The following is a 72,089-nucleotide window of genomic DNA, read 5'->3' as shown; positions in this document are numbered from 1 at the left end:
CAGGCAATTGTCCTATGGGGGACTGGACAACTGTATATCTGTAGTGATCAGCGGCATAAAAATGGGCTGCAGACTTGATGCTTCCAAAAAACGTGAAAATTCCACACTAAGTATATGTCATGATCTGGTTTATTGTCTGTGTTATTTCTTGTTTTGTTAAGGTTTACCCTACCAACACAACACTTGCTTTACTTCCTGTATGTTCTTGCATGTGTGCTTGTCTGACGTGCTCCTCTGCTCCTCATTTCTCCCTTCAAAGTGTATTTAAGCAAGTGTTTTTCCCCTCTGTCTTTCCAAAAGCAGAATGAAGGACAGTGGATCAATGTCCAAACAGCTTATTGAACAATATATTAAAGTCAATAGTGCAATCCAGGAGAGCTGAGCCAGGGGGACAGTGGAGAGTTACAGACTACAGTGGCAAGGCAGAGAGAGGCTGGTTTACGGCAGCAGATGGTGGTGAATGGCTCGAGGTTTTCTAGGACCAGGATACAAAGCACAGGTATGAGATTGGGAGAAACAATCATCAGTCTAAAAATCACTAAGCAAAAATGAGAGCAAGGTGAGAGCTGCGATGAAAACCACGGTGGCCAAGACTGAAGTGAAGAGCCTGGGTTCATATGCTGCAGGAGATGATTATCAGATGAGCCGCAGGTCTGCAGGTGGGCTGGCAGTAGGAGGGAATGGGTAGGCATGCTCAGCTCAAACACAGACAAGACACACCAGAAACACAATGGCAGGGAACACATAGCAAAAGATGGAGAACTAGAGACAGTGGTATTGACTTAGTCCTGACACAGTTTTTACGCTACATGAAGTAATTTGAACCATTGTTAACACAGAAATACACATTAGAATGGTGTTAATCATATTTGTTTAAAATGGAAGGTGAGGGCAATGATAGGTCCACTGGGGTGACACACATGAGTGTTAAGACAACCATACTTCATAAATTAAATAAATTCAAGAATGTGAGGAGTCTTTAGCGATTAAGCTCTGTTGCGATGTCATCTGAAGGGGTAGTGATGCCATGGATTGACCAGAACAACCCCTGGACAGAGTGTAGTGGTTGCAAGGTGGAGCAGGACTAGACTGTGGATGACGAGTGGAGGTGAATGGGGTGGAGGTGGGTTGAATTGATTTGACGTTACAACAGACAGCAGCTGAGAGAGGAACAGCTTTCAACCTTGCAACAAGATGACTGGCTTATGGAGGTTGTGGCAAAATATGAAAATGTGAAACGGCCAAGGTCAGCTAATAGGGTTACAAGTGGGAAAAGAGAAGGACAAAGATGTGACAGTTTTATCTACACCACTTTTGTGAGTGTCGGTCAAAGTTGAACTAGTATCTCTGTAAACTTGCTCCAACACTGTTCTTTTAAAACCAACCTTCCTTTTCAGTCTAGCACTTAAGCACTTTGAACTGCTTTTGTATGAAATGATGAGATAGAAAAAAATATCGGATTGAATTGAGCTGAATTTAATTTAATTTGAACTATGATGGATATTAATTACAGTTTTGTTGTTTTTTTCTTGTTTTTTTTAACAGTTTATGTTGAGTAAAATTAAAATATTATTTTGTTATATACTGGTACTGTCTATTGTGCCACAAAAAAAGAAAAAATAAGAAAAACCATGATGGAGATGGGTTTGCCTTTTCGTGGGCATATATAGCAATTGGCACAGTTTAGTAATTTAATATCAGGTCTTCACTGAGCACAGGTGTATATCAGATAATCATCTGACTGTTTGTTGCCCCTTCTAGCCTAATTTTAGTGATATCACCGTGTTCCAAGATCTCTTCAAGATTATTACTTTGGCGAGTATAATGTTATCATAACCAATACAACTTAAAAAAAAAAAAAAGAGCTACAAATATAAAAGCTCTTATAGTTCAACCTGTTAACGTCCTTTTGCTTATTCATTTTGTCCAGCTTCTTATTCCTTTCAGCCATCACATTTCAACACTTTATTGTGAAAATATAACTTGGTTATACAAGTAAAGAACTGTTTCATGTTGTTCTGTTGATCCAATGGTCCTGAAAATTACTCAGCACATAGAGGACTATTTTGTATAGGACTTGCCAACCTTGCAGTGCACTAGACTGTCACGTCCAGCAACCATCAGACCCACCAATGTCCTGTCAACAAAATGTAATCAGGTTTAGAAAATTAGGTTATAGGCTGCACTTTACATATCAGATTTGATTATTTCAGCAGAGGTGCTGGGTGCAGTGACGGACGATAATTCACTTAATGGCCCACTTCAAAAATATGGCTATAAATAGCCAGTGCGTATGTTAATTAAGCTTATGCCAGGATAACTGTATATAAAATAACCTATTAGATTTGTGCCGGCCTGCTGCATCAGAACTTCATCTTGCTGATGTATCAATAAAGATAGGGGAAAAAAAACAGTGATACTGCACAGTGTTTTGCAAAGAGGTCAGGACTTAGGCCACAGCAAGATTAAAATTGTCAACAGTTACTACTTTAAATAATAAAAAAAATCAAATCTCTAACACAGCAAAACAGCATCAAAAACAGTTAGAACTGGCTCCACGCTAACCAACTATAACATTAAAATGGACGTGGACTGTATTTATGTATAGATTCTCTACATTAACAGACAAAGCAATTTACAATTGCTCTCTCATTCATCCATTCTCTCTCTCTCTCTCTCTCTCTCTCTCTCACACACACACACACACACACACACACACACACACACACACACACACACTGATCGCAACAGACCTGTCCAGCACTGGTCTGTCCAGAGAAATGGGAGCAACAGGAGTGACTTAGGGGTTGACATGGTGGCAGGAGAAGGCAGGGACTGCCAACCCAGAGATAGTCAACGACCTGCTCTACTTCTTTTGGCCCATTTACATTAAATAACTTCTAATGTAAAAGCTGAGCTAAATCATTTAAACTTAAGATTGGTATGTCAACCACACTATCATAATCACAGTGTGCATCAGCAGTTGGAGTTTACTCACATCATCCATGATTCTGAAGCCTTCCATGTGATACAGTCGAAGGCACCGGAATAAGCAAGTAGGCAGACCTTGAGTTGAGATTATTTTGAAAATGGCTGTTCCCATTTCCATGCCAAGAATGAACTGTCATGCTCACTACCTAGAGGTGCTCAGAATTGTTGAAAGTTTGAAACATTATTAAATCCAAAGCAAACTCATTCTGCAACACATGACCATGCAAGCTCCTGAACATGTGAATAAACAGATCTTGACAAATGTCAAGGTCATGAATAACCTGTCAATGTCATGTCGGGGAACTGAATAAACCCAAAAGCAAGACTCCGAAAACAGAGAAGGCAGGATATTTGCATTTTATTGTGTGCACAAATATTTAATGTTCAGATCTTTGAGCTGAGCCTAGGGGGCGTAGGAGGGTGAGAGTGCAGATCACAGGTAGGCACAGGTGTCTGGCTTACAACAGTGGGTTCAGGTGCGGTATGGCTTGAGGCAGTCACGTGGGTAAATGGACGATCTGGAGAAGGCTGGAGTGAATAGCTGGAGTTTATATACTGTGGTGGTGATTGCTAGATGAGCCACAGGTGTGCAGGTGGACAGGCAGCGACAGGAGCCAAGCAACCACGTCCAGATCGGCTCCAACACAACCAAGACACACAGGGGGGAAGAGAGAGACACACAGGAAACACAAGGAAGGGAAAACGACAGGAGCACAGGACAAACGTAGGCATGAAGCCGAATCCTGACAGTCAACTGAATTCTTCATTATCACTTACTGTATTTGATTGTAGACCTGTTTGAGTTGAAGATTACCTGCATTTAGTTGATTAGTATGATGTTGAAACTAAACAAAAATAACAAACCAAAAAGTCATATTTCAAAATTACATTAGCTATCCATGGCCTGTTCAGAGCTGTACTGTAGCTTTATTCAGTGATCCAGATAAAAGTTGTGATTACCTGAGTTCAAGACATGAATAATCTAGCCGGCGCTGGCTCTGTTAAATATTTAGATATTTAAGAATGTAACATTTGTGATTTTACCCTGGCTGCCTCACACAACTATCTCAGCCTCCTCTTTCATTAGGCAAGTACGCTGAGATTGAGAGCCAGTTAGGTGCATGTAAACAAGAGAGTGTGCATAGGCTTGTGTAATAACTGGAACAAGACACCATTTTGCCAACTGCATCCATACCTGCGCTGTCTGTGGCTCCTAAAAAGCTTGCTATGTGATGTCCCGGTGGTCAACTGCATCCTCTGTCTCTTTCTCTTTCTCCTTGTGTTTAGTTTCCACCATTTCTCTGAGATTTACGACATGTATAAGCAAGTGGAAAGCTGAGAGCTCCCCACTGAACAGAAGGGAACAGCAAGAAAGCAGAGGGCATTAACTTTTTTCCTCCTAGCTAAATCTCCTTGAGACAGTGGGGGGAAGTACTCAAGTACCTCAAGCAATGTTATGCTGCAATGAGAATGCATGCTCACATGAATTCACCCACACACGCACACACACAGACACACACTTACACAGTACAACAGGGCCTCAGGAGGGAGGCCACAGATCACATCCCACCGATGCCTGGTTAACCCTGATCCCTCTTTGTTTACCTGCCACTGTATAGGCACGTTTTATTCTGGAAGACTGCCTCTGTCTCTGTGTGAGCTTAGTGTGTGTGTGCGCATGTGTGGGTGTGTTGTTTTGCAGAAAACTGTGGGACCTGAGATTTCTCTTCTGCGATGTTCTTTCTAATGAAAGATCAGACTCTCTCTGTATGTGTGTGTGTGTGTGTGTGTGTGAATGTGTGTGTTCATGTATGCATGTATTATGCAAATGTGTTGCATTCAGTTTTATTCACACATTATCTCCACATCTTCTCGATAGTTTACTTCTTACCTCTATGTAGCAGGTTCCAGTCCACTTCCAATGTTAACACAATGAATATTTTTTGTTGAAATTTTTACACTTCCTGATAAAATATATAGCACTTCTGAAATAAAAGTGATGGATAAAAAATAAAGTGAGGATAGGCCTTATTGCAATAATGACGATCAATTAAAACTGATTCAATGAACCAATTCAAGAAATTCTGGTTGAAAAAACATTTTCATGGACAAATTTGTAGGGTTGTTGAATTGTTGTACAAATGTTCTGTTCAAGGTGTTAAAATAGTTTCAGTGAATGATCAGCTTAAAAACAAGTATAGAAATGTTGACACCACTTCTTTTGTCTGGCAACAACTGAACATTTAGTTCATTCAATAGAATTCTGATTATTAGTGGCTTGCTTGTGGAGCTAAAGTAAATCAATGCAGAGATTTTGTGTACATTGAAACTTTGCTGAACTTTGACGTGTAAATTTACACAACTGACCAATGTCTTGAGAGTGCTAACCTTTGAAGAGCGGTAGTTATCACATAAGCTATTGTATATTGCACCATCCAATCTTTTATAACACATGCAACATGGTTTGCAGTCAGTCAGGAGACAGGAGTGAATTAACTGGGCTATTACTGTGCTGTCCAGTAAGCATCTCAGAGCACAAGTTGTCATATGCCTATGCCTGTCACTATCTTTTCATACCAACTTTTTCATGAGAACACTCAAATGAATTTCTGGTGAGACTGGTCACAAAGGTGGGCAGCCTTCACTTTGAATTAGTTTGAATAAATTTTATGTCTTGCATTGTCATTAAGACGGCTAATTAGAAATAACGGCCGTTTGGAAGGGTGGAGCTTTCTGTCTTCTTTCCGGAACTGATTTTTCATGTTTTTCTGCTGTGCAACAGTGCAAATACAAATACATAGCAGCAGATTGAATTTTAGTAGTAATTTAGTCTCTTTAAATAAAGTGGCTGGTGCTGGATATGGGTGTGTGTAATAAGGAGAGGCAATGGAGAGTCTTTTTGGGTACAGAGGGGAGAGGTGGGAGAGAGTTCAAAATCCTGACAGCCTGGCGGATATAGCTGTGACTCAGTCTGGTATCTTCTCCCATATGCTAGGAGGCTAAAGAGGCTGTGTGAGTGATAGTTGAGTTGCCCACAATAAGGCAGGTTTTGTAGATGCACAGTTGGAGGGGGGTGAAGCACCAATGAGCTTTCTAGTTGTATTGGAGGCTGTGCAGCTCCCATTCCACACAGTGATGCAGCTGGTTAGGGTACTTTCAATGGTACCACAGTGGAGAGAGCACTTGATGGGTACTGGGGCTCTTGCGCTGTGTGGCTTTCTTGACCTGTGTAGGATTTAGGTTCCAGTGTGTAGGATTTGGGGGGCTGTATTGGCAGAAATTTAATACAATAATCATAATAGTTTCATTACTGTATAATCAAGTGAAAATAAGAATTAGATTAGAATGAGCCCTTCATATATACACCATGAGCAGATCCTTCGCCACAGTTTCCACAGTTGCCAACAATGGCCTCCACATTTTCCATTTTTTTTTTGTAGCCACCATAAAGGAGGGTGAGACGAGCTATTCAGGTCTTTTGATCTGCAACCTTACCACTAGATGCCACTAAATCCTACACATTGGACCTTAAATACACAATTGCTTTTCATAAATTAGCAAATAGCATCTCTGTATGCATCTGTCTTATTTTCAAGACTAATTGGGTTGTTTGCTACATGTCATTAAACCTCCGGTTCTAATTTTGATACTACAACCAATGTTTGCTTATAGGCTAGAAAAATGTTGTATACAGGTTGCGGCAGTATTTGTGTGTCCAGTCAGCATCATTCAGTACTGTAAACTGATGGTTCATTGTAGTGTATCTTCCAAATAATTGTGACCTTATTCCCCCGTTGTTAGATGGTGGATATTTGTGTTTCATACACCAGTTTAAGTATCCAGTAGTTTAAATGCATTACTGATAGATCCAACAAAGCCCTACACACAATGCATAGTAGACCTAAAGAATAAACTACAATACGCCTTACCATTGAAAGTACACTGGAAAGGTTGTTCACATCAGTGCAAACCATATTGTGTCAAAATAAAATGTATTGTAAAACTGTAAAAAAAATAAATAAAAAAGTAACCAATCCAATCAGCAAACAAAATCCAAAGAAAAGGGAACAGAGTCCAAAGACCCCAAAACAATGAAGGTCCAGAGGGAAAAACAAAGCAAAACTACTTACACACAGGGCAACACTGGGAAACTCTTGAGAAGGCTGGAACACTTGACACAACATATACAAGGACGAACTGGAAGACTGAGGGAAACACAAATAGACTGGGAGGGAAGACTAACGAGGGACAGGTGAAACAAATCAAGCTGACACATGGTGAACCTTCAACATAAAACAGGAAATAACACTCAAAACCATGACAGTATTAAGTCTATAGCAGATGATTATAAAATAATATTCATAAATAATGGGATAGCATCATTTATTAGAGTTGTTGTTTCCACAGAGAAAGCGTAGCTTCTTTTTTTTCTTCTTTTTTTCCCCAATAAACTACAGCCATCGGCCAGTGAGGCAGAAGGCATTTTCAGGTTGTCAAAAACACATTATGTCCTGATCACTGAGAGTGGTTCAGTGGCTTACAGCAGCCTATATTTTGACAGTTTACAGAGGACATTTGTCTCATTGGATAAGGTACAGAAGGCTTGACTTCAGCTCTTGCTTGTAGGTTAGCAGGTGGGTACGGTGTCAACAGCCAAACATTGGAAATACTGCAGCCAGACTGCAGAAAATCACAGAGACATGTGATATAAGTGTATCTGTATGTATGATGACAAATTGTACATTCAAAACATGACAAGGGTTTGTTCAAAATTATTTTAAATTGAGAAGAAAGTAAAGAGTAACAAAAAAGATGTTAAATTCTGGTCTTCCCATGGGCTCTGCCTCCTTTCCTCATGCTGCATCCTCTGTCAAATCCTTTTTTGTTTCAACTGAAAGGAGCACAACTGTTGGCAGCTATATTTCCTCCTGAGCTCCACATCTCTAATTTTGAGAAGCTTCACACTGTTAATTTAAAGTGAGGCAGTCCTCGCTCTAATGCAACTTAGTTATGGGACCTCCTTTGTTCCTTAAGTCAGTTCTGCACCGCTCATAGGAAATGACAACCAGGAACATGCAGAATAAATACAGAGAATGCAACAAACACCTAGAATAAGCCAACGTCCTCGCTAATGGGCTTTTTTTCAACAGATGTTGTACAATCGTATAAAAAGTAATTTGACAGTTACACTGAGGAATGATTCTACATTCACCAACATCTACATATTTTACTTTTTTATATGAATAATAGCCCCAGACAACACAGTCTTTATAAGACTATAGAAGTAGAGGGAATATCATGCCAAATCATGTATTCCTATCTCTAAATATTAAGACTAAAATAGAAAAAGTGACAGTTGTTCCTTTCAGCATTCACACCTAATTATCTACACACAGCACATTTTTGTCTAGTCATGACAATAGGTCTCTGTCCAGACAATAGGCCAAATAACTAGAGCCATATCTTCTGTTGCTGTTCTCCAATGAACCAGCCAAGGTGTATTTTCAGTGGCAGGGAAACAACAATCGGTCAGACCCACCAAGAGCTGAGGTGGAAAAATACTGGAAAGACATATGGGAAAGAGGCATCACACAACACCAATGCGCAATGGTTAGTAGACCTAAGAGTTGACCACAAAAACCTCCCAGAACAAGGACCAGTAACCATCTCAATGGCAGACATCCAATAAAGAGTGTCGAAGATGAAGAGCTGGGCAGCACCAGGCCCCAATATGATCCATACGTACTGGCTGAAGAAGCTAACTGCACTCCATGAACGCCTAGCAGCACAGATGAACCAACTGCTGAGGGATGGGACCCCCACCCAGAGTGGCCAACCCAGGGCAGGACAGTCCTAATCATTAAGGACCCACAGAAGGGACCCATCCCATCCAACTATCGGCCAATTACCTGTCTCTGCACAACATGGAAGGCCCTGTCAGGCATCATTGTGGCAAAAATGAGTAAGCATGTGGCTTAATACAGAGGAGCTAAGCACCAGCTACTGATTGATAGAACAGTCACTGTAAGACTAGAAAGACCAACCCGTGCACTGCCTGGATTGACTACAAGAAAGCCAACGACTCAATGCCGCACACATGGATACTGGAATGTCTGAAGCTGTTTAAGTTCAACAGGAATCTAAGGGCCTTCATCCAGAACTCGATGGAAATGTGGAATACAGCCCTAGAGGCCAATTCAAAGCCGATTGCCTAGGTCAACATCAAATGCGGCATATACCAAGGAGATGCACTATCACCACTGCTGTTCTGCATTGGCCTGAACCCCCTCAGTCAGATCATCACGAAGAGCAGCTACGGGTACCGGTTCCGTAGTGGAGCAACAATCAGCCACCTGCTCTACATGGATGACATCAATCTGTACGCCAGGAGCGAGCAAGAAATCGACTCGCTGATCCACACCACCAGGATCTACAGTGATGACATAGGGATGTCATTCGGATTGGACAAGTATGGCCGCATGGCCTCAAAGAGAGGCAAGTTGATCAGGACTGAGGGGATTGACCTACCAGAGGGCAACAAAGGTGATATCCAAGGCAGCTACAAGTACCTTGGCATCCCACAGGCTAATGGAAACCATGAGGAGTCCACAAGGAAGTCAACCACAGCCAAATACCTCCAGAGAGTAAATTCCGCTGAACAAGGTCCGAGCCATCAACATGTACGCAATACCAGTCATCAGATACCCCGCTGGTATCATAAGCTGGCCAAAGGAGGAGATAGAAGCCACAGATTTCAAGACTAGAAACCTCCTCACCATGCACAGAGGGTCCCATCCCAAATCCAGCACCCTGAGGCTATACACGTCATACACAAGAACAAACCATAAGCACAAGAGCCATAGAGGCCAGGATCTACCAGAGTAGATCTGACCCAAGATGCAGACTGTGCAAAGAAGCCCCTGAGACAGGGACATAGTAGCAGGATGTAAGATGCTAGCTGGATCAGCATACATGGAGAGGCACAACCAAGCTGCTGGGATAGTATACAGAAAAATCTGCAACCAGTATGGAATAGACGTGGCCAAATCCCAATGGGCCATAAAACAGAAAGTGGCTGAGACCAACAGGGCCAAGATTCTGTGGGACTTCCGCTTCCAGACTGACAAACAGCTCCTGGCTGACCAACCGGACATAGTGGTGGTGGACAAAGAGCAGAAGAGGGTGGTGGTAATAGATGTGGCGATCCCAGCTGACGCCAACATCAGGAAGAAAGAACACAAGAAAATTGAGAAGTACCAAGGGTTGAACAGATGTGGAAGGTCAAGGCTCGCGTGGTCCCTGTGGTAGTGGGGGAACTTGGGGCAGTAACCCCCAAACTGGGAGAGTGGCTCCAGCAGATACCAGGAACAACATCTGAAGCCTCACTCCAGAAGACAAGCCAAGACACTGCGCAGACCCCTCAAACTCCCAGGCCTCTGGTAGAGGACACATGCTTGAGGATGACACAGATACCACCCCACCTGGGTGAGAGGGAGATTTTTATTTTTTTAATCAGCTGGAATAGTACAGTGGACATGTTCGCTGACTTGGACAGTAAGGGTCCTTAGGCAAGACCCCTTGTGATATACCTGCCTACCTCAGAGATGAGTAAATACAAAAATAATAGAGTCATAACAGCTCAGACGTCTGCAGATACCAGGAACAACATCTGAAGCCTCACTCCAGAAGAGCGCAGTCCTAGGAGCCAAGACACTGCACATAACAATCAAACTACCAGGCCTCTGGTAGAGGATGACACAGATATCACCCCACTGGGGTGAGAAGGAGATTTTTTTCTATTTTTTTTGTCACCTGTAAAAGTTGGGATCAGTTTTTAGTCTGTTTTGAAAACAACCCAGATAAAGATGGTTTGTAAATCAAAATCAAAAGAACCTGCTGTTTTATTACTATTACTTCTACATAGTCATTTTGAGACAAGTGACATTTCACTCTCCACTTTTGGTTGTATTTGTAGCCAAGGATTAACAGGTGTTCAGAAAACATTTCTGCAAACATCCTGAACATTTGCTGTGACTGAAAGGACAATTGTCACTTATGTTTGGGTTACTAACAGACAAAAGAAATGACACAATAAAAGGACAAGCCTCAGTGGAGGGAAATGATCATTCAAATTTTTTTGACAGTGTCTATTTAATAAAGAGTTCAATATGTGTCAGCTTAAACTTGAGCTTGGTGTTTGAGCAGGTAATTGATATACCTGACATATCTAACTCCCAAATAAAAGGCCAGATCTGTAGCATCAATCAAATGAGGTGCTCATAGTTCCACCATGTGTCCCAGTGTGATGATCCCACCAAGCAGAGCAGCTGCAGCACAGAGGGTCCTGCTCTGTGCTGCATTGAAACAGGTCCTGTGCACTACTGGTGCTTTCAAAATCCAAGACAGGAAAACGGTCTGTCAGTCAGTCAGCTTGTGTAACTTCCCCCACACACTATAAAAAACAGGGAAATCCTAACAGCAACATGCTGTTTCCCATTAAAATGGTACTATAGAAAACAGTGCATTATGACCAGCTTGTCCTTTCCCATAAAATACAGCAATATACTGTAAAAAGTGTTGCATTCTGTCAGTGATTAGATTCAAATTAGAATCAAAGGCGGAGACACACTGAACGTAAAGTCATAAAGCCAACTCTGGATTTTCTTCAAGAATTATCTGTCTGAATTGTGCACTTTATGAGCAACAGCATACAGTAAGTTGAAACACATTTCATCTGTCTGGAGATGTTTAGCATTTCATGTGTCTCGTGATGTTTAGCTTGCACTCTCATGTGACCATCTTAACTGACTGTCTGAATAGATAGATAGATTCAATTAGGTTAATACAAACTTTTACAGAACTTAATGTGCTATTCACTTATTACATGTATAGTCAATTGGAACTTCTACATATACACTTACTCAAGTATTATACATAAAAGTAATGTATTTCAAATTAGCTATTTTATCTCCTGTAATAAATCACAAACCCATACAAGCACATTTCTGAAAACATTATTGCCACATCCAATACGTATTACAAACAGGCCAGGTAACAACTTCAAAATTACTGTAATTTTCAAATGTATTTGTTCAATCAGGAATTCCAAAGACAACTGACCCATCAACAAGTGCGGCAAATTTGGGTAAAGGAAAAATACAACATCACCAAACTACAAAAGACTTTTATGTCTTGTACCACAAAATATGATAACCTAAAACATACTGTCCAGGGTGATAATAACACAAATGAAAATGAAGGCATGGTTTATGTAGATTTTTAAGTACACCTGTACAACCTACTGAAATTCTACCTTTACAAAGTTTAAAATGTTCTGTTGTGTGCTGTTTTGTTTTGTGACATCATCAGAAATGTTAAAATTGCTGACTGTGACCTCATCATTGAACATCTAAGGCTTACATGACAATGTCAACAAAAACTGAACAATACAAAGGCATCATAAGACTATGGAATAAGTTATATTTGCCTGAAGAGTGAACAGTTGTACCTAATTAATTGGCCAGAGGGTATACGTCATCACTACGTCATCTACCAGATAGTTTGTGGAACCTGTTACATGGAATATATTGCTTATTCCTCTTTATTTTTAACAAAGGCAAAAGCATAAAATTTCAATGCAAAAAATGGCCACAGGGTCCAAGAGCACTTTTCACCAAATGCTCCATCCCTTCAACAGCAGATCTTAGGAAGAATCAGTATAAAGAAAGTGGCAATAGAAAATGCCAAAAAAAAACCTCCACCCCCTCGATCACCAGTACGCCCCCTTTTAATCAGCACCTTCATTGCGAATCACATAAAGCCCCATGGTGGTCTGTGTGATTTCTCTCTCAGCTTCCTCAGTGTTGATGTTATAATGACAAAAAAAGACCATTTTAAATAAAGAAAGGACCGTAAGTTGCCCTCCAGAAGGCCATTCACCCGCAGGAGGGATCAGAAGGGGGCGATGCATTGGGATTGGCAGTCGTGGGTGGGGGCCCAGATGGCCCAATCCTTGGACTCTGAATCTGGCAATGGGGACATGGAATGTCACCTCGCTGGGGGAAGGAGCCCGAGCTAGTGGGGGAGGTCGAGTGGTACTGGCCAGAGATAGCTCTCTGGTGCCTGTCGTGGCGGCAATCCCCAAACCCGGTGCTGGACATCAAAAGTAAGGGATGCCGTCAAGCTGAAGAAGGAGTCCTATCGGGCTTGGTTGGTTCTTGGGACTCCTGAGGCAGCTGATGGGTACCGGCAGGCCAAGTGTGCTGTAGCCCAGGCAGTTGTTGAGGCAAAAACTCAGGTATGGGAAAAGTTCGGGGAGGCCATGGAGGAGGATTTCCGGTCGGCCTCAAAGAGATTCTGGAGAGGAGAATTCGGCCGATAGTCGATCCTCGGATTCAGGAGGAACAATGCAGTTTTCATCCTGGACGTGGAACACTGGACCAGCTCTACTCCCTCCGCAGGGTGCTCGAGGGTTCGTGGAAGTTTGCCCAACTAGTCCACATGTGTTTTGTGGAGAAGGCATTTGACCGTGTCCCTCATTGCATTCTGTGGGAGGTGTTTCGGAGTATGGAGTCCGGGGCCCTTTGCTACAGCCTGTCCAGTCTCTGTATGACCAGAGCAGGAGCTTGGTTCACATTGCCGGCAGTAAGTCAGACTTGTTCCTAGTGCATGCTGGACTCCGGCAGGGCTGCCCTTTGTCACCGGTTCTGTTCATTATTTTCATGGACAGAATTTCTAGGCGCAGCCTGAATTTCTAGGCGCACATGATCTCATCTCTGCTTTTTGCAGATGATGTTGCCCAGTTGGCTTCTTCGATCAGGACCTCCAGCATGTGTTGGGGCGGTTTGCAGCCAAGTGCGAAGTGGCTGGGATGAGAATCAGCACCTCCAAGTCCGAGGCCATGGTTCTCGACCGGAAAAAGGTGGCTTGCCCCCTCTGGGTTGGAGGAGAGCTCCTGCCTCAAGTGGAGGAGTTAAAGTATCTTGGGGTCTTGTTCACGACTGAGAGAAGGATGGAGCATGAGATTGACAGGTGGATTGGTGCGGCGGCAGCAGTAATGTGGTCGGGTGTTCCAGGCATGCCCCACCGGGAAGAGGCCCCAGGGAAGACCCAGGACACGCTGGAGGGACTATGTCACTCGGCTTAAACAAAGTGAAAGGCACAGGCCAGCTTTATGTTACGTGTTCCTGATAAAACTGCATTAGACGAACACACAGAAAAAGGAGGAAAACTGACAAAATCATCCTTCACTATTTTAGACTTAACCCCTCGCGTCAGTTTTTTTTTTTTAATGATAAAAGTTGCAGTGTGTGTTTTTCATGAAAAGTTTAACTGACTCAAGGAACACCTTTATATCCATGAGGAAATTGTTTACTTTAATTAGTCTAGGGCCCTTTTTGGCTTGATTCTGTTGACGGAATTAACACTCCCCACATTCACCTGTGTGTTTCCACTTAGATCACTTTTACTTAAAGTGTCCTCTGACTGAGAGGAAGAGCATGTCTGTCTTTGATTTGTTTTCATCATCAAACTTCATAATCAATCATGACTTCTTCATCAACACTGACTCTGCCACTCTAGTCGAGGTATGACCAAGATTTTCCTTTCACTCAGTTTGTGTTTTCTGCTCATCTTGCTGATTAGTGAGCCCATGATTTTGTTCTCCACGGGACTGCACTATGAAGCAAGATTATTGGGTTAACGAGGAAAATAGCCCTTTTTATTGGAACATGCACAGAGCTTGCTAAAGAAAATCTAGGTTAACAAAGAAAGTTGATAACATTGTGATACCTATTATCTCTGACTGGGGTTTTAGGCTTTGTCAAGCCAATTACCTGTCAATATTGGGATTTGAAAATAAGGGGACTTTTTCTGTGCTTCATGGGCGTCCTCATGCCAACCTTTTGGCAGTTTGTTGCTAGACAGGTCAGCAGCCGTAAATCTGTTATACTTTTTACATAATCATTTTTAGCTGAATGAAAAGGAACAAAAATACAGGTTTTAATAATATGACCCTGTTTCCAAAAAAGTTGGGATGCTGTGTAAAATGTAAATAGAAACAGAATGTGATGATAGAATGTGATGATAACACATCAGACAGCAAAAATAAAACCTACCTTACAACATATATGGCACAGTTGTCAAAATGCCAAGCCCGCGTTGCCAGGGGTTAGGGTTCGCATTGGTTCATGTCAGTGATGAAATGATGTTCCCTTTACACAACCCTCTGTCCAGAAAAGTTGGGATGCTGTGTAAAACATAAATAGAAACAGAATGTAATCATTTGCAAAACACTGAAGTCCCATATTTAAATGAAAATAACACAAAGACAACATTGAGAAACTTTTTTTTTTTTTTTCAAAATTATCTGCTCACTTTGATGAATTTAATGCCAGCAACACTTTTGGGACAAAAGTTGGGACAGTGGTGATAAAAGACTGGAAAAGTTGTGAAATGCTAAAAGAAAACATGTGGTTGAACATCTGACAATAAATGAGGGTAACTGGCAACAGGTTAGTAACATTAATGGGTATAAAAAGAGCATCTCAGAGAGACTGACTTTTTCTGAAGAAAGATGGGGAGAGGTTCACCACTCCTTGCCAGACTGTGCTGGAAAATAGTGGAGCAATTTAAGAATAATGTCTCTCACTGTAAAATTGCAAAGATTTTATGGATTTCATTGTCTACAGTACATAATCTAATTAAAAGACTCAGAGAACACTTCCAAAAAGCCACACATGGAAGTTAAAATTCTACAATGCTAAGAGAAAATGTATGAAGGTACACAACATCTTTTTCAGGGGAGACCTTGCTTATTTCAGCAAGATGATGCCAAACCAGATTCTACCTGTATTACAACAGCATGGCTCCATAATATAAGAGTCTGTAAAATACAAGAAAGGAGACCCCGAACTGTTGAGCAGCTGAAATCGTAAGTAGTAAGTAAGAAAGGGAAAACATTCCACTCTCAAAATTACAGCAACTGGTCACCTCAGTTTCCAAACACTTACAGAGCATTGTTAAAAGAAGAGGTGATACAACAGAGTGGTAAACATGACCCTGTCCCAACTTTTTTAGAAATGTGTTGCTGGCATCAAATTTTAAATGAAGATATCATTTTCAAAAATGATGAAATTTCTTGGTTTCAACATCTATGTTGTCTTTGTGTTAGTTTCAATTAATTATGGGGTTCCAGGGTTTTGCAGATCATCACATTCTGTCTATTTACGTATATACTGTATGTGCATGGTTTGTTTAGTTTGTCACTCTCTTTAAGTAAATATTTTTGCCATGAAGATTTTGATTTTGACCTTTTAGCTCAATAGAAAGGAACAAACATGCACTTTTTACTGATAATTACTTATAGTCATGTATCACAATCAGTTGCAATGATCAAAAACAAATCCTACTATTCTTTCAAAATATGTATAAAAAAGCATGTAGGCTACTTATATTGCTATTTGCAGTGGCACCCCTGTGGCAGCTACTGGCACTTATGAGGCAAATATTAACATGTTGTAAGATATTGAATTATTTTCATATTTGAACATTGGATTCTTTTTGAAATGTTTTATACCACTTAACTGTATCAGTGCCTATTGCTACTTTGATGCTGCTTAGATATTACAAAGAAGTGAAACAAACAGGGTAGTAAATAATACGTTACCATGTAGCCGAACTTGTCCTCATGTTTTTAGTTTTATATTTATTAAGTAGCCTACATGTTTTATTATATTGTTAGGGAGTAATAAAATGGAGTAATTGTTTTTCATTGTTGTAACTGGTTGTTATAAAGGATTATACAAGAGGATTATCAGTGAAGAAAGTATTTTTGTTCAATTTATTTAGCTGAAAGGACGAAATCATAACCTCCGTGTCGGAAATAATTGCCTAAAAAGATTGAAAAACATTCTGCTCATCAGTCATCCTGAAAAAGATTTACACCTGCTCACTCAACAAATCATGCACGGAAAATAATGATTCATAAAGTGTGTATTCCAAACTGCCCCTCAGCTCCAAACATTTCACATGAACAGTGTAATCAAGTCATGACCTTCAAACTTTATATTCGGATTCAACTCTTTGTCAAAACACGACATGTTTGAGATGAGGAGATGATGTCGGAGACATTAACCGTCTCACCAACTCTTTCTCAAAAAGATCATTTTTCAGGGACGGGCGCACTTCGGGAATAATGGCCTTATTAAACAGTACTTACTAGTAACGGCATGGGGGAGAACACAACTTCACTCTTTACTCTGCTCTGGAGCAGCTGATTCACTTTCGCTGTACTGTCCAGAACACCCACAACAGCACTGTTCATTTTAGACGCAGCAAAGGTCTGACGACGACTCCGCCAGCAGCGGTGCTGAGCAGCCGCCAGACAACTCTAACAAACTCAAAAAACAGTGAACATGGATGGAAAACAAGAGCAAGGACACTCACACAAGTCACACTCTCAGAAGCAGTTTGAGAGAGAGAGGCACAGAGAGTAGATGTGGCTTGTCTCTGCAACCTGCATCTCAGAAAAGCCATTTTGGCCAATCACTATCAGCTTATGTCAGAGGCTGAAGGAAACCCCTGGGAGAGAGAAATCTGCAGGAATGACAGGGGAGGGGGGTCCGGGGAGAAGAATCCATGAGAGAACGGTCTCATGAAGAAAGAGAGGGAGGAGAGAGTGATGGAGCAAAGGGGGGAGAGATGGAAGCATGTTCATGTAGAACAAGAAAGTGAGGCGAAAAAAAAGAAAAACAACAGGGAGAAATTGAAAAAAATACAAAAGCATGAGAAAAAAGAATGAAGAAGAGAAAAAAGAAAAAAGTGGCAGGAAATAAAAGGAGGATCAGTGGAGGTGCAAGTGGAAAAAAAGGCTTTCAGAATGTGTGCTGAAGTTGTTGTGTGTTTTTTTTTTGTATTGTACCATATGTATTTAATCCTTCTCCAATGACTTTGTTGAAGGGGTGCACTCGACTCACATGAAGCTGATGAATCTGCCAGAGTCTTTGTGTCAATGGGGTGTACAACTGTGAAAACAGTTGCGTAATATCCATTGTGGCTCTGCAGGGAGCTTTCTTAACTCAGAGAAAATAACTCAAGTTACATCACTTGAATAAACTTGTAATGGGCTTTACAAATGTTCAATCGAAAGCCTTGAAAATACATGTGTGTAACTGGAAAGGCACAGGTGTTAAAGCTACTAAGAGATGCTATCAGGTTGCATTATGAGAAGTGTAGGATATACCATTTTTGGAACTTCACCCATGGGACTCAAAGTGAAGATATCTTGTCCTCTGCTACATCAAATTTGATGTCTTTTAGTGGAATACTGAACAACTGTCATGATGGTATGTCTCTTCTTGTTTGGTTTCCAGTGGTCCTCACTTGATGCACTTTTTGCATTGTCTCACCTTCCCCTGGTATCTTTTACAGCTGTTACAAAAAATGCCTAAACTTTCCAGAAATTCTGGCATGTTATAATCATTGTGTTCATTTGCAGCTTTGATTAAATCACTTTGCAAACGTTTAGATTTTACTTAGCTTCAGGAGGTATTTACACATCCTGGAGCCTAACAACTCTGCTCTTGGGCAGTCTTCAATGAGATCATGATGATGATGACTAGAAACACAACATACAGTAAATGTGGACTGTGCATGTGTGTGCTCATCTTACATGGCTCCTCCATCATCACAACTGCTGCTGCTTTATGTGCTTCAGCTGTAAACTGCTGAGAAGACAATGTGTGTGTGAGGTGAGCAGGAGAGGAAAAGGAAAGAGGGATGAAGAGAGGGTAAAAGAATACAGTACAAAATTAGATAGATAGATAGATAGATAGATAGATAGATAGATAGATGGGGAGAGAAATGAAGAGAGTGGGAAGGAGAGAGTCTCTCTGTGTGTGTGTGTGTGTGTGTGTGTGTGTGTGTGTGTGTGTGAAAGAGAGAGAAAGCGGTGGGGCCGTGAGGGAGGCGGTCGTCACGCAGTGATTGGAAAATATCGAAGACGCGCACGCGCTAATCCGGAGATGGGTCTCCGTTATCGCGGGGAGGGAGGGGTCTGTGGAGAAAAAAAGAAAGAGGAGTCGGACCGGGGCGGGAGCATCTTGCGCTCGCTCGCCGCGTCCCTTCCTCTCGAGCCTTTTGTGTTTGAAACTCTCATATCTCACTTATCAATAATTCAAGCGTGCGAGAGAGCGCAGACGGAGCTCCCCCCCCCCCCGCGCGCTATGAGTCCTGCTGCCTCGTCACTCGTCCAGGGCCCCTTCGCACCGTGCGCGGCTCCCGCTTATTGTGTTTCCAAGTGACTGAGAAGCTGATGAGAAGTGAGAAAAGGGAAAAAGAACAGGTGAAAAGTGGCGACTGGCTACAGAGATACTGGGGTAATAAAAAGTCATTTTCGGAAAGGAGGGAAGCCTAAAAATAAATCGTCTGGTTTCCCTTCCAGGAGACTCCGCGAGGGAGAAAGTGTTTGCTGTAGGCTGATTATATCCAAGAAAACGGAGAGGCATCTAGTTTTAAGACACGCTTTATTAAGGTTTCATCGGGGGGACACCTGGAATCTCTCGCTACCTTACTTTTTAAAGGGGGGTAGACCCGCGGTTTAAGGCGTGAAGACGACGGAAGAAGTTCGCCATTCTGCTCCGGTATGTTGGCGTTTTGCCTGCTCAGTGCAGTGTGGCTGGCGGCGATCCCGGGACGCGCTCAGAACGAGACGGAACCAATCGTCCTTGAGGGGAAATGCCTCGTGGTGTGCGACTCCAACCCGACCTCGGACCCCACTGGCACGGCACTCGGGATCTCGGTGCGCTCCGGCAGCGCCAAGGTGGCGTTCTCCGCTGTCCGGAACACCAACCACGAGCCCTCTGAGATGAGCAACCGGACCATGGTCATCTACTTCGACCGGGTAGGAGGGAAAATCTCTAAAAAGCTGTTCTTTTCTAGTGTAAATTAATAATAGTATTCAAAGAGGCAAAGTAAGTTGACAGTTGTTTTAGTTAGTCGTGTTGTCAATTTTACGCCTGTTTCATTTTAAAGATCAGATCGGTGCATATATGAAGTTTCAAATGGTGGGGGTCTGTGTGTTTCATGTGTGGCGTCCATTCGGCTAATGAGACAGTTGCCAGATAACCTGTGGAGGGCAGACAGCTTGAACTGTCAATGGACTGAAGAGTAAAATGTCATGTATTTTACAGAAATTTCACACTAAAACAGGTCGTTATTTTCTGCGCCATCAACCCCCCAGAGAAATGTATCGTGTGGTCTTCCTTGCGCATCTTCAAAAAAAAAAAAAAAAAAAAAAAAACCACCAAACACTGGAAATGGTACATGTAATAAAGGCCGAACTCCGTGCAGGGGCGTGCTGTCTGCAGACACTCTTCAGGCTGTGGATGTAGGATGTAGGTAGGGTGTAGGCTTCAGTGGCGGGACGAACGCGCTGCTGCAGGTCTCTGTCCTCTGTTGATGGTCTCCTGGACAGCAGAGAGCGGTTCCACTCGTCATGAGTGAAAGTGGAGCCCAAATGAATCTCGGTGACGATTCTTTTTATACTGTGGATAACACATTTCCTAAGTAGTCAGGTAAGTAGCTTATTACCTGGATGGCAAGCCTTTTGAATATTGCAACTTTTTTTTTTTTAACAATATGGGATATGGGAACTGACATCCCGCCAAATAATTCAGTAACGGCAGGTCGCAAGGGCGATGTCCTACCCGCCTGCCGTTAAAGGTTAATTCTCCCTCAAACTGCCGTTCAATTACGCGCCATAGTTCGCCCCCACCCATAAAACCAGACATTTGGCTGCAGAAATGCACGATTGAAAAATTCATTTGGAAGACGGATTCGGTTCCTCTTTCATTTCATATAAAGTTTGGAAGTTCTGACACGGAAAAGAGCCTTGATAAAGGCACGGAGTTATTCCACGACATCAGTGATTCCGACTCTGTGGTCCGGGGCCAGAGGGGCCTTTAGAGTCCTCTATCAAAAAACAAACAAACAAACAGAAATACATAAAAAAAATACATAAAAATACAACTTTTTTGAACAGAAATGTAACGTAATGACATTTGGACTTGGTTTCAGCCTCTCTTGTGAAATTAGACAACTCAGTATAAAATAAACAATGATAAAATTATGTGGCTTATGCATCTGTTTGGAGCATTTGAGATTTTCTGCTTTTCAGATGTTGGCTGTGCCTTTGGTTGCTGTTTGTCAGGATGTCCTCATAATAAATGTTTTATGCACCCATGTGATCTCGCAGTGACTTCTGAGCGTAATGCTGTGACAGACAGGATAAAGCAATTTTATCAATGAATCTTCTTTCTTTCTTTCTTTCTTTCTTTCTTTCAGGTCCTAGTAAACGTTGGGAGGAATTTTGACGAGGAAAGAAGTAACTTCATTGCGCCGCGCAAAGGGATTTACAGTTTTAACTTCCACGTAGTGAAAGTCTACAATCGCCAGACTATACAGGTAGTCCGTTTTCGTGTGTGTGTCTTTAATGTGCATTTGTGTGTGTTTTATGTTTGCTTGTGGGTCTGCACGTGCGGATCATACCGCGCGCCCTCATGCTGTTTTTCCCTTATAAAAGTTGAAGATCTAAATGATTTTTTAGATGTTTGAGATGCCATTCCGGGGAGACAACGGCGGAATGAAATGACAAATGAAAGCTAGTCGCCCGCCACCCATAATCATAATTAATCAATACGTGCACAGAGGACAGAGCCAAATGAAGCGCGTGCAGCCGGCAGGGGCACGGGGGGCTGTGGTGAGCGCGAGAGGGGCACGCCGCCCCAGCTGTTTCTCGTTCAGCACCGTGGACAGCGACGCTTGTCTGTCTTTTTCATGAAGAGAGGCAGCGGGCTGACGAAGACTTTTGATTATTTCGAAGATTAAAACACTAAGTGCGCTTTGAAGAGAGCAAACAGAGATGGGCATTTTTAATTTTCTGTTACACACAAACACTCATACACACACTCACATGGGTTTATGTAGAAATAACATGTTTTCCACTTATTTGTATCTCACACGCTCTCACATACACACACACTGCCTGCAGTATGCCCCATCACAACTCTCCTTTCATCCTGCTAACAACTCGTTTTCACTATGCCTCAGATGTGGTCTCCATATTCGTTTGATGTGTCAAGTGATAGGAAGCACTTGAGCAGCCATAAACCCATTTCCATTTAACATGCACGTGATGTCGCTTTACAAGCCACACAGTGTTAATTATAATGTATCTCTTGCAAATTAAAATGTTGTGTAATTATGCTGTTGGCTCCCTGGGGCCTTGGCATTATGTTTTGCTATTTATACTTTATTATTGGAGTGTTTAATTAATAAGCATGGCAGCAGCAGTAACAACAATATCAACAACAAGCAGGGCGGACAACAGCTACATCAAGTTTGGCAAATACTTCCAGTCATCCTTGTGTGACTGACCGCAAATAGGCCGTGGATGGCAAACACTTTACTTTACTCATGGCTGTGAGGTAATTAGGTATGTCACATTTTGCAGAACACAATAGTGGTAATGCCTGTCACATCACATTAGTACTGTTATGTGTGATATGTAGTTGAATTTTCTCACAATGAAAGTACAGTATTGTTATTAGATATTGTTAGCAGTAAAAGAGTAAAAGAGAGACTAAAAAGGGGAACAGAGACATTGTCATTTTGATAATTGCCTGACTTTTACAACCAGGATCTTTAGGCTAGAGTACAGCACCTACAGGCAAAGTCCTGCGAGGTGAAATAATCTAAAGCCCTAAGCATTTTTAAATAGCATCGTTTCAGAATTGAATTTGAAGCTTTAGGCTTGAAACACTTTAGAAAAAGCTGTGTTCTGTCATGTTTCTGACATGAAACAGACAGGTGTAGGTTGTCCTGTCTCCTCCAAACATCCAGGCTGTGCTCTGCTCACCTTCAACCTCTTCCGCTCATCCTCTCATCCATCCAGCACATCTGCTGTGTTGAAAACTCCCACTGTTTGATTGCCTTAGAGGCAGCTACTGTGGTGCATGCAAGAGATGAGAGACAGCAGGGAAAGGAGAGCGGGGATGACGGGATGGGAGGGAGAAGAAAGGATGAGAGTAAATGTAAGTACATGTACCAGTAAGAGGGGGGAGGGAAAAGGATAGAGGGAATGTGTGACAGAGGGGAAGGAAGTGAGAAAGAGAAAAAAGAAGGTAAATCCAAAACAGGAATTGGAAGGAATGGATGGCAAATTGAGAACTGAAAAGTTGAGAGAATTGAAGGGAGGGACAGTCGAAAAAAGGACAAAGAAGAGAAAAGATTGTCAAATTACAGAAGAACAAAGGATGGACAGGAAGTAAAGAACAAGAGGGTTCAGGCAGGTGAAGAAAGAGCTATGAAAAAAGCCAGACACCATGAGTAACCATTGATCAGTGGATGATGAGTAGATAGGGTACAAAGGGAAGAATAAACAGTTTATTCCATCTCTCATCAGTCCTTACCTTGCAGGAACCTAGTTTATTTATGTATGAGGGTGACAGAAGTGATATGGGAGTCAAAAAGCCATGACAAACCTATCTCTGTTTGGTTTTGCAGAACAATTAAATCCAAGTATTGCAAATGAAATACAGTATATCCTCTGATCTAAAGAGAACCCCACCACGACTGTCAAAATGCCATCCATCAGTTGTATCTATACTTCTACTAATGAACAGCTTACTTGCTACTTACATTATGTAAGAAAAATACTATACACATATCAAACATTTCCTGTTGTTACAGGTTTTCATTTCATGTGCCACTTTCCTCTCTCTGAAACAAATGAATTCCATCACCCTAAGTGAACATCTTGTACCTGTGGCTTGGAGCTGAGAGCTTGCAGATCAGACAGACAAACAGATAAGATATCAGTACTCAATATTGTGAGGTGCTGTTTGAATAGATGGGTGGGCTTTTAAACCGAGTTTCTTTTCACTGTTTGCTGAAGACCATTGTGCTGTATATTGGAACTAATTTGAGGTATTAGACAGGGGTTAACATGGCTTCTGTTAGACTACTGCACAGCAATCAGCCTTTCAGTTAAGTTGATGTTGGAATTGCTTTAAAAATGACCTTGGACAGAGCATTGGATCTGAATTTCAGAAAGATAACTGAAAGAAATAAGCTTTTTCTGGCCAGGAGATGTAAAGCATGTAATTTAATATTAAAGTGCGGTTTATTGTGATTTTACACTGTGACCATTCAGAAATGGGGCCTCATGAGGCCTCTGGTCACAGCAGCTCTGTATTGTACGTGAAAGCTACACAAAGAGCGCACCTAAAATGCTTCATGCTGTATTTGTATTAAGCCTTTCATTTTCCTATAAAGAGAAAAAAAGCTTGATGCATTGTTTCAAGCTGTTGATAGCACACTACCCTGATGATAAAAGATTTTACCTTTTACACACTGCTGTTTGGGCGATAAAAACACATTTTACATTTTAAGTCAGAGTTACTGCATATGTCTGCAACAAAGGAGAATCATTTTAACTCTTTCAATCCCAGCATGGTTGTACTTTTGTTTCCAATTCACGCATTTTTACGTACGTAGTAAAAAGATTGTTAGTATATCAAAATGGTCCAATGCAATTTCAGTTTATGATAATTATGTCCTGCTGGAATCCAAATGTGTGTTTGCATCAGTTTTGTTATTAATCATGTTAGTAACAATGTTAACAGTTTTCCATTGTTATAGTTATTGTTATTAAGTATGTTGATAACAAAACTACCTGGTTCTGATTCAACTAGTTATACATACAGTACACATACTAGCCGTAAACAGGGGACAGAAATCATCATAGCATTTCAAAGCAGGACTTAGAATAGACTTATCAATGTGTGGGTGGGAGGATATTTTGAACAGGGCAAGTGAGAAACCATAGTCAGTGATTTTATTTGAAGGCAAGATATCCACAGTTGCTATTGTAGTTTGTGATTAGCTTCCCAGAGAGTTTTGCTTCCCAGTAGTAATCATTCTGAGAGAAAAATTACAGCTCGTAAAGTATTAATAAATGGAACACAAACCATTGTTTATGTTGGATGTGTTTTTCACAGCATACAAACGACATAAAGACCCAAAATGTTATTATTAATATTATAGACTCGGTAGGTGGATGTCTATTTGAACACAAAGAGACTGCAAGAATATTTGCAGTGTATTTGCAAACTTTTTTGACAATATAATGATATTATTTATATAATCTATAATGAATGCTGTGTGACTGTTATATGAGCCTGTTTTCTCATTAAAATGGTTATAATGCTTTCATAAATTGAAATGCCCTACAAGCACCAGTTCAAAAAAAATGTTGGCAAATTCTATTTTAAAAACACTTTTTAAACATTGATACATGTATAGAACCACTGGGATGAAACTTAGCAAAAGCCACATCCCCTCTAGACATCCTTAGATATCATCAAACAGTTTATTTAATATAGACCAATTCACTATGCAGCTTTCCACTACAGCCAGCCGACTTAGAGACACTGGCTAAACAAAAAATGTCAACCCTCTGTGTAGAAGACACACATTTTTAAACACATCATAAAAGTATAAAAGCTAACAAAACATCTGTATTTTTGCCCAGTCAAACAGAAGATCTCAGAAAGAACTCTTAATCTCCTGTTTTAGCTTGAATACACCCAGTTAACAAATTGAATAGATGCATTCAAACCGAGTCATCACATCGCCATCCTCCGCCCCTACTGCCCGCACTAATGTTCCCTTACCTGTCACAGCTCTGTCAGATCGTGGCATGTCATTCTGTCTACACGGACACATTTGAGCCGTGGTAATACCTGGGGACTGAGCAGAATTCATAGAAGTGTAGTTACATTAGTTATAGTACATAAGTCTCGTCAGCGCATGTGTAAAGGCTCACCTCTCACTTACGTGACCTGCAGCATCCTGTTCACCAGCCTACATGAAAAGAAATAAATGTGACTCCAGTCTTACCTTTACTGGTGGGCAAGATGTGGTGGTTCAGAGCCATTTGAACTACTATCTTAGTTCAGCAAAGCTTCAGCAGATGCAGTGGAGAATGAAGAAGGAGGTAAATTGCCCCAAATACTAGAAATGAATTAATACAATAAACTGCTAGTAGTTGTCCCACCATAACAATAAGGGTGAGGAAAAAATTTAATGTTGCCCTGTAGTGTAAGAGCTATGTGAAATTTGTTTGGCAGGCTGTGTCAATGCTGCAGGGGGCAGACAGCAGCTTGCAATTTCTAGTTGTTCGTGGAGCTAGAGGCCACGAGTAGGATTGAGCAGGTTTGTCAGAGTGCTGTGGGATGACTTGACCCTTGGTTTGAGGTGCCAGTTTTTTCATGAAATATAATGAAGTGTTAAACAAAGACAGTACTTTGCTCAGCATTATTTCACAATTATTTATTTAATTATTTGATTCATTTATCCTTTGCTGCAAGATAATAATATGATGCATATATTTTGTACATTTTATCTCTGCTTTCTTGTTGCATCAAATAATTAATTCCTGGTATTAAAAATCATGGGACCATGTGTTGTCCGAGGAAAGATCAGATTTTTTGGGGGGTGTGGATGAAAGAATTCCTGAATTTACCCTGGAGGAAGGCAAACAATTATGAATGAAAACTATTGACTGGAACCAGGATCAATTGATGAAGTATATTAAAGTGACTGTCCACATATAAATCATGTGGACTGATTAAAAAGTGGATTTAATGTTACGTTACTTTAAACAGTGTTGATCAGGAAATGGGTTTGAGATGAAGGGTAGGAAGGGTATGAGATGACAGTGAGATCCTGTAAACGAGTCTCATTTTACAAAGTGAGAGTTATTTTTTATGGTCTGTAGATTAACTAAAAGAGCTCCGTCATTCATACAGAAACGTGAGTATTAGTCTTCAAGCTTTATTTGACTACCACAGTAATACTCATATCGTATCTGAGACCAATAGCACTTCACAAATACAATTTGAAAAGTGAGAATGTAAGAAATACTAAGCTGTGTCACTACATTCCCAGTGTTTGAGGGAAGTGAGTGGACAGCAGTGCGTTGATGTGCACATGAAGAAGTGTGAACAAAATGAGCAGCATGAGTTGTGCTGTGACAAAGAAAAATAGAAATACACTACTCTTCTTCTACTGGCTTAGACAATATTCATCTTATACAGTGGAGATGCAGGGAAATGAAAGGCAAGTGAAAACCGCATAAATAAGCACCTTATCTGTCCCTTAGTTCTCCTGCCTTTGAAATGGTGGAAGGAGAAAGCAGCAGGAAAAGACAGGATAATGGAGTTGGTTTGTCTGCAACTGACCAGAGGTACAATATGAAAGGAAAAAAAAAAAAAACAGTTACACGCAGAATAGACTGATGAGTTTGTTTACTTGACTTGTAAAAATGAAATCATTAAAAAAAACCCACAAGGTGAATGACTAACATCTTATTAATTTAGAGAAAATTTTGAGGTGAATCCTTCTGCTCTTTTGCCCTCACATGTCATGGAAGCTGTCAGGCCTCACACAGAAAATGTATTTTAGTTGCTTAATTAAAATAACAAACAACGCTGCTATACATGTCATTTTTAGCCATATTAGCAGCATGTCTCTAGGGATGGCTGTGTTGATTGGTCTGACTGAAATATCTCAACAACCACTGGATGGACTGTATTGTATAGTTCGCTGATAACAGAGATGAACCCTCCCATCGTTTTTACAGTTTCTGTCATTGTTTGGGTGAAGATTATGTCATCTGCATGCATGCATGCACACACACACACATAAACAGAAAGAGTCTGCACGCCAGATGCTTGGTTTCATTTTTATCCAATCAACCTATGCTCAGTCTCCTTCTGTTTGGCAGAACATTACTCAAAGTTGTCCTGGTTTGTGCTCATGTGTGAAAGAGAGGAGGTGTGATAAAAAGCATTCTTTGAATAATCAGTTTTTAAATTGAACAGTTTTATTACAAAGATGCAACAAAACTGAATCATTAGGACTGTAGACATAGTCCAAAAAAAGAACATTGACATTTCTAGTCAACTGCATTTTAGGCCCAAAGCAATGTTTAACTTAGTCACTTTTCTCTGCACTCTTCAATAATTACATAAATGTGAATATTTCACTGGTTGTAAAGGTCAGAGGAAGTCTCATTTGAGTCTATTTTTGTAATAAAAGTAAAAACAGTGCTGACATCAAGCTTGTGTATTAATAGGCATGTGCCTTAAAGGATGTACATGAACTGTGTAAAGCATTAAGAAGTCTTTCATTTGGTTAGTCACACAAATCATTCCTGTCCATATATGTGTTTAGCTGACAGCTTGCAGTCTATAGCCGGGTTGTTGTTTAGAAGCACTTTCATCTGATTGTTTTTTGATTTAAGGTTCCTTGTGGTGCCTTTTTCACAAGTTGGTGATAGGTGACAATAGCTGACAGTTAACTGTCTGGATTTCAGGGACTAGGGAACATGGGTTTTAATTGTTCAGCCTGCCCAATTATAGTAATGATGGGCAAAGTACCGGGCATTTCAACAATGGCAGATGTTCGAAAAAAAATTGCTTCATCTCAGCCCAGAATTTCCAAACCTGTTCACATAACATTGCATGCCTGCATCATCCTCAGGTTTTGTTAATTCAAATACATGGGTGGAGATATAATATAACTGCAGTCCATTTGTCATTTGTCTGTATGGGTGGAGTGGTTGCTGTTCTTTTTTTTTAGCAGACAGTTATGTGCTAGTGTTTAAGTAACCGAATATTGTTTAAGACAAACACATTGATGGTCTAACAGCTATGAAACTAAAAAGCAAGGTATTAAAACTGTTAAAAAAAATACTATGTGCTTCAAGTCAACCCCCAAAATAAGAGCAATGCCCGCATCAAAGGCTACATTTAGCAAGAGGCAAACAAATGCTCAATATATGCAAAAACGGCATGTGTGTGTGTGTGTGTGTGCATATGTGTGTGTGTGTGTGCATGTGTGTGTGCGTGTGTGTCTTCAAGAGCTATGAAATTTGTTTGGCCTTCTGAGTTGAAGGTGAGGAAAAACGCATGTCTTTCTTGAATTTCATCTCATGATGCTTTCTCGTTGCATCAAATAATTGATTCCCCCAGGTTTTTTTTTTTTTTTTTTTGGTGTATTCCATATAAAAGGTAATAAAAATCATGGGACCATCTGCTTTTGTTGAAGTTCTCAACTGACTTATCTCAATTCATTTTTCTAGACGTTTTGACCTTTGGCAGATAATTCAGAGTTAAGTGTTTAGCCTTTCAGTGAAGAACATACAGTATATTTGATGGGCAAAGGCTTTGCCCAGGGCTTTCCTCAACTTAATGATGTGGTTCCTTGAGGCAATATTGATATTTTGCAATCTGACTTTTGACAGACATATCTATTTTTCTGTCTTGGTCTATAATGTAAATAGTTCAGTAAACGTCTAACCGTGACTCTGGTTCCTGTCTCTTTGACATTTAAGCTTGTTTTTTTAATTACTCAGCGTTTGGAGCATTTCAAGGGAAGCAGCCTGCTTCAAAACACTCCAAAATTACTACAGTTTATATTAACACGTATCCTGCTCAGTAACATCTAGTGCTGTGTTTATACAGGAACAAAACAAATATTCTTTCTAACTTTATGCTACACATGCGATCTTTTCATAGCCATTTTTTACAGAGAAGAATTGGATTAGATAAGGTACCTCACTGAATTAGATTTCAAGCAATCCAACCAACTGAGACCTTTGTATACACACAATAAATCCCTGATGACCAGTGCAAGTGAGGAAAAGGCCAAGGAACAGCAAATTCACATTGGATTCACTTTCTACAAAAAGCTAATATTCTAAAGCGTGATTGCTGATGGACACTCTTAATGCCACTATTATATGCCATTAGTATTCAGAAACTTGGAATGATGCAATTGCAATATATATTTTTTCCTCTAAGTTGTCAACACTGATGCTGATAAATATTTTGTATCTTTTATTAATACAAGAATGAACCCTCCCTGAAGTTGTCATCCACATGTCTTCTGGGTTAAGGAACAGGTCTGCAAGATTCATGGTGAATAATACAGGAATGCTGAGCACCAATGGTGGTAAGGGAGGGGGACCTAAGCAAGTCTATTAATTTATGAGAGAGATACATAAGAAAGGAGAGCTAAATGTACATCAATTTACATATTTAATTATATGTAAAAGCAAAGTATAAAGTTTTGTTTCAACATGCCATCTTTAGATGCAGGAACAACAAATCCCAAAACTAAGTCAATGCAGACCATGCCCACAACTCAATGCTTGTCAACTGGTGATCCGCAATTTAAAAAAAAATGTGCACATCTAATATTACTCACCAGTGGAAGAAGCCAGGCCCATCCATAGAATGATCAGACATTAGCTTACCAACCCCAGGTAACGAGCCAGAAAGTCCATAATTCATAGTTAACCTATTTTAAGGAGTCAGATTATTCACCAGACTCTCTACTCCATGGACCTACCATATGACCATTTGGCTCCCAAGCTCCCTGGACCTGAAAGCAATGCACTGGCCTGACTACAACACTAAGGCTATCTGCTAAACACAAGGGGCTTACCTTGGTCTGTTATTGCATTGAGTCTTGAACTCAAATGGTATTTTTTGTTTGCTTTCTGGGATTCTGAAGAGGAGTTTTTAATATGCTAATTAAGCCAAAGCAAATCAGATTTTTCTTTTTCATTTCAAAGTCTGGCCCTCAAAGTGTCTGCTTATAAATATTCGGGCAGATAGTGGAGGACCCCTGCCATACCTCGAGTTATAAATAGGCTACAAATATCATGAAGTGCAACGTTTTCCATATTGAAATAAATTCTCTATTGATCCATACATTGCAAGACGTTGCATGTACAGTGTAGCTGGAGATCATTCACAGCGATCCTGTCCCCAGATAAATGTGGTCTTAATACGTCCTTTTTTACTATCATTGATACTGTTGTCATGGCAACTGCTGGAAAGTGTTTGTTTTTGACGTTTGACGTTTTTCAAAGACTATTTGAAATTGATGGCTGTTGTTTCTTAATCTCAAATATATGTCGTTGATGTTGATATTGTTATGCTTAGATGGTGTGTTTAAAATGTACATGTTTAATCAGAAAATTGATCACAGCTTGTAGCTAAAGGAATGTTAAGATGCCAAAACACACAGGCCACCCTGTATTCCTCAACAACAGGGAAGAGAAAGTAGGTGTTCCTTTAATGTAAGGATGGACGCTGACATGTTATTTTACTTCTTTCATTTGCTGCCCGTATACCGTAGGTGTACCTATACATAATGGTTTATACAATATATACTGTCTATGTGTATATCAGAGGTTGTAACAAGATTCCCATTATGGCAAGTAAACCTCTTCTAATTCTCTCATTTTTTATAAAGGATGATCTTTTGTTTTGGTATTCTTCAGCAACTGAAAAGGTTAAGCTTTTAAACATAGAATCATTAAACTTGTATTAAACTTGACATACGTACATACGAAAACTAGAATAAATAAAAATAAAAGATTAGAACCAGAGATCTAGAGGGAGGAGTGGTGATGTGCACTTCTGACATCAGACGTCTGACACTGGAAACTGCCCCCCTCTGTACACAAGACTAAAAAGCAAGAGGACACAACATTTTCTTTAGTTTGCACCTCATCTGCTCTTCATTTCAGTCTTGTGGCTTCAAAGCTTTTCAGCCTTATCCCAGGCAAGCAGGTGGTCCTTTTGTCCAGAGACTGACTTAGTTCAACAGTGCAGGGATCAGCTGAATCCCGAGCCACATTAAGCGTACTGAAGACATCAACTGAACTTGAAAGAAAGAAACCTTCTTTGAGGAATCTGCTCCAGTCTGATCGATGATGTCATTTCTAACTTGATCAGAATTAGGAAAGTCAGCACTGTGATGATTCTGTCAAAGCTGCCACCGCGTCTCCTGCACACCCAGGGTGTGTTTAGAAGAGGTTATAATCCTGCTGCCTGTTGAGAGACATGGTCAGACTCATCATGTGATATCCATGATGGCTGAAAAACCCTGAGAGCTCCAGGAGGCTCCAGACAAGAGAAGAGACACCAAGCTGAATAGGAATACTTTAAAGAAGATTCAATTCAATTCAATCAATATAGTTTGGATATCTAATTGCTTCAGATAGTTTGTTTTGGCTTCCCATCCCTCTCAGCTGCTAAACGGTGCCTTTAGCCTCATTTCAGGGTTTATTTTGAGATATCATGCTTGATCTGGTCTGATGATCCTCAGTCCCAAATATTGTATGTTGCTGCATTTGCGACTTCAGTCATCCAATCCCTTATTTATTAATCGTTCATTGGTGTCTTTATTGTATTTATTCATGGTAGCATTTAACCTATTAATGGTCACATTTCTTTGTTCATTCATTTGTATGCTTAGTAGTAGTTATTATATTATATATATGTTATAATACAAATCATATGTCATTGTGTGTAGTTCATAGTTTTTAGTTGTTTAATTAGTATTAATAAATCTTTTATTTAAAAACAGCCTGGTTATGTGAGTTTTTGTGTATGAAGTATTACAGTGACTGTACACGAGTCAAGAACTGACTGTTCAGATTTAGGCAAAATTAATTAGTTGGCTATTTCTCCCTTTTAAAGGGTGGCGGTGAATTTAATGCAAGATAATTTCTGTTATTTAATATAAATACTGACTATTTCTGATAGCCAGAAGAGCATGTAAATCCACGTATAGTTCCATACACATCACGACTTAGCTTCACATTGAAAACACACCTTTTTATTATTCAAATAAGTCAGTTTGAAATAGGCCTAAAACATAAGACACATGCATCCTTTTCAACATTCTTGTTAGAAGCCGTTCTTCTTACCAGTTACGTACCTGTGAGTGGTTTCTTTGGTGCCTGTCCAGTGTTTTCAAAATGAGCTCTAGAGGTCCGCTCATAATTTTCTGAGACTTTGTGCTAATAAGAAATCAGATGCACTGAGGTTAAAAATAAATGGCTGTCAGACTCTGCTGGCAGAGGCAAAAAAGCTGCAGCAATCACTGTGGCACTGATGGAGGTTAAGAAGACTAGAGGAAGAAACACTGATTTGTTTTCTACAATGGTTTTATAAGATAGAGTGCTTAAAAGGTAATATTTATCTGGAAACAATGACGAGTGGAGTTTCCTTTTAATAACCTATTACTCCTTACCTATGTACTTAGCAATGCTGTTACATAATAGTTATACTAGGTGTGAATCCCCTTGGATTTTCTTTATTCTCATTGCAGAGATAATTTCAAATTTCTATTTTTACAGGAAGTCATGCTGCTGTAGAGCGAAGATTTTGCTTTAGACAGACACACTGCTTACAAACATCCTTTTAATATATTGAGAATAACCATATTTCAGTATAAATTTCATCCCAAAAAAAAAAAAAAAAACAAAACTTTAGTTTCCACCTTATAACTGTTGGCAGCAGGATTTTGGTAATTAACCATCATTACCAGATGTACACTGTTCCACAGCATTCATTAAGAATTAGCACCATTATAATTCTTGTGTATAAATTTGCTTTATTGATCAGTACTTGCCAGCAGTCCTGTAACTCAAACATATTGTTTCAGGAGCTCTGTTCATTTGCCGCAGTATGCTAATGCTGATGATGATGAATACAGATCCATGCAACACGTTCTGCATGTTTTTCCGCAATAAATACGTTATTACATTAAGGAGGTGGTAAGCCTTTATTGTGAAACAACAAGAGATACTGGTGATAATTTCAATGGGTTTTGTTTCTAGACTTTCACTATCTGTACAGACAGAGTGTGTTTGTACAATGTTGCAGGATTTGTAGGAAGGCCTACATGTCATTTTGACATGGGTGTCTGTAGGGAATAAGACTATACTGTATAGAGCCAATCATGTACCCTGTCATTCATCCACTAATGTCAGTTTCTTTTCCCAAGGATTATTTGTAGTGGTTTGCTTTTTTACTGTGTACCAATTTCCTGAATGAATTACCCTGGAGTAACTTCAGAAAGTCACACTGTGGGAAACTTGGCCATTTTAAAGACAGGGGGTGTCACAGGCCCTAGATGGCTGTACCATTATGTCCGTTCTGTATCCATCACCACATCTAGAGAGACGGTACAAAAAAGAAAGAGAGGTGACAGGAGAGAGATCCATGAAGGCAAAGCAAAAGAAAATCTAGAGATGAAAGAAGAGAAGAAGAAATGAGACAAAGAGGAAAAAGAAAATAAGATGTGGAGAAAGATGTCATGTCAAGATAGTCAACTGGACAGGAATTGATGATGCAATAACAGGATGTCATCATGTCGTCGGCATAAAGTGCTGCACTGAGACGTTAGACAGCTTCTATTTACATATCTAACCTCCTGCCATTTCACCCCTGTACCTCTTTTTATGTATCCTCTTTCTGTCTCTCTCTCTCTCTCTCCATTACTCAGTCAGTTAATTGGTGCTTATGCATTACTGAAAGCAGATCGATTGAAGCCTGACACAATGTGCAGCCGTATTATCGTGCTTTTATATTTATGGATGGTAATTGTAAGAGTGCAGTTGACAATGTGTGTGTGTGTGTGTGTGTGTGTGTGTGTGTGTGTGTGTGTGTGTTGGGGGAGGCGGGGTGGGGGATGGACACAACCAACATATTTATTCTTTACAGGTGTGTGTGTGTGTGTGTGTGTGTGGTGACCACAGTCTGATCCTTCCAAAGCCACTGTCACAGCTTTATTAGAGCTATACATCACTGGCACACACCACACGCTGACCCAGTGTGGCTCTGTGTTTGTGTGTCTGTGTGTGTTTGGGTAGGTGGGTGTCTGAGAGAGAGAGTGAGGGAGAAAGAGAGAGATTTGAGTCCCTTTCAGAATTCAAAAAACTATTTCCTGTAAATGCTCTGCCAATTTTACATTTTGATGTCATGTTTGAAATTTTCCTTCAAAGTCACTTTGGCAATTTCCTTCATTGCTTAGATATGAGATACAGACTCTAATGAGGAGATACAAAGCTATAAATGCTGTGTTTTTATCACAGTGATCATTGTAATGTAGCAGGAGTTTGGTATGATGCCTATGATGCCTCTGTGGACCAAATATGAAAAGACAGCTACGAGGACTGTTGCAGTGAACAATTCTCTATATAAATCTATATATAATACCTAAAGTCCTGACTTGCTTCACACATGCTAAAAGCCAAAAATCACAAGGGCAGATGTGTCTGTTAGATGAGCCCAGAAAAGCAGCAGATTTTAGATCTGATTGGCACTTAAATAAGAGAGACAACAAAGGAACCTGTTTAAGTAATTGAGTGAAAGAGAGATTGTGTGTGCTTGTGTGTGTGAGAGTGTGTTCTGTGTGTATGGAGGAAAATGATATGTGGGTTTGGGGAAGGTGTGAGTCCCAGATGAGTGACTTGGCTGAATGGTTGGATAGTTGAGAGGCTGCTTTTTGTCTGCATGATTTCTGTGTGTACTTGTGTGTGTGTGAGGGTAACAGAGTGATGTAGTGGGGTAGCGCTGGCTTTCTTTGTCTGTCATCTCTGCCTCTGTTTGAAAGCATTACATGCACACTGGACAGGAACCATGTCTCCCCCTCCACCCCGGTCTTCCTCTCTCCCTTGTTTCATCCTGTGTTCTCTCCCTTTTCATTGACTTTCTGATATTATCTGCCATCGTTTGCCCACACTCAGCCATCTGTGCTAGTGATCTGGAGGTTAATGAGGCTAACATGAATCCTTTGTAGAGAGGTGCGACCCTCTCTCCATACAACGTTGTTTTGACATTTTCGGTGGGGGAGGTAGCATTTGAAAATTTTAGACTGGACTCCTTGAAGTCTTTCTGCTTCATATGTTGCAAGAAAAAGGTGAATGTAACTTATTTTACATTCATGTTTGAATCTGTTTTTGCTTAATAGCTACTATAGCTATTTAGTAGTCATCAAGCATCACTAAAGAATTTACTGAAATTAAACAGAGAATTGTTTCATTTCTGTTTCCCCAGAGCACATCATTTGGCCTCATCTCGCTCACTGAATAAAGATTCTCATAAACAGGGTAATGTTTGTAATCAATCAAAATAGATCCTAATGAAGCCTACACTAATTATTGCACTTACATTAAACTCTGCTGCTGTGAACTAGACATGTGGTGGTATTACTGGTCTTAATGGTATCATTATCAGATGAATTATCAAAGGACATATTGTTTACATCCAAAAAAATGTCAATATTGTGCATCCCTGCAATATACATGAGGGGATGAACCAAAATGTTGCTGAAATTTACTGTGCGACTGTGTCATTAATTAGCATGTTCAGTGAAGATGTTCCTTCAGTCTAGTTCCTGAAATTTACTATAAAGCCGCTACAAGTAAAGTTTGAAACTTGGATCACAACAGGGAGAAATTGCTTGAGGAGGTGAGTTACTTTCCCCACAGTACAGGATGTTTTCAGCAGGAGCCAAGTTCAGGTCAGACAACAAACATAATGTTCACACTTCTCATACGAACTGATGCCTCCTTGGCCTCATATTGGTCCCAAATGGCTACTGTACATAAACTACATAGTGTACATAAATATGTAGGAATATTTATTCAATTTGTTGCAGCCTTAACTAGCTAAATTTTCAACGTTGTGAAAGATCAGATTTACCATGACCTGTGCTGTGTTTCCATTCTGATCATTTAAAAAAGAGTTTAAGTATAGTCTGAGTGTTTTCATCAAATTCACAGGCAGGCTGTTCAGAGCAACACACACACACACACACACACACACGCAGGCGCACACACACAGTCTGAGTTGCTATGTTCATTTTGCTATTAAGAGAAGTGCCTGGCCAAGAGAGCTCTACACTTTGACAGGCTCTCCATCTGCTGTACGCACACGCACACACACACACACACACACACACACACACACACACACACACACACACACACACACTTATCCTCTCTCTCTCCTGACCACCAGGTAGAATGAGGTGGATAAGTGTATAATTATGAGAGGTTTATGACTTTGCTTCATCGGTTAGCAACAGATTTACAGTTACTTACTTCCAGGGTGTATAGAAATATTTTGATGTGTTTAGAGCTCAGATTTAAATTTCCCTTAGATGATGAATCTTGAAAACCCTGTCTGCTATGTAAATAATATAAATGACAAATAGATTACTAGCATATAATAGGTATGTTTTGTGAATGCACTGCTCCTGGAAACTATTTAGATCAGAGTTGGCTTGTTGTTGTCTTTTATATAACGGTAAAAACACAACACCACACTAAAAAGAAGGGACAAAGAGTGTTCACAGTCATCTTGTTTTGAGGCAGCTCTCTGAGTTAAGGCATAGTTTCAGGGTTCGTAATGGTTGTATCTTTGCAGAGAGGATAGCAGTTGTTTGCTGTGCCATCACTGATGGTAAAACAAATTGCATAAATGCCCCATAAGCCTTTGTTTAAATAGGAGACAGTGGAGGGATTACAGGAGGTAGACACAATATTATGAACACCTACACTGTCTAATGCAATCCATCCATCCATACAAGCAATCCCAAACTAGAGGCCGTAGAAATTACAATGACATCAAAGTAGGAAGTCAGGTGACATCATTATGAAGCCTTATTATAAAAGTCTGTACAGGGAGGAGGTCATTGTGGATGGATTTGCCAGCAAAACATCAGATCAGATTTTTTTTTAGCATGACCACAGTCATTCCTTAACGTTAACCCAAGTGTTTATTATTGGAGCCATTACAATGAAGATGCCCTAACCTTAACAAAGTACAGTAGTCATCCCAACCCAAACCGCGCTGTTGTGTGCCCAAACCTAACCAAACCTTAACCACAGCATTGTCACATCATATAACAAATAACATTTATGATTTCGGAACAGTGATTTGCAACTCAGAGGGGACAGACACATGATGTTGTCCTGCTGATGGGGGCATCAGATCAGAAAGTGCTTCTATGTGCCGTTCCAGAGGGTGTGGACAAATAACATTTTTTGTCGTTTAATTTGGAGGACTTGTTGCAGATATTTTTACTAGTTTCATCAAACATCTTCCTGCATGTAGTGTGTATGCATATGTGTACGACAGTTTGATGGAATTTGGGACACTTTTGAACATTTTAGCCTCTGTGTGTATTCTTTTTAAGACATATTTGTGCAGTAGAACACAAACCCTGTTTTTTGTTTTTTTGTTTTTTTTATATGAAGGTACAGTGAGTTTGCCTGTAGGAGGGCTGTAATCTCACAGGTTTTATAAAGTGTGAGCCTGCATAAACAAACATTTCCCCAAAATTCATTTCAGTCTGTTTTAGTGCTGCATCAGTGCCGGGATTAACTTGAAACCATTTCTTAGTAAAGCATACAGGGGAAACAAATCTGCTGTTGCTCAAAAGAGAAATGATGAAAGCCGTTGTCCTTTGTGCATGCTGGCTTTCTTGGGAAGGGAGGGGAGGTATCACTGACACCTACTTTTCTTCGTAAGAAGACATTATTCCCCATTGAAACATTTGTTGAATCAGACACAGTGTGTCTTTGGGTGTGTGAATGTCTAAGTCATTGTAAAATCTTCTAAATGTAGTAATTGAAAAAAAATCCATTGATAATGGGCTGACTGCACAGCACAAATATGCTGTAAATATTCAAATGTAGATACCACATGCATTTCTGCAAATATTTCACCGTGAAACTGTGAGGATTTTTAAAATCTTGCAGCTCACCTAGGAAGTCTGAGGTTGTGACTCTCTGAATCCACATGAAAGCGTCATCATGACATTGAATATTTTGGGTTTGTGTCATACCAAATGTCCCTGCATTTCCATGCTTGTTTGGGAGTGTCAGTTTCTTTTTTTTTTCCTTTTTCATTCTGTAAACTGTCTATCCTCTTCTGTGTTATCCAGGTGAGTCTGATGCATAATGGCTGGCCGGTGATTTCAGCATTTGCCGGTGACCAGGATGTGACGCGCGAGGCTGCCAGTAATGGTGTTCTGATCCAGATGGAGAAGGGAGACCGGGCCTACCTCAAACTGGAGAGAGGAAACCTAATGGGAGGATGGAAATACTCCACCTTCTCTGGCTTCCTGGTGTTCCCTATGTAGAGGAAGAGGAAGAGGAGCAGCAGGGGGTGGAAAGAAGGAGGAGAAGCTGGTGGAGGATGGAAAGTGGGATCGATGATGAAGAAAAGGCAGATGGAGGAAGAAGAGGTGCATGGGAAAGAGAAAAAGATGTGAATAAGATTGAAAAGAAGAAAAAGAGGGCATGTGACAGCAGACTGTTTGGGACGCTGCAGATGGACGAGGAAGGATGAGAGATATTAGAGAGATGTAAGAACATGACACAGAACGTTTATATGCGGGTAAAATGAGAAAATTATAAAGCCAGTACATCAAAATGTATGGCAAGCTTCTTCACTTCCCTTCCTCCTTTCATCCATCCTTTCATCCATCCTTTCCTCTCTGTTTTTCTGTGGCTTGACTGCAAGTTTTTGGACAGCCAAAACTTTTTTTATTCTCTGCTGAAAGAGGCAATTGATCATTGACATCTACCAGTGTTCTAAAGCCCATTATCGGCTTTCCTACCCATCTCTCCTCTCTGTTACTTGAAGCCCAACCGCACAACTCTGCTCTTTCCCCCACACCACAGTCATCCTTTTCTTATTCTTTGTCTTCAGATCAGTTGACCTCATTTCTTACAACTAGCTAACGATAAAGACACGCTCACCAGCATCACATTGACGGTCAACCCCAGCTTCTGGCTATGATTGACAGCAACAAAGCTGACTTACAAATGGAAAGGTCACACAACAGCTGACACAACAAATCAATCATATGACTTGTGCAAATAACCCATAAAATATAAACCAAATAATATACTGTTACAAATGTCTCCTTGAGTTTTTAGATTACCAGTTTGCAACAGCGAATACAATTGGAAAGGAAGATAATGCTGCCTAAAATATGTTTTTTACAACATAATAAGCAAAACATTTATCAGCGCTTTGACCATGTCACAAAATGTTGATGTGGTGGACTTGGTAGCAAACAAGTCCTTGTTGCTTATTTACTCATCCCACAGTTAAAGAACAACATCAGCATCAATTGAGAGCTGAGTTTCCATCCACTGGATTAATGTAAGTACAAAATTCACCTTTGCTCTCAAACAGCTCCGGAAGGAAATATTTAACTCTCTAGCTACTAAATGCTTCGCCGTGTTCAGCAGCTAGTCGCTAATTGCGTCTGTTTACCATTTGGTGCTGAACAGGTATGGTACAGTGGGTTATATGCTTTATCGCTGCAGCTGAACAGTACAGTTGTGGACAGACAGCTAAACAATGAGCTGAAACCCTCTATGAAGCTCCACAAACCAGAGTGGAGCAGCAGATTCAGGTTCAATGTTGGTTTTTCATTAAAAAACAAGCCCTTCCACGTTGTCACATTGTTTTCACTTTGGCATTTGATTTTGAAATTACAGTACATTATAGCTACAAATGTATATTATAGTCGCTTTAAATATTGGTGAAGTCAAATGGAACTTGAAGAACGAGTCACAATGCTCATTTTATTAACTTTTAACTGAAACTACAAGGTTTTTGTTAAAACTGACCACACTGCAAGCCCTGGGTCCATTTCTTTGTAGGCACATACTCAGAATACTTTATACACATAATCCAGGCAGCAATTACGTTTTTGTGAAAACCGTAATCGGAAAAAAATTAGTAGTCTATAAATGTAAGGAGACAGGAGCAGACAGGTTTGCTAACTGAATTCCAAGGAAACTAAAAGATTTAAAATGAATATGCTGCTAACTATGAAAACCTTTCAAAAATTACATAGATAAAATGCAATTTTACATTTTCCACTGTAGTATAATGTGTATGAGGTAACTTGCACAGGTTACAACAGGAATTTCAGGGAGACAGTTAAATATAGATATGATAAAACCCTTATCTTGTCTCCAGTCATGTACTCAATAGGCTACTTAACCTTGACTGTCTTGTGACTATGTCTAATGAACCAATCATCTGCACAAGTCACACAGAAAGTATTGCTATACCTTGCTTCTTCAGTACTTTTATTATCTTTCTGGCAGCCACACAAACATTTCATTTTGACCTTTATCTTATCCTACCATCCTACCATCCACACCTACCCTCCCTGTTTCTCTCCCTCTATCACTGCTGCTGTTTTTCAGATTTGTACCCGTCCCTCTCCAGGGTCATCTCCTCTGTTCGACGATGCTGTTTACCCACAAGTGCAGATTTCTCTGTCTGCCTTTTTTTGTATACCTCTGTTAGCCCCTCACTCACATCCCCTCCTCATGTCCTTATGTCCATTATCTGCTGCTGTACTCCTTTGCCTCCCAGCATAGATCCTTCCTTGCTTTTCTTCAATGCTGGACTTTGGACACTGAAACCAACTTACAACCATGAACATATATATATATATATATATATATATATATATATATATATATATATATATATATATATATATATATATAATGCAAATGTATATATCTAACATATTGATCTAAATCTAAGCCACCATTTCTATTCTACTGGTATTATGATGATAATAATGATGATAATACTAATACTGAAAACTGAATCTGGTTGATGACTATAATATCTGTATTTCCGTACTTCAGTGTTATATAAAAGAAAAATATTCTACAAGAAACTTACTAGTGATTGTGTGTGGAAATCTGAGGCTGCCATTCTGCTCTTCTGATTAAAAACATGCTTCTTGTTTTTGTTTTGGGTCAAACCAAGTTGTGGCTAAAAAGCTGAGACTAGTACTTGTACAAAAATCTACAGCTGAAAAGGAAACTATTATTATTATTATTATTATTATTATTATTATTAATTTGATCCATTTATCTACTGTTTTTTATTTATTTGCTCTGATGAAATCAATAAAATTTAAATGGTACTTTTATTTTTCTTAAACCTACTTTAAGCCTGGCAGTTTATTTTGTTGAAGCTGGCATAACTTCTGAAAGAAGCTAGAAACATACACAGCTTTAGGTGTGTTGCGTATAATGGTGTGTGGTGTCTCCTCCTTTCTCCATATCTCTGTGGATCTTTACTCAATCACTTCTACACTGTTTTTATTCCTCCAGTCCTCCTCCTCCTCCTTCTTCTTCTTCTTCTTCTCTTCTCAAAAAGTCAATCAATTAGAGTTCCTTGTTTCTTTGCTTCCTCTGACCTGCTTTGTCCTGGTCCCTCTGAACTTTCTGTCTCATTCCTCCTTTCCTTTTCCTTGTGTATTTATTTATTTATTTATTTATTAGATGCCCCCCCCCCCTCCCCCATTTTGTGGCTTGTTTCTCTACAGACTCTAATGAGCTCCAGGGGGAAAATTTGAGCTGGCATAACAAGCAAACATCAACATCATCTCCCCTCTTCCTCCAGATCCCTCCTTCCTCCTGCTCTTCCTTCTTTTCCCCTTTATCTGACTTCATTTCTTCTCTTCATGTGTAGCTTGTCTGCTGCTTGACTGTCCTTCTTTTACACATCTTCTTTCCAATTTTGATCTGTTACTCATCTCTGGCTTGCTGTCCTCTTCCCCTCTACTCAGACCTGTCTCAATGGCACATCTTTTCTTCTGCATTCCCGTGTTTCCTTCACTTTCCTCTTTAGTTTTACTTTTTTACTCCCATTTCCATCTTAACTGCCAAATAGTGTATTGGCACATCAAGATATTTTTACTCTTAATTACTTTTGAAAAATGGTTTGTCTTACTTTCCCTGCTTAGCTTTTAATATGGTCCCTCTCTTTGTGTTACTATCTCTCTGTCTGTTCCTCTATTTTTGGTCAAAATGCAGCAAGTGCTCTAAACTAAACAACAAAATAGGTTTGCTTGGTGTCGGGCAACAAAAACTACTTCTACTTTTTCTCCAAACATTATTATATCTGCCATTAAAAACCCATTCAGTTGACCTCTATCATGAATCGATTGGTTAGTGCTGATTTTTGGGGTAGTAAGTAAAGTTATTTTACATTAAAATGCCCACCAAAAAGATTCAGTACAGTTAAAAGGTTTCAACATTAGGTCTTAATCAAAAGCACTCCCAGAGTGAGCTCTGCCATCTATTATATTAGCATGTACACAACCAAAACACATATTGCACAGTTTTCCACTTTTACGAAACTATTTTTATATTAGACCTTTCCTGTAAATGTTTGTCCTCTACATTCATTGATAATTGACTGTCATTGAGTAGTACATCTGGTTAATCATTTGCAGTGATTGTAATGCCCTTACATTGTAGATGTGTTTATGTGACTTAAGCAGTGATCAGACTACACGACCCAAAAACAAATGGTGCATAAAGAAGGGAGATGGTGATGTTTTGTAATCAAACTATTTTTTTTTTTTTTTTTTTGATTCACGGCGACACATTGTCTTTGTAGAAATGCTAGCTCCATCACTACTTCAACAATACGGGTGTGCATGTGTATGAGACAGAAGGAATATGTGTGGTTGTGTATGTGTGTTCATTTGCCTCACAGCAGCAGGTCTTTCAAGAGGCCTTGTCCTCCAGCAGTAATTTGATTGTGGGAGAGCTAGGGAGATGTAATTGTCTGCAGCAGGTCACTGCATAGCAAACAAAGTGTGTGTGTGTGTGTGTGTGTGTGTGTGTCTTCCCCACCCATATCTGCTTTGCTATACTACTTTTTTCCTCTTTGTTCATCTCCTTTCCTGCCTCCTCTCCTTTCTTCCTCTCCACTTCTCACCTCGTCTCTCCTCTCAATGTCAACAGAAAGCTGACAGTTGGTTCTGATGCAGCATTATTTTTTCAGCTCTATGGAAATGTGCACACTCTTATTTACAGTTGCCAAGACACACACACACACACACACACACACACACACACACACACACACTTTTGCCCCCTCGCTCTCTCACTCCAGCCAGATGGGCATCAAGGCAAACAGGCAACCATCGAGAAAGACCAATAGAGAACGAGTCAGAGTGGCATCTAGGCAGGAAAAAAGAACAGCCCAGCAATTCTTTTGTCTCAGTGACAGATAACCCTTGACCTCTACCACATTCACCCATTCCTCAAGTCACACACTCTTACAGAAATGCAGACACATCCATGGTAGCTTGGTCTGTACCATTTTCAGATCATCTGACACCAAATCCCGAAAGCCCTCCCTTTCTTCTCACCCCTTGTCACTCAATCCACAGCCAAATATGTCAGTTCAAAAGCAAATATGGCATATTTAGCACACAATATAACACAAAATTCATAGGTGCATACAAACAACAGGCGTAAATGTTTCAGTTTTTAAGTTCATGCATATGAGAGAACAGGTCTGTTTCATATCAGAAAAGCGAAGTGAAGACATCATGTGCATATAATCCCCAACTGGGGAAATTTGGATATTACAGGCAGCAGGTAATAGCAGTTGGAAAAAAAATAGCAACAGAAATAGAGAAATACAAAATACAAAATAAAAGCTGACTATATATGTACATTTTATACAAAGGACTATATAAAAGAAACAAATATGTAAAAAAATATCTATTGCCACAAAGAACACACACAGTTGTTACACAATTGCAGTTGGGTAGAAAATGCATATGGTGGGTAAGGATAAAGTGACAGCATTAATGCTACTGCTATATATATATATATATATATATAGTGCATAGTCATAAAAAGTTCTCAGTATTGTCCAACATACTCCAAAGGACCTTCTCAGCAGATGGAGACGACTTTGGCCATTCCTGTGCAGGGCATCAGTGTTCATGGACCAGTCCAGGTTATTGTTTAGGTGGACACCCAGGTATTTGTACTCCTTCACTGATCATGTCCAAACCCTGGATGCACATGGGTGTAGTCTGTGGAGCTTTCCTGCAGAAGTCAATCACCATCTCCCTGGTCTTGCTGGCATTGATGCGCAGGTAGTTTAGTCCACACCAGTCTACAAAGTTAGGGATGACTTCCCTGTATTCCAAATTGTTCCCCTGTGATAACTTCATAGAACTTCTGGAGGTGGCAGCTGGTTGTGTTTTGTCTGAAGTCAGAAACTACCATATCCGATGCATAACCTCACATACTATCTGTTGGTGAGGTTGTCGATGGTCCATGCAGCCAGGTGACTCCACCTCCCTCCAGCTTCCCCCTCAGCAGTGATGGTTGGATTGTGTTGCAAGCACTGGAGAAGTCAAAAAACATGAGACGATGATTGCATCTTCCACAACAATGCCTGGTCAATATGCGAACTGAAGGGGTCCAGCTCACTGCTCACCCGGTGACGGAGGTGGTTAAGTATAATCCTCTCACCCTGGTCTTCATCAGGTGGGAAGTTAAGGCTACCGGCCGGAAGTGGTTGGGCTCCTTGGGATGCACAGTCTTTGGCACTGGAACCAGTAAACTGGTAAGTTGTCCACAGGGCTGGAACTCTCTCCAGACTGAGGTTCATGTTGAAAATGTGCAAAACAACCCCACAGAGCTGATCTGCACAGTCCCTCTGCAGTCTGGAGCTGATACCATCAGGGCCAGTAGCCTTCCTCCCCTTTATCCTCCTGAGCTCCTGTTCTTATGGAGAGGCTGGATGGGGGACTGGGGGGTGGCTCCTATTGGGTGAGGTGGGGGGCTGGGTCAGTGTTCTGTGATGTGGATTGGAGAGGGGTGAAGTGTGGTGAGGACAGAGCTGTTGATGTTAGAGATGCACTGGGGGGAGGGAGGGGGTGCAGAGAGGTAACGCCGTCTGGTGTGGGTTCTGGTGGTTGAAGGAAGGAGGGGGGGTGGAATCAAATCTGTTAAAAAACAGGTTCAGCTCATTTGCTGATTCCTGGTCTCCAGATTCAGGGCCCCTGCTATGTCACTGCTGTGGCCTGAGATTCGCTTCGCTTGTCTCTGCACTTAACGCCAGCTCTGCACCCCCTTCTCCATCTCCTTATCTCCGCGGGGATCTCTGGTCTTTCCACTGGGAGTATGCTCATGTTGCACATGGCTAACAGCTGATCCCGAGTGTAAACAATGGAGCCGTGGCTGAATAGATCTCCCGATGTTGTTTTTAAACGTCCAGAAAAGAGTAAAAAGCAAAGCACTAGTCTCGCCAGTTTTATATCCTTAGGTGCGCACGATGAGGCATGGTGTACTCAACATCTAGAATGAGAACATATCAGCCACGAACTAGCATCTATCCATTTATCCAGGAACACAAAAACATCCCGACAAAAATTCTTCAACACTGAAAGATAACTTTGCAATCAATAAAAAATTACTTACAGGCAATGCTTTCAAGGGGCCAATTCAAAGGTTGACAATAGATATTAGAAGACCATGATCTGCTGAGATCTTCCTTGCTATTGAAACATGTGGTTCTACTTTCTGTTCCCTGGCCATACTGCTGCAATACCACTTTTAGCTAGAAGCTGTTAAAGCAATCAAAAAATTAGACCAACTGCCTGGACAGCAGAATACTCTACTATATACTGTAACTTTTGGTCTTCTTAAGGGGGCCGGGGGGTTCAGCTCCCAGGACCAGCTCTGCTCACTCAGGTATCTCTGGTGCTGGTCCACAGATTGCAAAGACTGTTGATACAACTGGAGGTGTCTGTGGACTCGATTACCACAGAATGCAGCGCTATAGTGCTCATGCAGGCAAACAATATCTCCCAATGCTTACACTCAGCATGCCCACCTTGTGTGCCTTGCCATGACCTTCCAGGGCAAAAAGACTTCCAGTGAATGGGTGAGATGTGCTGAGGCATTCAGGTGGCAAGTCTGCTACAATTCACACCTTCATTTTGCCATGAAGCTTCTGACAGGTGATGCACTTGTGTAGGACTGAGCTAATGAGCCTTTTGCATTAGATGATCCAGAGGCCAGACAATCTGATGGTCCCTTCTATGAAATATGTTTACCTGCTTGGGGTAGGGGTATACAAGCAGATTAGAGATGTGGATCTGTTTAGGTTGAACTAGGGGGTTCCTCTTCACATGTTCCAGCGGTGCATGTTTGAATCTGCCTCCAATGTACATGGGGCCTTCTTTAAGTAAATAACTGAGTTTGAAGAGTGGGTTATGCCATCAGGGAAGGCAGAGAATGTGGGAAAGCTTCTTTTTGGACTGCATTTGCAATAATGTACATGGCTTGAGAAAACTTGTAAGGAGTGCAGGGATGTTTGCACCGATACCACCCTCCATATCCTTTCACCTCTCACTAGACTTGTGAGATCAAGCTATATGGATGAGAAAGGCAACAACTCTCAAGGACTTTGCAGTTTTCTGAGTTGAGAAGCTCCATAAGCACCTGCAGGAGTAGCTAGCTAGCCAACTCACCAGTCAGGATCCCAGACCCCACTTACCCCACAGTCACACAGACCACTGTAGCCAATACAACAACAAAGGCAGAGGAAAGACAGGCCCCCAACTGAAAGATATTTTTATATCAGCTAAGTGCAGTTTCCTTAATGCTTATTAAGTGTTCTAGTCTCTGTAATAGGATACCATGGTCAATGGTGTCGCATGCAGCAGTCCTTTGTCTGATGCAATTAGAAGATAATTTGTATCTTTGACCAATGCTGTCTCTGTGCTATGGTGCACTCTAAATCCTGACTGGAAATCCTCAAATAAATGTTCTGAAGAAGGTCCCGCAACTATTTAGAGACTGCTTTCTCAAGGAATTTAAAGAGAAAGGGTAGGTTAGGTATAGGTATAGTTGGTGAAAACCCCTGGATTAAGAGTACGTTTGTTAAGAAGAGGTTTTAATACAGCACTTTAAAGGACTGTAGTACGTACCTGTTGATATTGTAAAAGCCATTTAAGGGTAAAACTTCAGCAGCTTCAAGATGGGGTCTAAAATACAGGTTGATGATTTTGATGGAGAAATTGTAGAAATTAGTTGGTGGAGGTTGACTGAAGAAAGGCGGTCTAAAGATATGAAAGTTTTAATAGCTGTTTCTATGGTTTTTGTGCTTGAAAATAAATCAGTACCTATTGAGGGCAGGACGTGATGAATTTTGTATCGAAGAGTAATAATTCTGTCATTGAAGAAGGTCATGAAGTCATTACTACTGAGGGCTAAACAGCAATCCCCAACCACGTAAATTAATTAAATCAAATGTAACCAGAAGAGGAGTTATGCATAAAAACCTGATAAAGATTAACACTGCCACTGCAATAGCACAACAAGATTGTTGTATGACTTTTACATAACAATAGTTTATTTATTTATTTATTTGAAGATTTCTAGTCAGTGCAGTTGTTCTCCTTACTGGAGTAGAAACTTTAGTTTCCTGAGGTGCTGGACCAGGATGCATAACTGAGATATGGCGACTATTCTCACATTCATTGCGTTTCACAGAACTTTACAGTCCTGATTAAATGGGAGACTGATGCATAACATCTGAAGCATATCCCATATTCATGGAGGAAGGCCTTTTCTCTCACAAAGTGGTTTTGCTCTGAATCTACAGCACTTCTTTAATGGGTGTGGTTTATGCTGGATTGGACAGTTCTTTCCTGGATTCTCAACTTGCTTTGAATAGATGCTTGTGTCATGTCCAGTTTTAATACTTGGATTCTCCTTGTCCAAAAGACTGGTTTATCTCTTACAGGGGGACTGCTACTGCTGAGAAGTGTAAAGTTTGGTTTGTTCCTGATTCATAGCAGATAAATCCACTGAAAGAGGAGGATGGTGAAAGGAGGCCCTTATGTTCATCTTTGAAGCTGGAGCCTTGGGATATCCATTCCTCTTGTAGGCCATGTGGAAGTTTCTCTTCTCTTTGTGATTGATACCCCAAACGGTGCCAAGGAAGACCGGCATAGGTTTCCATCCTCAAATTGGATTACCTCAGGTGAAGCATAACGCTGATTCAGTCTGTCATACGCTTTCTTCAGTGCTGCCTCAGGATTATTTTTAACATGTACCTGACAAATTCTCCATGGTGGGATGATTCCTGGCCCAACCACTTGGTCAAGAGATCCAGTTATTTTGTAGTTGAAAGGTTCTGATGGCATTGAGGAATGAAGACTGCTATTCCCTAAAGCTCTCAGGTCAGTCATCAACCTGGCTGAGCCCTCAAGTAACGAGCTCCTGATGTGCCGAGTATTTAAAGAGTCTTAATCGGGTCAGCTGATGTAGTGTGATAATGGGTAGTACTTGGTTGAGCTGAAGGATTTGTATTTTGGATATGTGGATTAGTGTGTGGTCTCTCTTCAACCCGATCGGCCTTGTTGGCATGAGAAAGTGCTCTTGAGCGCATCATGTCGGAAGTTGGGCCATGCTCTGCTCCTAAGGCAATCGGACAGACATCTGGGTAGAGTGGAAAAAGCTCATATGGGATGTTATGACAGAAGGATATATGTAACTCATTCTGTATTTTGTTGCTTTACATATTCACTTGTGCAATCCTCAATCTCTCTCTCTAAAGACTATTTGGTACCCTTGTTGTGTTGTGCTTTACCCACTCTTGAGCTACCTCTAGAACCTCTGCTCATGCATTGGCAGAAGCTGCCTCTCTTTGTGCATGCTTACTTCTGTGTCTGTGTCTCTCAGGCAGCATGCATTTTAATTTGGCCTCACTCTCAACCTACTCCAGCTTCAGTTTAGCTTGTCTCTCAGCCAGCTTCAGCTTTATCTCAGCCTTTCTCTCTGCAAACGATGCATGTACACGTGCTGCCTCTGCCCTTGCACAGGCTCTTGCTGCTGCACTGGATGGAGATGCAGATGTGTAATGGCTGCTTGTACTGATTTGAGAGCTTCTATCGCTCACTTCAGCTTGGTCCATTATGCAGTTTAGATTTTGTGCTTGATCTGTTTCAGTGGTTCATGTTGCACCAGCTGGACACTTTTTTATTGTGCTGTCCTCCTGATGGTGTTTTCTAACCAAAATTAGACAGTCAGCCAAACTCCCTCAGGAGTCAGGATGTAGCTTTAAAGCTCCAGGTTTAATGCAGACTCTTGCATAAGATATTGATATAGCAGAAGAGTAAAACTGTAATAGCAGTAACATACGTTGAGCTCTCTATATACAAGCAGCAAATTTAAAGACATTTGTTTGCTATATAAAGCCAGAGTTACACAAACTCAAACTGTGATCTATTTGCTACTTAGGTATGATTCAAAGAGCATTAGTATGAGCACTTATTAGTCAGAAACAGGGATTTGTCTAACATGAACATAAAAACATCCCATCAATGACAAATATTTTTCAACACTGAAAGAAAGTCTTGCAAATAGCAAAAAAAAAAAACAAAAAAACAAAAAAAAAACAAAGCCAACGCTCATGATGGGCCAGTTCACAGCACAGGATAACAATTGATGATTGGACACCATGTTGGTCTGCTGAGATCTTCCTTGCAACTGAAATAAGTGGTTCTTCTGGGGCTTTCTCTTGTTCATACTGCTGCAATGTTACATTTGGCCAGAAGGTACAAACCAAAACATGATGCCAACTACCGGGATGACAGAATAATTAACAATTCAAAAGAATAAGAGGTATAGTATTATGTTTTGCTAATTTCTTTTGTCTAGCATCCTGTAAATGTTGGATTGCCATATGATTTTGCACAGAAATTTATATTTTAATATTCTATTACAGGTGTGGCTGCAGAAAATCTGAATTATCGTATGGCAAATATCAAGCACAACTCCAATGGAGTGGACAAATGACACCATTAAATAACCGAACGTTGGATAAGTTACCACACTTATGGAAAAAGTCCAGGAGTTTTTCTTTGGAATGTCCTGTTTGACCATTTTTCTTTTGTTTGACACTAGCAACCTGGGTTTGTTTAGGTTCATGCCCCACTGGTTGCCAAATATTTCAAATACAGTCCTGACTTAACCGTAACCATGTAGTTTGTGCATTTGAGCTTTGCAGTGCAGAATGAAGTATGTTTGACACTACAGGACTGTTTTCACATTCATCTGCTGAAAAGTGAAAGTTGGAAAATGATAAATTCAGATGACTTTAAATCTGAATTAAACATGTTTACTGTGTACTTTTACTTGTGTACTGACATCACAACTGGTTTGGAAGCCAATCATGTAACTTATGTGTCAACCTGAAGCCTCCAGTGCATGTACACTGAGAATGGACTTTCCAGATAAATAGGAGACTTTTTGCATTCAGTTAAGCTTTGAAATTAACAAAATTTGCATATTGATAAATTTTTCAATGTCAGAGAAGGATGAAATGTAATTTTAAGAATTTCTGAAGAGGTAATTAAACTTTTTTTTGTGGATAAATCGTAACAGGAACAAATTATTTCAAGCTCCAAAGAATATTTTTACCTGGGAAAAAGACTCTACTCTGAAATCATATTTACCATTGTTTAGGATTCCCAGCCATGAACAACCCAAACATCTCTGCTTCCACTGTCAGTGACTGTTTTCAGTTGGAGCATGCTGCTGCAGTAATAGCATCTTATAGACCGCAACATATAAAGCAGCCAGCATTAAAGCAAGTTGCTAATGATCAGAACATCTAGGAACACATTTATTTTAAAGTGTAGAATTATTTAATGGTGATTAATGGTCAAGCATTCCCAAAAAGCAGAACAGACTGGCATTTACTAATCAGATGTTCTTAAATAAGAAACTATTCTTACCCAGCAAAAATAGATTGCTTATTACGCAATTTGTAGTTTATGTTTAAGAAAAAATAACTGGATCTGACTGAGCTCAAATTGGATACATTGCCAGATGCTACATAATTCAGCAGAGAGAAGAGGCATACGTGACATGCTGGGCCCTTCAGTAAGTACCATGTGACCGTAATGCACGAACAGTAGCTGACTGTTGATTTTGTGTTATGAGCTGAGGTGATGGGGGAGTGCAAGTGAGAGAGCAGAACATGGAGTTTACAGATAGACATAACACAGAGCAAAGAACAGAATATAATGAACACTGGCACCTCTCAGCAAGTTCAGACAGGAGCTCATACTGTAGCAACAACTTTATAAAACTCAAAGGGCTTCATGTTTGTTTTTAATGATACAAAAGCTACATTCACGTGTTGAATTACATTTCCTACACACCTATTAGATCAGATCAAATATTGCTGTCGGAATAAACTAAACCTATTGTTCCACATTCAATTTATGTGTGTATATTCCCAACACACCATGTAGGCAAGTCAACAGCTGTATATGAACATTCTGCAACAGAAAAGCCAAAACTGTGCAATGATTTTCTGTTTACTGAGAATTACTTGAACTGATTTGATCACTATCTCAGCATGTGAAACCAAGACAGCTGTTCAAAGAATCCGTGAATTGTATCTTCTGATAAGTATTCATTGTGTAGCCAATGCTTCACTGTCATCCAAAAACTATAACTTGACAGACAAGAGCGCAGTGCCCCGTTTCCTGATAATTATTGATCTTGATTTACAAGCATTTTCTTCTTTCTACCAATGCTCTTAAATTTGTATATGTAATGCTGGCTAGCTGTGGTGCTGCTGAATTGTTCAGAAGGAAAGCTTAATATGCAGTCTAAAAGCCTTCAGTTTGCTGCCTTTGATTTAGCTGCTCCTCAAGGCAGGTGTTACTTAAAATCATATACCTACCATACATACCAACATCAAGGTAGTGTCATTTCATCCAGAAAAAGCATAATTGCAGGAAGAGGACAATAACAGAAATTGGCAGATCAGTTGCAAAACTAGTGTGAGTCTGTATTTATCACTCATTTTGCAACAAATATCACTGGTATTCGACACTGATGTTCAAAAAACAAATACATCAAGTTCAAAAAAGGTTTGTTAAGGTATATTTTACAATTTATGAACATGACCCAGTGCCAGTGCTATGCTACCATCTGGTAACCTGTTGTGTTACTTCATTATCATGGTCATGGTTGGTTTTTCTTTCTTCTGAAACACCATTTTTGTGAGCATGCTATGTCTGGCAGCGCCAATGGGCAAGCTTGGGGACATGGTTCAGTAATTACACCATTATGACCAGTTCCAGTTGAAGCAGTCTATCAAAGAACAGTCCTAGCTTTTTAACTCACCTGTTGTAGAATTCATTTAGCAAGTATCTGGCAAGTTTACTAATCAGAGGAAAGCTTGCTTAGCTTTATAGAGATCTCCATTTCTCTTGGCTAGCAATATTCTCATTTCCCAGGCACCACACACTCACAGAGGATTAAGCAGTTATACATTGCTCAGAAATTAGTGTAATATGTCCCTGCAATGTGTCATGTGAGCAGTTACATTAAAGCTCCAATACATCAAAATCTAGTAAGATCAGCCCATTACCAGTTAGATGGAAGGATTGATGTCCTCTTTGTGTGTTAAGAGAGACTGATCCAGAACATCAGCTAGGCAGCTAGCCTCTTTCAAAAAGAGATAGTAATACACCTCGCAAGCTGTCTTGTTTACATGTGTCTTCCTGGCTGAGATGGTAAGCCTATATTTTGGAATCATCTGTTATTTAGACAGTTGGATGATGTGTGAAGCCCACAACTTCTTTGTGAGGATAACATGTCTGAGGTACTGCTGCAGCCATGCTTAGCTAGGTGTTGATGGTCAGTAAATATCTTCAAACCAGAGGCTTGCTGCCTGTATACTACTGTATGACTGACAACCACACTAATTCATTTTAGAACAAGATTTATTTACAATAAATCTGTTGTGACATTACCCATCAACTTTCTCACTGATCTATAAATTTACATTTCAATAAAAAAAGTTTGAATCAGGACACATCTGTTCTTTGAGGGTTTTATTTATTTATTTATTTTTAACTAAATAATTCTTTCTATTACAGTACTGTAAGGTACAGTATATCAGTGGTGTCTTTCATAAATCTGGTAAAACTAAGAAAAGTCAGCTTCAGCTTGCAGCCAATAAACCTGAAATAAATGAAAACAAAAATTTGGTTTAATAATAATAATAATAATAGATTTTATTTATAACGCATTTGAATACAAATCTCAAAGTGCACAGCACAGGCAACAATAACAATAAAAGCAATAAAAGATGGTCACACATTCCCAAAAAGCAGAACAGACTGGCCTGACCGAGTTCTGGCTGGAGGAGTTCGGTGAGGTAGGTGGGGGCTGCACCGTGCAGACAGTGATGGGTGTGAAGGAGGATTTTGAATTCGAGGAGGTGAATGGGGAGCCAGTGCAAAGTGCGAAGGATGGGTATGATGTGCTCATGTTTACGCACTCTCATCAGCACCCGAGCAGCGCTGTTTTGGACATATTGGAGCCTTTGTAGGCTCTTGCCCGGGATCCCGATGAAGAGTGCGTTACAGTAGTCCAGCCTGGAGGAGACAAGAGAGAGAGGAAATGTGGGAAGAACGGAGCTGGTGAGGGGTGCTGATATGAATGGCTTCCATTTTGGAGCCGTTCAGCTGTAAGAAGTTTTCACTCATCGAAGCCTTTATCTCCTCCAGGCAGGAGTCCAGTTGAGTGACAGAGGAGGAGGGAGTGGAGGAGGGGGTGACCTTGGGTAAAGTTGTGTGTCGTCAGCATAGCAATGGAATTGTATTCCATGCCTGCTGACAACACGACCAAGGGGGAGCATGTAGATGGAGAAGACGGTTGGACCAAGCACGGAGCATTGGGGGACCCCACAGACAACAGTGTGGGGGCGGGATTTTGCATCACCCAGCTACGAACTCGGTCCTTCCTGTGAGGTAGAGTGAAACTATTGGTATAAGCTTATGGTGTTTGTTAATCAAGGAATAAAGAACATCACCTTGCTTGAGTGGCCTGAAGTTTCCATGATAGACCAGATGATCAAGCATCTAGATGGAGAAGACTGAAATGCGGTGGTTATGTGCAAGTACACAGTAAAATCAGCAGTGTTAATTTAAACTAGTAAGTTTCAATATAACAATCACAAACCAGAGAGTTAGAGGCAGGTGATTGAGGGGAGGAAACACAGTAAAGGTCCAAAGTAAAAAAAAAATCCAAACCATAGAAGGAGTCCAATAATTAAAGTCTTAGAAACTAAATCCAAAAACAAAGAATCTCAGGGGAAATCTCACAGTGACAGGAACACTTGACAAAAAAGGAAACAACGAGGAACTGACAAAGACTGATGGGAAAACATGGACTTAAATACACAAGGGAGGACAACTAATGAGACACAGGTGAAACAAATCAAACAATCACAGAGGTGGGAAAACACAGGAAGTAAAGCAAAAGGTGAACCTTCAACATAAAACAGGAAATGACAAAACTAGAGCAACCAGATCACATAACATGTTATGTCTTAATCTCAGCTCCAAGTCTACAGTCTATTAAAGTTACTCTGATCATAGTGTTAAATTTGAGTCAATTCAACTCTGGTAAGAGTTAATATTTTACACTACACTACACTCAGACGTCAATTAAGTGTTGAGTGTCCTGATTTTTCATTGACTCAACTTACTCATGTATTTACTGCGTGCAGGTGTAGCCCAGTCTACAAAAATACTTCATTTTAGACAAACAAATAAATAATATAATAAATAAATAATCTCAATTAATTTAAATGTCTGTTACAGTTCATAGTGATTTAAAATACGCTATTAGCAGATGAATCGATCTTTGTTACTGCTCTAAACTCCTTAGAACTCACTATCTGCTGAGATAGCAACTATGGATGGCATCCAGCATCACTGTAAGGAATTTGGGAATCATCTTTTATCAGGATATGTCATTTAACTCCCACGTAAAACAAATTTCAAGGACTGCCTTTTTCCACCTAACATTGTAAAAATCAGGCACTTCCTGTCTCAAAATGATGCAGAAAAGCTAGTCCACACCTTTGTTGCTTTCAGGCTGGATTATTGCAGTTCCTTACTATCAGGCTGTGCCAATTCTTTGCTGAAAACTCTTCAACTAATCCACAATGCTGCGGCACGTGTTCTGACAAAAACCAGGAAAATAGATCATATTTCTCTGATATTAGCCGCTCTGCACTGGCTCCCTGTAAAACCCAGAATAGAATTTAAGGTCCTTCTCCTTATTTACAAAGCATTAAATGGTCAGGCACCATCTTATCTTAAAGAGCTCATAGTACTCTATTATCCCAGTAGACCACTGCAATCCCAGAATGCAGGCTTACTGGTGGTTCCTAAAGTCTCTAAAACCAGAATGGGAGCCAGAGCCTTTAGCTGTCAAGCTCTTCTACTTTGGAACCATCTTCTAGTCGTTGTCCAGGAGGCAGACGCCCTCTGTACATTTAAGAGCAGGCTTAAAACTTTGCTTTTTGATAAAGCTTACAGTCAGGGCTGGCTCAGGCTTGCCTTGGACCAGTCCCTTGTTATGCTGCCATAGGATTAGGCTGCCGAGGGACTTCCAATGACACCCAAACCTCTGTTCTTCTATCCCTCTCCATCTGTATATATTCCTGTTCTACCAAAGCATGTTACTGATTTGGCTTCTTCCCCAGAGTCTTTGTGCTTTCTCGTCTGCTGCCGTGGCCCTGCTGGACATCCATGGCAACTTCTATTACTACTAGCTATGCTGCCATTATTATTAGATGAACAGTGCTGTATTATATTCACATACTATCTGCTATTAATATGTAAATACATCACATACATAAATATATCACATATGCTCATACTATGCCATATGTACTTCATATAGCTATAAATCTATTAGAGCTGTCAATACTGTGATCTTTGTCCATTCCCAAACCTCTCTCTCTCTGCCTCTCTCTCTCTCTCTCTCTGTCTCTCTCTCTCTGCCTCTGTCTCTCTCTCTCTCTCTCTCTCTCTCTCTCTCTCTCACCCAACCGGTCAAAGCAGATGGCCCCCCACCCAGGGCCTGGTTCTGCTTGAGGTTTCTGCCTGCTAAAAGGAAGTTTTTCCTCGCCACTGTCGCCAAGTGCTTGCTCATGAGGGAATTGTTGGGTCTCTGTAGATAAAGAATTTTGTCTGTACCTGCTCTATATGAATTGAATTGAATTTGCTGTTGCTATTTCTACTAATGCTGTATGTAACACCAAATTTCCCCAGCTGGGGATTAATAAAGTTGATCTTATCTTATCTTATCTTATATATACTGTTGGCTAGTTTAATGTACAGCAATGCATCATGGTCTATAAAATCATTTTGTCAACACATGAAGGACCACTTCATCCTTCACTTTATCAGAAAAAGTCACATTCAAAATCACCAAATCTGGAGATACATCGTTTTCACTGGATAGGAAGGGTAATAAAAAATTGCAACCTGTAAAGTCACTAAAGCTGTCAGACAAATGTAGTGGAGTAAAATGTGCAAGATTTACCTCTGAGATGTAGTGGAGTAAAAGTTGCATAAAATGTAAATACTGAAGTAAAGTACAAGTACCTCAAAGAACAGTACTTGAGTAAATGTACGAACAGTTACATTCCACCACTGCAGCTTGACAACTTTATCTGTGTATCCTGTGTCTTAAAGTATTACAAACGTAACTCAAGGGCTCATTGATGTCCAGTAAATGTCCTGTAACTGATTCAGACATTTGCATCCACACATACAGCTCATCTGGTAATGTCTGGAAATCTTTAGGGTAGCCCATACAATTTCTAATTACCATATACAGTGCTGTCACTTTATTTAAAGCTCATAAAGTCATGTTATAGCATGTTACTGGACTCATTCTTTCAAACACTGTTGTCACTTTGGCATGGAAGCATTATGATAATGAACTTATAATACAATACATCCACCAATTTAATTCTCTATAAATCTTGTAATGACTTGTCATGCATGATTATAAACATTTAGAAAGAGTTTTAAAAAGTCTTATAAATCCATTGTGTATTATAAATGTGCTTATAATGCATTATAGACATGACCTTAATAGAAAGTGTTCCCCACCCATCAGGACAAAAGATGTCATTTTGACCTCAGTTATAGGTAATCCAGAATCCCTTCTGATTCTAGTCTAACAAAAGTGTAACTTAAAAAGTATAACTGCATTGATTCTTGAAGAAAATGATTTATGTAATGCTATTAAGCTCATTAAAGGTGCAACTGAGTCTGACCTCATGCTAATTCAGATGAACTTTAGAGACAGGTGAGACAACCCCCCAGCATTCTGAGAAATGCTAAAGGAATATGTGAAGAAGAAGAACATACAGAACAACAGAGTCAAACACATCCGGAATTAAAAGCTGAAGTTGAGTGAGCTGAAGAGTAAGTCTCAGTGTGTAAGTAATGAAAAAGGGTCCAAAGAAAAGGAAAAAGCTAAAAATTACTCCAGCAGTGAAATACAGTCACTCAAAAAAGAAGTAAAAGCTCTACAAAAACAGATAAATGTGATGTCAGTGAAATCAAAACCAGACAGAGACACAGCTGAGTACCAGCAATACCAAATGGCTTCAAACCCTAAGCCTACTCAGCCTGATGTTCAGCCTGCCAAACTGTTGACTGAATACTTCTGCGACAGGTGTGGTGATGATAGGCACATCAAAATGCACTGCTCCTGAAAATGTCCAGAAAGTAATCACAAAGATCATACAACAAGTGCGAGGAGCTACAGATGGACAAACAGAGAGCGCAAAAGACAGAGAAGAGTGCTTAGCCAAAATTAATATAGTGGAAATACCTTATACCACCATCGACTGTGAGTTACCTGAAGGTCTTGTAGGTCCATCATCAACTGCCACCATCAAAGTTAAGAACCTTTCTTGTGATGCACTCATGGATTTTGCCCCATGTTCCTATACAGCCCATTTCCCAGATAGCAATTTGGGGATTAGCAGATTCAGATTACCCCTACAGAGGCTACGTCTCTTTTCAAAGAGAGTGGCACTGAGCGTAAAGTACACTCCATGAGAATACGGGCTGTGTGTGAACAAATCCAGGCTCAAACTCAGTTTCCTTTGTCAAAGTCAGAGGATGAAGCTGGATGGACCACTGGAACATGCATTGACAATCACACACTAAATAGTTGCACAATACCAGATCAGAAACAATGCCTCGCATTTACGATGCTTTGGATTGTTTCTCTGGTAGTTTCTCTGGTTGACCTTCGGAGCACCTATTACCAGATAGCTATGGCCAAAGAAAATAAAGAAAAGACTGCGTTCATGTGCCCTCTCGGATTTTATCAATTTGAGAAGATGCCCAAGGCATTGAAGGCGGACCAGCAACTTTTCAGTGGCTGATGGAGAACACTGCTAGCATGCTTGGAATGCTGGAACCTGTGAAGCAACAGAACTGGAGCCAACACATGAGTCAATTAGTACATGCATACAATTGGACAAAAAATGACACAACCAGATAGTTTGAGTATTTCTTGCAGTTCGGAAGAGGTGCAATGCTCCCTTTTCACATCTGTTTTGATGGAGCTCTGGATGGAAAGATGGTGACATCTTACCTCCAGTATGCCGGCAGGATGAGACAGGATTAGCAACAGGCTTGTCAGTCATCCACTGAAACAGCCCCCAAAAACCATCAGAGAAACAAATCACGTTATGATCAGCGTGTACGGGATCAGTTATTGACAGAAGCTGACAGAAACTACAAGATCGCTGAAAGTCTACAACTCATGTCATGATCAAAAAGTTAACTAATCTACATGTCTACAGAGTCAAACCAGAGCAAGGGACAGTAGGTGTGAAAACTCTTCACAGAGACCATCTCTTGCCAATCGGTTACCTAATCAGGATGTCAAATTCCACTGATTATGCTGAAATGGTCAGGAAACCACCAGTCATAAGGATGCAGGACTTGCATAAGCATTAAAGACATTACTCACAGCCTGCACAACTACTCTGTGATGCTTCTTTCAGACTCAGAGTATGAAGATGTACATGAATGCAGAAGGTAAATAACCTTGGTAACCTTGTATCTTTTGTATCACTTCATCACGATGTTTGTGAAAATGCTAACCGCTATTAGTGCATTAGTATGCTAGCTATATTAGCACATATTTCCACGGTGTAGCAGCTAATCAGGGCTCTCAAGTCTCACGCATTGAGCGTGACAGTCACGCTTTTCAGTTTCTTGTCACGCACTCCCCCCACACATTGTATTTCTCACACTGAAAAAAAAAATACTGGCATATTTCTCTGGTGTGCCGTTGCTATGGAACCGGAAGGAATCAAGCACGTCCGCCATAGAGTCGAGCCTGTCACTTACCTGAAACTGCAGAAACTGATCGGATTAGCTCTACACAGTAACAGAGCATGGAACAGAGAAAGTAATATTTTGTTTTAATATTACAACAAATTCAAACCTTGTGTGACTGCTGTTAGAGAATGTTGCCTAGATAATTAGCATCGACATGCGTGTGGGTACGATGCAAGTGTATCGGTAGTCGAGCAGCCATAGATGCAGTTTTGGGATGAGATGCAGATGTGGGGGGGTGCGGCGGAGGCAGAACAAATACACACACACCAGCGAACTATAAATCTAAAGTTTGGCAACACCACAGGTTTACGAGAGCTGAGCCAAGTATTGTAACCTTTAAATGATCCCCTTGTTAACAGCTCCACTTGTTCACAGGCAATAACAGACGCTGGTCAGTAATAATAACGTGTTTTTTAAGCAGCATGTGAAAACCAGCAAGAGTGAACATTTTTTAATTTGTCAGCTGTTCTGAAAGACCCCTTTGAGAAAGATTAATTCAGTTTTCATCTGCGTTTTGTTGCTTAGTGCTGAGTTAGTATGCCTGCTGATGAAAGAGTGTTAAACACATCTACTGTCTGGCAGTAGTTTTTCGTATTGCATATTGCATCATTCCTTTGTATCATTGTATCATGTTGTATTGCATGGTGTTGGAGCAAATCATGTTGAATTGAACTGTGATCAGGGGGTGGATCGTATCACAACGACAGTTGCTGCTTAAGTATCTTTAATGTATCAGAATTAAGTGTGTTGCATAGTCACTTTTTATTGGTCACTTTTGCAGCTCAGGGCTTAGTGTGGGGTTGAAGATGCCCTCTGCCTTGAAGACAGGCAAGGGTTTTCACATAACTATATATTTAAGTTTAATGGTTATGATCAGAAACAAATCTGTCTCTCACTGCATTCCACAATTACGTTATCTGTTTAAAGGACTAAACTTGATAAAATTTCAGAGAATTCACAGCATTGATTCATATTTAGGGTTGATTTATTGCCCAAGACAAAAATAGCTGGAATGTGAATATTAATGACTTTGGGCAGTGGCTTCATTTAGGAAAACACTCTTCATGACATAGCAAGAGTTTAAGTTAGACAAAATAAATTTATGTTAAAATCTAATATTAAATCATTTACTAATACATTTTAAGAGGACTGATCTGATTTAAGAGTCCATATATAAGTCTCTTATCTTGTTGTACTATTGCAGTGATAGTGTTAATTTTTATTAGGTTTTTGTCATGATCCGTGCTTGCCACGTCTGATTTATGTTGATGGTTTTCTTTTTGTTCTGTCATGATCTGTGTTTTTCACACCTGTTTTATGATAAGATTCTCCTTTTGTGTTATCATGTCTGTTTTTGTCACGTTCCTGTTTTATTTTGAAAGTTCAAGTTATGTTTCTTTGTTTGCTTTACTTCCTGTGTTTTTCCGCCTTTGTGATTGTCTAATCTGTTTCACATGTGTGTCATTAGTTGTCCTCCCTTGTGTATTTAAGTCTGTGTCTTCCCCCTATTCTTTGTTGCTTTGTTGTCTGTGTTAACTTCCTTTGTCCCTTGAAACCTTGCCTTTCCTAATGCCACATTCTATGTAAGTGAGTCCTTGCGTTATCTTTGTTCATGTATGTGCTGTGTTACATGTGAGTGTTTCCTTGGTTTGTCTTTGTTCTTGTCTTTGCTGCTTTTTTGCAAATGTTTGTCCTGCGTCTTTAGTAATGTCTATGTTCCCTAGCCTTCCCACCGTCCATGTAGTTTAGTTTTTTTTTTCTAGTTTTTGTCTTTGTCTCCAGTCATGCCACAGCCCATGTAAGTGTTTGTCTTCCGTCCTCTAATGTTGTCAGTGTATGTTTGCCATGTCATGCTCCTTGTAAGTGTTGTCTTATGTCCATGCACCATGCCACGTTTCTTGTGTTTGTCCAGTTTATCCCAGTGTTGTCTTCATTCCCTGTATTAAGCCCATCTGTCCTTGTGAGTGTTTCTTCATAGTTCCCTGAGTTCTGTTTTTTTTTTTTTGTTTTTTTTTTTGTTAAATGTGTTAAATCAATCCAACGCCACCTTGTGTCTACATCTGGGTTCAACCGATAGTTCCTCTCTCTGTGTACTTTTTCATTAATTTAAGTGGTTGGGGGCTTCCTGGTCTCAACTCTGGGTTGTCATGGGTTTTTGTTCACTGAAAGTTGATCAGATTTCTCAACAATGAGAGCTACTCTATCCAATGTGCGAATGCAGTCTCTCCTAATCAGACCAGGTTTTCTCTAATTCCACCAATTATCTACAAAAACCTTCATCATTTGCTGAACACCACCTCGACCGCTAGCAATTGAATGATGACATGCGGCTAAATGTGTCATCCCTGGTCAGCTTTGGCAGGGGCCCAGAGAACATTACAGGGTCCAACATTGTCTTTACATATGTACACACTGACTCAACATTCATTTTCGTGACCTCTGATTGGGGTTATCAGATGTGAATAACAATCGTACTGCATTTACGCTTATCCTTAGCCAGCAGTTTCAATTTTCATGGTGCGGAGCCGCACTTCCAATTCACTAAACCTCACCCCCAAAACAGCAAATCAAATACATTTATCACATGTACCAGTATCACTAAAGGTAGAGAAAATAGCTAAAGAAGGAGAGCAAGAGGGAAATAGAGAGAAGCCATCACTAACCGCTAAGCCATACCTGTCAACATTAGATTACATTTAGCTAAGGGTACACACAGTGAATCCCAAAATCACCACTAGGCCCCTCCACTTATAAATATTAGAGCAACAGGGAGTGGGTACATAAGTGACTACAGTTTGGTGGTCGCAATCAAATACCTGGTTCAAAGTGAAATGCTGTCAACACCCCTGCATTATATAAATTTAAGTTCTTCAAGGTTGACTGAGGTAAGGAAGGATGGCCTTCTGCTTGAATAAAGTAGATCATCAAGATAGAGAGAAACTTTATGAAATAAACAAAAGCAAATAAATAAACCAGTGATAAGAATAATAACAATTCAGTGCATATTGTCATTGCCATGATAACTATTTACATCCTGGAGGATCCCAATATGGAGTAAATAAGGGTAGATGTGATATAAAGACTGACAAAAAACATATAGCCGCATTGGAAGACCATCTCAATCCACAAAACTACAGGACTGCAACTAACCTCTCCAAAAACTTGTCATCGCCATGAGATGATCCAGGTTCAGATAATGTCAGCTCCCCATACTCGTATTCTCTTATGTCATCTCTGACTAAAACACCACAACCCACAGTGGGTCAAGGGTAGAATGACTGAAAGGTCTTCCTTGTGTCATTCTACCAGCCTCTAGTCAGCACTACATGCCCTAATGAAATCCAGTTCATTCCCAGTCCTGAACTCTCCAATTTGTCTGCCATTCTCCCCAAATAGCATGACCTTGCCCCAGTATTTAGTAAAGACTGTGCACTCTCTCTACCATAGAACTGCTTCCTGGAGTTTCCCTACCCGAGTTCCTAGCAGCAAGTCTAATCCGCCTTTCATCTTCCCCTGTAGGATTCCCCTGGATTCTTTTCTGTGGCCAAAATGGACAAAACTCTCTGCTCCTGCATTGACTTCCGAGGTCTGAACAATACCACAGTGAAAAACAAAAATCAATTTCCACTGATAAACTCTGCTTTTGAGCCTCTACAGGTTCCACCATCTTCACTTTCAGCTCAATCTCCACAACGCACTGAATCCGAGAAAGGGCTGAATGGAAGACAGCTCTCAACACTTGCCTTGGATATTTTGAGTATAATGTAATGGCTTTTGGTCTCACTAATGTTTTTCAGGCTCTTGCCAACCATGTCCATCTCTGAGACTTTAACTGGTTTGTTTTTGTCTATCTGGATGAAATTTTCTCAGAATCTCACTGATCATCAGTCCAATGTCTGGCAGGTTCAAACTATTGGTAAAAGCTGAAAAGTGCGAATTTCATATAGCGGTCCCCCTACTGTGTATTTGTTTCTGATATGGATATCTTATTTTTCCTGTCACCCTGGAATTAACAGAACTCTCTCCCCATTAAAAAGGCATTTATGGTGGCCCAATATGGAGATGGGCACTCAGGCATTTGTCTAAGCCTACACAGTGTGTGCCAGAGGGAAAGCATCGCACCGTCTCCGTGCTGGTCTACTTCAGCCCCTGTCATTTCCTAGCTGTCCCTGGTCCTGCATTGCCATGGATTTCGTCACTGGTCTAACACCCTCTCATGGTCATACAGTTATTTTGACCATAGTCCAGAAGTTTTCCAAAGTTGCACATTTTGTTGCTCTAAGTTATTCTCAGCCTGTGAAACTGCAGAGTTTTTCATCTGCATGGGATCTCGACAAACACTGTCTGATCGTGGCCCTCAGTTTGTCTCCCAGGTTTGGAAGGCTTTCAGTCAAGCTTGGGCCACAATAAGCCTCTCATCTGTTTTTTTACCCTCAATCCAACAGCCAGACAGAAAATTCCTAGGCCCTCTTCTCCCGCCTTACAAATATTACAAAACCACAGGACTCCTGTACTCCTCTGATTTCTGCAACAGTAAATCATTCTTCTCTTCAAAAATCGAACAAATCACCAACAATTTGTACCCACTTCTGCTCCATATTTACCTGTCCCAGTTCCATTTACCCCTACCCATTCACTTTCAGCATTCACTCTACTCTCTGTCAATGAAAGATCCAAAAATCCTAAAATCCAAATCATCAACCTGCCAGTTAGACCCCCTTCCTACTATCCTTGTAAAGACCACCCTCCCCTTTCTGTCCCCTCTCATTACTGACATCATACACTCCTCCCTTACCACTGGAATTATTCCTTCTTCCCTCAAAACAGCCACTGTAAGTACAATACTCAAGAAATTGCATTGAGATCCCAACAACCTCTATAATTTTCATCTCATTTCAAATCCAAAATTCTTGTAAGAAAACAGTTGCCACTTAACTCCACACCCATCTATTCTGCAATAATTTCTATGAACAATTCCAGTCTAGTTTCCATCCTCTCCATAGCACTGAAACAGCACTTCTTAAAATCACTGATGCCCTCCTCCTTGTTGCTGACTCCGGTTCACTATTCATTCTCCTCCTGCTTGCTCTGAGTGTGGCCTTCAGACACTATTTCACACACCATTCTTCTGACTAGACGTTCCTCTATTGGTATCACCAACACACTCTCAACTGGTTTCACTCATACATTTCAGGCCGCACTCAGTTCATTCAGTTAAAATCATCTCCCATCCAATCCCCGTCACCACAGGTGTGCTCCAGGACTCTGTCCTGGGCCCTGCTGTTCATCATTTACCTCTTCCCCCTTGGACGCAATTTTCATAAACATCAAGTTCACTTTCACTGCTATGAGGATGACACCCAGCTCTACCTCTCAACCAAACCCGATTCCTCAATTCCACCTTCTTCTGACCTGTGAGATGAGAAAGCTCAAAGACTCTGGGGAAGAAGCCAAGTCAGTAACATGCCTTGGTAGGACAGGAATACATACAGATGGAGAGGGAGAGAAGAACAGAGGAGCTTTGCGTGTCATTGGAAGCCCCCTGGCAGCCTAATCCTATGGCAGCATAGCTAGGGGCTGGTCCAAGGCAAGCCTGAGCCAACCCTAAGTGAAAGCGTTATCAAAAGGAAAGTTTTAAGCCTGCTCTTAAATGTAGAGAAGGTGTCTGCCTCCAACGACTGGAAGATGGTTACACAGGAGAGGAGCTTGACAGCTAAAGGCCCATTTTGGTTTTAGAGACTTCAGGAACCCCCAGTAAGCCTGCATTCTGGGATCACGGTGTTCTACTGGGGTAATAGGGTACTATGAGCTCTTTAAGATAAGATGGTGCCTGACCATTTAATGCTTTGTAGGTAAGAAGGATTTTAAATTCTATTTGGGATTTTACAGGGAGCCAATGCAGAGCGGCTAATATCAGAGAAACATGGTCTCATTTCCTCATTTTTGACACGTGCCCCAGCACTCTGGATTAGTTGGAGAGTATTTCTTAACAAATTGAGACAGCCTGTTCGTGAGGAACTGCAATAATCCAGCCTGGAAGTAACAAACGTGTGGACTAGTTTTTCTGCATCATTTTGAGACAGGAAGTGCCTGATTTCTACAATGTTTCGTAGGTGGAAAAAAGGCAGTCCTTGAAATTTGTTTTATGTGGGAGTTAAATGACATATCCTGATCAAAGATCAAGATTCCTTCTGGTGGTGTTGGGGGCCAGCACAATGCCATCAATAGTTACTATCTCATCGTATAGTGAGTTTCTAAGGTGTTTAGGCCCAAATACGATAACTTTAGTTTTGTCTGAATTCAGACAAAGCCTCAGCTCTGGAACACTCTCCCACCTGACCTTCATAATACTGACTCACTCCCACATTTTAAATCCAAACTCAAAACTCATCTGTTCTGACTAGCGTACTCCATCTGACCACCACCATTATCCATTTTTCTCTCTTTATTTATTTTCTCTTGAATCTTTTTAAATAGTATTTTATTGCGTTTCTTATTTGTTTCTTAAACTCTGTTTGTTTTTATGATGTAAGGTGACCTTGAGTGACCAGAAAGGTGTCTAAGAATAACATTTATTATTATTATTATTATTACTATTATTATTAATAATAATAAGCCAAAAATTGTTCTATATCCCCTATTATGACTAAACTCCCATGTAATCACTACAATCCACGGCACCACAAATGAGATGCAGAAAAAGGACAGGAATTTTTTGCACCCGACTCTGTCTATTGTTTCTAGCTCCTCCATGCGTCCTGCACTCAGTGTCTGACAAGTTGTACCACTGCTATCTCATTCTACAATGGAAACAACTATCTTTCAACACTGAGACAATGATCAAACAATCCTTGTAATACAATATGCCTTTCAAGAATGTTTCAAACGGAGCGTGGGATGCTGTGTATGTCAAAATAGAACTTATTTGGGCGACTTCCCAGTCCCACTAAACCTCTCTGGCAATTTACTATGCGTTTTCCAAATAGCAAAGTACCCCACATATAAACTCCAAGAATATCTACCACCTTGCTTATCTTACTCTTATATCCATTGTATCCTTTCCAATCTACTTCCAGATGTATCTCAGCTTCAGCTTGTTGCTTAACACTCGCTCAAACTGTTTTTAATCGTCCACTATTCCCCTTTTTCTTAGTCTGACTTCAGTATCTCACACCTAAATGGAACCTGACACCTTTGTCATGCCCATACCTTCAGTCATCCATAAGTGACTTATGAACTCCTCACTCTTCACTGCTTCTCTACCCTTTTACATCTTGGACTTCTGATTTATAAAGAAAACATTTTCTCGCTCAGTGTGGACAGTTTGCTTATCATAGTAATTAGAAATTTCTCTGTAGACTACTTCAACTACCTCATCTTTTCCCTCTGGTATGTAAGTTCCTAAACTCCAACCTATTTCTGTTTCCATTTCCTTGTTCCTTTTTTCTTTTTACTCACCATACAACACACTTTCATGATCGCTAGCACATTCTTACTCTGGATGCAGCCCTGTGAATAGCGGTATCTCAGTTCCTGGCCAGTGTCATTGTCCCATAGGCCACTTAGCGACTTTTTATTTATTCAATAACTTTCTGCCCTAATTTGCTTTTACTGCAAACCAACAGAAAACTGACTAAACTCAGGAAAAGAAACTGAATCCACAGAAGTTATGATGGCTAAAACCACCCGCCGTGCCGACCTCTACCTGACACTCCTCCCTATACTTGCTGTCTCCATTGTGACTACACGGATCTAGCCTGATTTTGAGGCCAACCAACCAGCGTCATGGGCGATCACAAACAACAATTGGGGGTCTATATAGTAGTCTGATGCCCCATGATGAAAAGACTAGCATGGCAGAATTTTTTTGTTTTGACACACATAGTGTGACATCCCACATGTTCCTGAGCATTTACCAAGGTGGTTGCAGAAAACAGATGAAATGTTTGTTGAGCTGTGCAAACAGTACCCCTGCCTTTTCTACGTTTCCTCAAGGGAGTATCATGAATGAGTCAAAAAAGACAAATGTTGCCGAGAAATAGCGGAAGCACCTCATCAGCCAGGTGAGTAGCTATGCTATGCTGTCATGACATTAAGGGTAACTTACCACATTGACAATAAGACCACCATTCAGGGAATATGACCTGAAGTGAGCTAATCTCTCTGGTTGGACATCTTCCCAAAATAAGTGGGTGATGGTGATGGTATAAAGATAAGACAGGGCTGTGCTGTGAACATCTGTATGTGCAAGGCTCAATACATTGAGTCTCAAATTGAAATGGTTCAACTACAAATTCAGACTATAATTGCCAATAAAAGGCAACAGAGAGAACGGCTAAAGAGTGAGAGCCCAGTGGCTTTAAGAAAAAGTGTGGGTGTTGTTGATTAAGACAGAAGGCCTATATTTTGTGTTGTGAATTAAGAAGTCCAGTGGCTGGGAAAAGCAGGCCAGCTGAGAATTTTGTGTTGTGAAAAGGTGTGAAGGCCTAAATTGAGAAGGGTTGCACTTTTAGAGCTCAGAAACTGACTCTCTGACTGAACAGACTGACTGACATAACTTTGCAAAGCATTTTGGAGTGTCATTTTCTGTTAGTTTTGTGTGTGTGTGAAAGGGCACCCTGATTGCGCGAGTGCATGTGTGTGCATTTTGCTTTGTATGTGTGTGCTGGCTTCAGTAGTGTGTGTAAGAAGAAAAGACAAACACTCTGGGTGAATGTGTTCCCCCTCAACAACCTGTTGTATTTTGCTGAAGCCTATATTTTCATGTTTGCTGAAGATGAAATTTAATAATTGACAGTGTGTTATGAGCCTTCAGATAATAGAAGGTTTAGATTATTAAAGTTGTGTGAAAGTGTAAAAGTGGGTATATAAGTGGGTAAATTGCACTTGGTGAATCGCATCCATTTTTGTCAGAATTAAGCACTAACTTCTGATCATGCAGTTGAAGTGAATCAAAGGAAGACCGCACACATTCAGTGGCTGAGTTTATCAGTGTTACTGCACAATATAAAATTGTGTCGTCTGCATAAAGATGAAATTTATAGAAATTAAAGAAAGGGACAAAATCATTGATTATGGAACTCCTTTGGTGATATATATAAAGTGTCTGAGTAAACACCACCCATTTTTACAAACTGACATCTGTTCATTTTGCTGTCCAGGGCAAGTGCAATGTTGTTAAAGACCAAGGATGTTGGTCTTTAACAAAACTGACTGCCATCAAAGTCAGTTTAACAGTTTAAACTGAATTTTGGTGATTGACCAATCGGAATTGAGTATTTAAGAGCACTGTGTTCTAAAGTTAGTTATAGCCACCTCAGCATCACTAATACGTCTCTTTAGCCAGGATTCAGAAATAACAAAGATATCTGGCTCCGCCTGAGATATCAAGATGCTTATGTGATCAATTTTATTTTTCTGTAATAGGCTTCTTGTATTTAAATGTCCAAACCTCTCTTTGACTTAAAGAAATGTAAATCTATTGTATGAGAGGAAGCGCTCTATGCATTTTGGACAAAAGGGTAATGCCTACAAGTGGAGGCATGGGTAACTAGAATTAAAATAATTGGGTTCCTGAAATTAATCTGAGAATTCAATGCAGCAGGCATCTTAGATCTGTTGAAATTCTGAAAGTCTGAATAGAGTAGGTGGTATTGAAAGCAGTTACACTAGGTCCCTGTCGGTTAGGAAAAGATCGCAATTGCTGCTGACTTTTTCTAGAAACATAGACCATGATCTTTCCCGAACATTAACCAAGTGCTGCCAGTGCCTTTACATAACCACAAAAAATTGAATAATGCTGTCATCGCTACAAGTTAATAGTGTGCAAGATTGTGTATTGTGTCACAAGACAAATTAAATATGTTGTCAGTAAACAGACATTCAGTTTCAATTTTTGTGACTTGGCAGGCATGTTAACAACATTTCCTCATTATGTTAATACAAAACATATTTAAAGTTACTAATTAGTTCAATTTAAATGTCATTCTTAGGACACAGGACTCAGCAGAGCTGCCCTGCTCCTAATTAGACATTTACCCTATACACCCTGAACCCACCGGTGTATTTGACCTCGAATTCACAGTAATAAAACTGTAGATGACAATTCCTGACAGATCCTGTTTGTTTCCATGGAAGCACTCACAATGAGTACAGCTAACCTCCGCCCCATTCCCAATCTTTTGCAGATTCCAACAGGTTTTCTTCCAAGATTGCCCTGTATTTGGCTTCCCATCAACTCTGACCATCTTCCCTGTCCCTGCTGAAGAAAAGCACCCCCACAACATGATGCTGCCACCACCATGTTTGACACTGGGGATGGTGTGTTCAGAGTGATGTGCTGTGTTAGTTTTTGGCCACACATAGCATTTTGCAATTAGGCCAAAAAGTTCAACTTTCTGACCAGAGCACCTTCTTCCACATGTTTGCTGTGTCCCCCACATGGCTTCTGGCAAACTGCAAACAACACTTCTTATGGCTTTCTTTCAACAAGGGCTTTCTTCTTGCCACTCTTCTATAAAGGCCACATTTTTGTAGGCCTAACGACTAATTGTTGTCCTGTGGACAGATTCCCCCACCTGAGCTGTGGATCTCTGCAGCTCCTCCAGAGTTACCATGGGCCTCTTGGCTGCATCTCTGATCAGTGCTCTCCTTGTTCAGCATGTAAGTTTAGGTCGACGGCCATGTCTTGGTAGGTGTTCAGTTGTGCCAAACTCTTTCCATTTCTGGATGATGGATTGAACAGTGCTCTGTGAGATGTTCAAAGCTTGGGAAATCTTTTTATAACCTAACCCTGCTTTAAACTTCTCCACAACTTTATCCCTGACCTGTCTGGTGTGTTCCTTGGACTTCATGATGCTGCTTGCTCTTAACAAATCTCTGAGGCCGTCACAGAACAGTTGTATTTATACTAAGGTTAGATTACACACAGGTGGACTCTATTTAATCATTACATCAACATTTGATCATTCAGCAATCATCAGGCAACTTCTGAAGGCAACTGGTTGCACTCAGAGAAAAGGGGGCTGAATACTTTTGCATGCCACACTTTTCAGTTTTTTATTTGTAAAAGAAATTGAAAGTCATGGAGAATTTTCCTTCTACTTCACAATTGTGTGCCACTTTGTGTTGGTCTTTCAGATAAAATGCCAATAAAATGTGTTTGTGGTCGGAACATGACAAAATGTGGAAAAGTTTGAGGGGTTTGAATACTTTTTCAAGCCACTGTATGTAGCACTTTTCTACTCTGACGACCACTCAAAGCACATTTAAAACACAAGCCTGCATTCACCCAATGTTAGCTAGGTCACCTGTTCATCACAAGCATTAACACACCGATGTATAGCATCGGGACCAATTTGGGGTTCAGTATCTTGCCCACGGGCAAGTGGTCTGCCAGGGCCAGGAATCAAACCATCAACCTTCTGATGAGTGGACAACCGCTCTACTGCCTGCTCTCCTGAGCCACAGTTGCCCAAGAGGCCACCCTAATCCTGTGATTGGAGGATTCTGATGTTGACTGTACGCAGCCAGACAGGAAGATATGCGGACTTGACTCAACCCCCTGTGCATGTTTGAACAAAAAACAAACAAAAGACTCTTTTATTATTCTATTAAAAAGGCACTACAGTTGAACATCAATTGAAGTCAAGGCATCAAAGGACAGTGTTCTTTGGACAAGAATAGATTTTTGATGACTCAAACTATATTTCAGTCCTGTTTTATTTTGTGTTTTGTGGTTAAACTTGTAAATACAGGATCATGTCAGATCTGTCAGTGAACCAAAATATAATTTCCAGTCTCAACATAATCAAGACCAAAGACTGCACCGGTCAGGCAGATGAGAAATACAAGTCCAAGTCAAAACACCCACAAAACAAGTCTGAGGTAATAGACAAAATGTCTTGGGACTAAGGCCAGACTTTACAACAACAGTCATGGAGCAAACAGGAGAGGATAAGGACAGAAAAAAACAGTGAAAAAAAAAACTACAGTAGGAGAGGTTACATGATGAGAGGCATGGATAGGAAATGAGAGTGGAGTACAGGAGAGTGGAGTGTGGAGGAAAGGAGGAG

General features: G+C 40.4%; 1 protein-coding gene across 1 annotated transcript; it reads left to right on the top strand.

Moving 5' to 3' along the window:
- Window positions 1-19,633: 19,633 nt before the first annotated feature.
- cbln1 (cerebellin 1 precursor) lies at window positions 19,634-39,072 on the top strand. The gene is made up of 3 exons (XM_041939614.1): window positions 19,634-19,891; window positions 21,334-21,453; window positions 38,875-39,072. Exons 1-3 carry the CDS (start codon window positions 19,634-19,636, stop codon window positions 39,070-39,072), a joined length of 576 nt encoding a protein of 191 aa, XP_041795548.1.
- Window positions 39,073-72,089: the final 33,017 nt, after the last annotated feature.

Source organism: Chelmon rostratus, chromosome 6, assembly GCF_017976325.1.
Source record: "Chelmon rostratus isolate fCheRos1 chromosome 6, fCheRos1.pri, whole genome shotgun sequence".
Lineage (NCBI taxonomy): Eukaryota > Metazoa > Chordata > Actinopteri > Chaetodontiformes > Chaetodontidae > Chelmon > Chelmon rostratus.
The sequence above is the reverse complement of the archived record's forward strand: the minus strand, read 5'-3'. Positions and strand labels throughout refer to the sequence as shown.

What these genes read in the sequence shown, in the direction of transcription:
- cbln1 (XM_041939614.1), top strand. Translation starts at nt 19,634, where the DNA reads ATGTTGGCGTTTTGCCTGCTCAGTGCAGTGTGGCTGGCGGCGATCCCG. An exon ending in TGGTCATCTACTTCGACCGG is followed by an intron (nt 19,892 to 21,333) that starts GTAGGAGGGAAA and finishes TCTTTCTTTCAG; the next exon opens with GTCCTAGTAAACGTTGGGAG. An exon ending in ACAATCGCCAGACTATACAG is followed by an intron (nt 21,454 to 38,874) that starts GTAGTCCGTTTT and finishes TGTGTTATCCAG; the next exon opens with GTGAGTCTGATGCATAATGG.